Below are 72,089 nucleotides of genomic sequence, written 5' to 3'. Positions count from 1 at the left end.
AGATGCTTTGGGAAATGGTCACAAGGTGGGACCAGCGTGTGTGTGTTTCAGGGGATATGGGTGTATCTGATCTCACCTAGGATTTGACAATGGTTAATCAAATCTCCCCATTTTGCATGCCTTCTCAAACAGCTGCAACTGTACAGTATATGCGTTTGTAAATCAAGTCCTTTCTTGAGTTGGCCTCAGGGACAAAACAACTGTTGAGCATCTGAGCTTATGGTTGTTTGTGGGGCAAAGGGGTTGTGTGTGTGTGTGTGTGTGTGTGTGTGTGTGTGTGTGTGTGTGTGTGTGTGTGTGTGTGTGTGTGTGTGTGTGTGTGTGTGTCCATCCCACATCTGTTGCTAGGGGGCAATGGTTGATAGGGACATTTTTTTGTCCCTATCCCCATTTGGGACAAATGTATTTTGTCCCCCTACATCAAACGCGATCACGACACGCAGGTTAAAATATCAAAACATACTCTGAACCAATGACATTAATTTGGGGACAGGTTGAAAAGCATTAAACATGTATGGCAATTTAGCTAGTTAGCTTGCACTTGCTAGCTCATTTGTCCCACTTAGCTAGCTTGCTGTTGCTAGCTAATTTGTCCTGGGATATAAACATTGAGTTGTTATTTTACCTGAAATGCACAAGATCCTCTACTCCGATAATTTATCCACACATAAAACGGCCAACCGAACCGTTTCTAGTCATCTCTCCTCCTTCCAGGCTTTTTCATCTTTGAACGTATATGTTGATTGGCATCTACACTTTCATAGTATTACCACGACAACCGGCAAAACATTTAATCTTTCACTCACCCACGTGGGTGTAACCAATGAGGAGATGGCACGTGGGTACCTGCTTCTCTAAAGCTACTTCTATAAAATGGGGAGATGGGAGAGGCAGGACTTGCAGCGCGATCTGCGCCAGAAATAGGAATGACTTCTATTTTAGCCCTTGGCAACGCAGACGCTCGTTAGCACGTGCGAGCAGTGTGGGTGCAATAATTGAATAACATGGATCTCTAAATTTATTTTGCGATGCTCGCACACACGACGTGTCCGGTCTGATCAGCATGTTTGGTCCATGTCTGCGCCCCCGCATACATCAAATTAGCATAATACAAAAATCCCCATTAAAATCTGACGGTTTAAGCTAGATATACAGTGCATTCGGACCTGTTGACTTTTTCCCCATTTTGTTATTTGAAAAAGAAATCCTTATCAATCTACACACAACAACAATTGGTTTGTGTTTTTCTGTGGATTCATGTTTTGTATTGTTATTGAACTTTGAACATTGAAATCTGAGAGACCCTCAGATTAAGATAAAGTTGGGTGCACCCTAGTAAACTATAGGCAGGATATATGGCCGATATCTAAGTCTATTGTACTATTGATGTATTTCATTCATATTGAGCTCATTGTACACATTTCACATATCAATATTTACTCAAGGTGATACATTTTTTGTACGTTTTTTTATTTACAAAATACAAGCCGGCGTTCTTTTCCTAAATTATTCAGTTGTGTGGTTTTCATTTCTCCCGACTGCTCCAGTAGCAAACCTAACTGGTTCATAGAGTTTAAACTTAAACATACAGTAGCCCATAGTGTTAAGCAATTGTTACATAAATTGACATAAATTGAACAATTCTGGCCTCTGTAAAGATATCTTAATAGTTTTTGAACACCTATACATCAATTTCCATGATTCAGAGGAGTAGGAATTATGTCCCAGCTAATCTAATTATGGATTGTATAGAGAAAACATGAAGGATGCAACAATGTTTAAATGACAATGAAGTCAGTTCTGACTTTTTCCATATACATGTACATTTTTACAATTGAAATATCCATTGCAACAAAGCACAACAGTGGTAATGAACGATAAAGTGCATTATATAATATGTAGGTAAATTAGGGTGCACAATACTGACCATGCAGGCTACATTATGATACACTGACACCCGGTTCTGTCTCCCAGTAGGGGTTACAGTACACTGGCTTGGCTCTCTCAACCGTTCCACTGGATCATTCACTCTGTATCACTGCCTCTACAAGTAGGCTGGTAAATTAAATATCAGTCACAGCTACACACCCACTATATATTTATGTTTTATCCAGAGCGACTTGCAGGAGCAATTAGGGTTAAGTGCCTTGCTCAAGGGCATATCAACAGATCTTTCACCTAGTCAGCTCAGGGTTTTGAACCAGCGACCTTTTGGTTACTGGCACAATGCTCTTAACTGCTAGTCTACCTTCCTTTCACATACACTTTTGTTTCACCACTTAATTGCCTTACTTAGCCTTGCTGCTCTTGCAGTGGATAATTGGTTGTCATGACAAACACTAGACCTACACTGAGCCGATACATGTACAGAGTGCTGCAAAACCACCATTGCCAAAAAGGAGCCAAAATACCACTGGAGTGACAGGGCCGATTTCTGATGGAAACATGCCACATCCCCAGAGCTAAATGGATGGAAATGATGAACTATTTCTTTCTGCTCTCCTGTCTCCCCGGTAATCTGTAAATCGATTTGAAGAGGAGCTATGGCAAGGATAAAGGGTAAAACCGAAGCACTACCATAGCCTTCCCCGCTCCACTTGCAATGAGACAGTCATGTCTAACAGCCCTATCTCTTGACATACAGACTCATGTCACGTATGAGGGGACGGTTTAGATTCAGCGGGATGGGAGAGTCCACACGCTAGGGAATCTGCCAACTAATGATTGGGGAAAGTGTCAATGCTATCATGCATATTCATGGGTAATTATCACTCTTTAGAAAAAAGTAAGTGAGATGTCACTGTATTGGTGCTTCATGTGAGAAGGACTGCCTGGTGGAGTCTTTGAAATATTCTGATCGTTTAGCTTCTCAGTGCACTGCATCTTGACTTGAACAGCATCTCGAACCTGAAGAAAAACCTGGTGATGAGCATCCCATTTCAACTCTATTTATCTCTCTCACTCACTCTCTCTCTCTCTTTCTCTCTCTCACACATACACAGCTGTGTTTTCGTGAAATGTCAGGACATTTTGGAGAGTATTTTTCTTCCCCCATTACAAATCCTATATTCCCTAACCCCTAACCCTACACCTAACCCTAACTCTAACCCTAACCGTTAACCTATCCCTAACCCCAAAAACCCTAAACATAACCCTAAACCTAACCCTAATCCCAAAACCCTAAACCTTAAGCTTAAAATTGCATTTGAACAAATTCAGGACCTGACTTTTCAAGAAAGTTATTGTTTTCTTACCTTTCCTGGACATTAAGGGGAAATGTTAGGACATTGGGGTCCTGATAATGTAGGAAAACATGTGCACATACACACACAAATCCACACACAAACAAACACACACACAACACACTCTAAAGCCTATTCCCCCTCAGGAGACTGAAAGATTTGGCATGGGTCCTCAGATCCTCAAAAAGTTATACAGCTGCACCACCAAGAGCACCATCCCCGCCTGGTATGGCAACTGCTCAGCCTACACAGGGTAGTGCATACGGCCCAGTACTTCACTGGGGCCAAGCTTCCTGCCATCCAGGACTTCTATAACAGGCGGTGTTAGAGGAAGGCCCTACAAATTGCCAAAGACTCCAGCCACCCTAATCATAGACTGTTCTCTCTAATACTGCACAGCAAGCGATACCGGAGCGCCAAGTCTAGGTCCAAAAGGCTTCTTAACATTTTTTACCCTCAAGCCAAAAGACTCCAGAACAGCTAATCAAATGGCTAACCGGACTATTTGTATTGTTGTCCCCTCCACATTTTTACGCTGCTGCTACTCTCTGTTTATTATCTATGCATAGTCACTTTAACTCTTGACTAACCTCTGCCCCTGCACATTTACTCTGTACCGGTCCCCCCTGTATATAGGTTTGATACTGTTATTTTATTGATGCTCTTCTATTGTCTTCTCTTTTTATGGATTGTTGGTTAAGGGTTTGTAAGTAAGCATATTATTGTTGTATTCGGCGCAAGTGACAAATGCAATTTGATTTGAGTTGATTTTGAATAGCCCAGAGAAAACTGCACTCTGACATTGCTCAGCATGTCTCTGTCAGCTCTTTGCCTGTTCTCTCAGCTCTGCAGTAGGTACCTCATGTCTAGCTTCCTGTCATGACGTGTGTGCAGGTGGCAGGGAAGTCAGGAGCAGGAGATTTGGTATAATGGAGTAGTTTAATAACGTAAAACAAAACTCCAAAACCAAAGTACATAATAAAATAAACATGGGTACAAGAACCCGTCGCGCACCAATCCATAAAACACGAGCATAACAATAAACAATCTCTGACAAGGACATGAGGGGAAACAGAGGGTTAAATGCACAACAATAAATGAATGGGATTGGAACCAGGTGTGTAGGAAGACGAGACAAAACCAATGGAAAATGAAACATGGATCAATGATGGCTAGAAGACCGGTGACGTTGACCGCCGAGCACCGCCCGAACAAGGAGAGGCATTGACTTCGGCAGAAGTCGTGACACTACCTCTGTTCTGATTGCTGAAGCACTGGTTAACATTAGAGGAGAGACTAGTCTGACTCCAAAGAAACCCACACTCCATAGGTCTGATTGGGAAGAGATTACAGCTGAGATTGCATTGCCCAAGGTGAAATGCTAGTTAGGTCTGATTCCTACTCAAGTTAACCTTGCTTAAAACTGTATTATTGTGTGGTTTTGTCTTTAATAACCAAACAATCAGTGGTCTTGTTTATTAATTTGGAAAATACATTCCCTGAGGATTCCCTGACCACACAGCCATGGCTATTTATTTGAGTAGCTCAGACCATATTAACTTGGGGTCATGGCAGGTCCATTGTGACACGAAATGGGATTGTGGGGGTGTGAAACGTCAGGCTCGGGTGATCACTGTAGTACAAATCTAGACTGAAGTGTCACGCGGAAATTGTACCAAGAGCCGGAGGTCAATTCACATTTAACCTGCCTGGCTAACCAGCTGCCAATGATATCTAAATAATACCATTGTTACTGTAACATATGAGTGCAGAAATATTAGTTGTCAATGTAAATATACTATCGGATATTGCCAAACACATTAATTTATACACAATCCTTACACAAAGGTTTCAACATATTTTGGTGTTGTCCTGAAAATATGATTTCAGTTGCTGACATACTATCTTTCATGTAGGCAATAGTTTTCTCAGGGTACGTAACCATGGTGATAGTGGTACTGTATAGTAAAGGTCAACTACTGGGATGAGCAGTTCTTCAGACTGCCAGGAATGTATTATATGATGTCTGTTTCCTTTATGTGAATAGACTGTGAACTGTAGATACAATAGGTATTTTCATGGCAATCTTCCTCCTGCTTTCTTTACCTTCTCAGGGTCACAGACACCTGGCCTCGCTGAGGCGAGAACTCTGTGAGGCTCAGATACACACACATCATATTTTAACACACTGCATTTATGACAGAGTGCAGAGACAGACAGTTTATTGGTGTTTCTCTTATTGTTGTATTCAGGTGGCTTTATCTATGGCTCTGAATATATTCTGTTGCAGTTTTTGTCAGAGATAATTGCGGTATCTACAGTATATAATCACAATATGTATGTTTCACGACAACAGCATTACATGAATTTTTGTATCAAATCTCTGAAAGTGAAAAACGTCAGATGTTTTTCTATCTACCAGTTCAACTATTTTTTTCCTAAAGCCCGTCCAACTGATGCTTGTTACACAACCTCCTTCAGACGGAGGTCAAAGACTCTGGAAACGCAAGATCTATCTGGAGCCTGTCACGATTATATTGTGGCTTTTACGCAATACCAACCTTTCCACTACTGAACATGGGCTGTAGACATCCCCAAACTAAGAGGATCAGAAAAAAACGTATGAAGCCATATACATAAAAAACGTGTGTTCAGAATCAGTGAGTGTCTATGGTTAGAGAAAGGTCTCTGCAAGTCTTATATTTTCTTTTGTATGGATGCCATAATGACATAGGCTCTTTGCACGCACTTGTGATGGTGTTAAGTAGAGGGAACTGCGCTGCAAATGACCAGAAGCTACCAGAATAACAACATGGCTGACGTGGGTGTGAGAAATTGACCTCACAAAGTTCCATCCTTTTTGCCCTTTCACACGCTTCACTACAGAGCAAACGAATGGGCTTTGGGGGAGGAAGGAGTCCGACAAACAACAACCAAGTGATCCATATTCTGAACGGACTGTGTGTGATGTGTGTATTACCTTGAAAGGACACCGCCGCTCCTGAACCACACTCCTTATTGACAGACAGGTGCGGTCATTTCTCCTCACCTGTCACACACACTGCTCATCAGGAGAGGGAGAGGACAGATTACAACAGAGCATGATTACCTCAAACAGCCAAAGCACTAAGACCGAGTCCAGTTTGAAATACCCCTTCATAGCTTTTCTGATCGATGTACTGTTAATACGGCTGAAATGTACATAATGATTTTATGAAATGCCTATCTTATCACTATAATATTGATTTATTCTCTATTGTTTCCCATTGAATGCACTGTTCCATTGCTCCAGGCAAATGGAGAGCCTATATGGCCTATATTGTCATTCAATTGTTCTTATTGTCTTATATTTTCAGCACATTACTTTTGACCTTTGACCCTTTGTTGACCTCATTACTGCTATCCAGGCGGATTGTTGCTGTGTCCCAGAGTTAATGGCTGAATAGCCAACATCTTTAATGGCTGTGAATGGAATGCAGGAGAGCCTTCCATTATTGGTCTCTGACTGAACCTGACCCATTTCCTTTTCACGAAGCACTCACCTTTAAACCACACCCCCTGCCAATTCCCTGAATCATTATGGTAACCATAGGGATGATTCATAACAGAAAGGCATGGTTGGGAGCAAGGGCTCTTGTCTGAATGCAGTTTATTCAGGTGTGACATAGTGCACTGTTCATCATGGAAACCAATTTGATGGACTAGTATGAGAAAAGGCCACGACACAATTGAAACCCTTAAACTCTTAAACACACACACACACACAACACACACACACACACACACACACACACACACACACACACACACACACACACACACACACACACACACACACACACACACACACTCACATCATAGATGCACTCTAGGTGATAAATCATTGCTGTCATGGTGACAGCTATGACGTTTCCGAACTCAGGAAAAGGAAAGAAATGTTAGGTGTTGATGTCACAGGAGATGTGATTTTACATCGAGAAGGGAAACACTTTAAAGGTCTTCACACCCGACAGCAAATGGTGCGTAGAATTGCAAAGAAAAGTATGCACAATACAATAATAAACTATAACGTCCATTTGTACAGTCAAGTTATCTAATGTTTTGCACAGTCGATTTCATCTTATTCCAAGCAAGAGTAGCCACATAAAAACTGCAGTTGAAGTTGAAACCATGGTAATAACATGACAGCATCAACAATGCCATCTGTGTGTCTCCAAAATGAGTGTGAAAAGGCCAAAGAAACATTAGCCAACACAGTTTAACAGGCACACACACGCACGCACACACAAGTTTTACATTTTGGGGAAGCTCTTTTTTTCACCATAAAAATGCACTTTTAAAATAAAGCATTGAATGCATCGATCATGGCATTTACAGACTAATGTAAGCCTACCATACCTAATGTGATTAGTAGAATGGATAATCATAATTTAGGCTATTAATATAGCTCAATATAATCACTGTGCATGGCTGAGCGTGTAGTGGCATAGGCCTATAGGCCACATCAGAGATGTTCCTTCTCTTTCCTTTGCACGGGAGAAAATGTGGCTTTTGATAAACACGTCATGCAATTCTACTACACTTTATATGACTGGAGACAATACCAGAATATTTTTTTTATGCAACAAATCACAGGGTAGCCTAGGCCTACTCTGTTGTCACTGACAAACAGTTCAATAAAAACGACCTCATCTTGAATCCAACCATCTACTTTAGGTCCACGAAAGGGGAGACACAAATTGTACAATATGACCTCCATCTAGCTTGGTGGAGGACATTATTGTCCAAAAAAACTCTCCAGTGGCCTGACCCAATGATAATTTGTTGAGAACTTTATTCATAAAAGGGGGGAACATTTATGGACATTACAGCATAGGACAAAGGCCTCAATGGGATAGAACACCAGCAGTGTTGACTATTGGTTGTTCCAGCCCAACAATAGATATAGTCTTTATATGACACTAAAACACCTGAATGAATCAAACACAACCAAACATTCAAGAGCCCTGATGGTATAGGTGTCCTGAAGGAGTGATATTTTAACATTAGGTGTGATTTTCACTTGTTTATGTACTGTATGTTCGTTCACCAGCTGACCTCTATCAAGACACCCATGTTGACTGGATTCCCACTGTGAAGATGAACAATGCTGCTGCAGCATCAGTTTCTACTTCTACTACTTTGTCCAAGTTTCAACACTTCACTTCGAAGAATCAACACTTTATTTCATATAATTTCAAAGTGTATGGTAACTCATATGTACATTTTTGACATTTTAGTAACAAGTGGCTAGGCTATTATTACTAAAGCATTATTATAGGTGAACAAAAAAAAGGCAATACCAGAGGTGGCCAACCTCACTCCACTGATCACTGATTTAGTTGGAGTGACCCGGCCTATAGAGTGCCTGTCCAGCGCTCTAACATCCATGGGAATGGGGAGGGATTGAGTGGGGATGCCCAGCTCGGATACCAGGGTAACGTCCATAAGACTCACATCAGCCCGCAAGTCGATGAGTACCTGGAGAGACTTGGACTGGTCGCCCCACAACAGGATAGCATGGAGAGGGGGGCGAGTAAGGGGAGAAGAACAATTATTTAAGAACCACCAGAGTACTCACTCCAACGAATGAGCTAGGTCTCTTGAAGGGACAGGTAGACACAAAATGACCGGCAGTACCGCAATACAGACAATTCTGGGTGTCAAGTCTGCGTACACATTCGGCTGGAAACAGCCTAGCCCTGCCAAGCTGCATCGGCTCGGGAAGAGGTGAATCGGCAATCTTCGGAGGCTCTTGGAGGAACTTGGGTAAGCTCGAATCCTCTCAGGGACGTAGACGCCGGGGACTTCTGGAGTTCATCAGATGCAAGGTGGGATCCTTGAGTGAGCGATTGGGACCGCAATCAGACCTCTTCTCCCTCTTACGTTCCCATAGCTGACCATTGATCTGGATGGTTAAAGAGATGAGTGAGTCGAAATCCGTCGGTAGTTCCCGGGCTGCAAGCTCGTCCTTTACGTCCTCCAATAATCCGTGCAGGAACGAGTCAAACAGAACTTCTGGGTTCCAGGCAACATCCACTGCTAGCGTGCAGAAATCCACCGCATAGTCCACTACACTGAGGGAGTCCTGGCAAAGCTGGAGTAACTTCTGGGTTCATAGTCCGCTACACTGAGGGAGTCCTGCCGAAGCTGGAGTAACTTCTGGGCAGCCTCTCTCCCGGACACCGGAGCCTCAAAAACTTTTGTCACCTCCGCCACGAATCCCTCCAGACTGAAGCATACGGCCGACTGTTGTTTCCAAACAGCCGTAGCCCAGGCGAGGGCCCTCCCGGACATCAGTGTGATGAGGTATGCTATCTTAGAGCGGTCCGAGGGAAAGGTGGAAGGCCGCAGCTCCATGAAGAGGGAACACTGAGCGAGAAACCCCTGACATGTGCCCGACTCTCCATCGAAGCTCTCCGGGGGAGGTAAGCGGGGTTCCCGGGAAACCGATGTGACGGGGCTGCTACCAGCCGGGTTACTAAGGGGCTGGGAGGTTACCATCATGGTAGGCTGCCTAGAAGACAACCCACGGAATTGCTCCCGCAAAGTGTCCAATGCTTGGTCGTGACGTTCAGGGGTCAATAATCCAAAGTAGTCTGGCAAAGGTACAGGACAGCAGGCACGCTTAAGGTCAGGCAGAGGTCAGTAATCCAGAGTAGTGGGGCAAAGGTAGAGGACAGCACGCAGGGTCAGGACGGGCAGACAGGTCAAAACCGGGAAAACAGGAACAATCGAGAGGACAGAAGCAGAGGGAAAAACCGCTGGTAGGCTTGACAAAACAAGATGAACTGGCAACAGACAAACAGAGAACACAGGTATAAATACACATGGGATAATGGGGAAGATCGGCGACACCTGGAGGGGGTGGATATATTTATTTACTTGAAAATGTTCTCCCACTGCTTCCATTTTCTTGGTCCTTCGAAAAATGAAATATTGCACAATTTTCCCTATGCTTCAGGGGGTAGCAAAATGCAGTGATCCATGTGGGTGATTGGAGGATACAAGGCAACAAAGTTCCACCAGACTGACGCTGGTCTTCCAACATGGTGCCGGGTGTGGTTGCTAGTCTATTTGTGATGCAACTGCGACCCCTCTATAACTATGCTATACACTCAGATGTGTGAGATTATGGGCATTTTGCCTTAGTCTTTTTGCTGTCTAAGGAAATGTATTGGTTTTCAAATAAATGATTTCTTTCAACTATTTTTCTTCACTTTTTTTCATTATTTTGTAAATAATATCTGGATTCAATGTGCTCATGACTAGCACTGTAAAATTAATGGCACCTATTTTTGCACCTGATCCTCCGACTCTATCTGAACTGTTACTGCGCCACACCAAGTAAAAAGGCTGCCGGGTCCTCTATCTTAACAACTTCTTCATCTAATCACCTGAATGTTCACAGAGCACTTGGCTGATGTTATACTAGCCACGCTGTATTCTGTGTTGTTGCTCCCATATTGATGCAGTAAGCTATTTGAGGAGCAGGTGTTAGGAGGAAGACATATTTGAAGGAGATTTGTGCTGACATACCTGGCCATCCATGCAAGGGAGAGCTGACTAGGACTGGCAATATACACACATGCACGCACACACGCACACAGGAAAAGCAAGAGAGGGAAACAAACAGAGAGAGAGAGGGGGGGTGGGGGGAGTGGAAAGAGAGGGGGGTGGAGAGAGAGAGAGAGATGAGATGAGAAACAAAGCACACACACACTTACTTAGAAACAGTTTATCAGCCGTGTACCCAATGGGAACCTACAAATGGAGTCCTCTCCTTGCCATTGTCCTGAGTAAATATCTACTCTCCTGGGACAAAGAATGGGATGTTTGCCTGTCCAGAAAAATGAGCAGTTTCAACAACAATAACACCCCCCGGTCATATTAGGGCCCAGGAAGCAAAGTGTTTGCACTTCAAATGTTCTGCCCTACTGCTTTAATCTGTTTCTCATTTCGACTTCAATTCTATCCAATCTGCAGCAAGTTAGGCTTTCATCAGTGGAAGACGTGACTCCCCACTGGGCGAAAACTGGTTGAATCAACATTGTTATACGTCATTTCAAACCCCAGAAAATCAATGTAATGACGTTGCATCAATGTGGAAAACTGATTGAATTTGCAAAAAGTCATCAACATTAGGGAATTTCATCTTTTAACCAAAATGACATGGTGACAATTTTTTGTTGATTTCACGTTGAATTTATGTTAGTTGTCAACTCAACCAAATGTAAAAACTGATGTCTGTGCCCAGTGGGTCAGTTCTGCTCCCCTCTCTTTACTGTACTGAGAGACTCTCTGTAGTAGTCTTAGGTGAGTCCTCCTTTTGAGACTTATCCCTTCAAAGTGTTATCTAGCTCAGAGTTTTGGTCCTACATGAGTTTACATACAAAGATGGTCTATAATTTATTTTACACGCATAACATAATACCATAGTGCTTGTTTCATATAACATCTGTCTAACAATATTTGCTCAAATTGAATTATTGCTAGTACAATCTAGAACAGTTATAATATCCAGATGTTGACACTTTATTACCCTGCATTTTTGATGTGATATTTTTGTGATATTATTTTATCTCTACTGCACATGGCAGGATCAATCATTTTCCCTGACTGCAGTTATCATAATGTGGGGATGAAAAAGCCACAGTTATGTTTCATTTCCCTCCTGTCACACAGTGAGTGACTCAGATGCTATACAGAGTAGAGGCCATCCATTGATTTATCTGGAAAACTCTGCAGTCATTGGGTGGCAGTGGTGTGGGTATGGGAGTGTGTGTGTTTCAGGTGGGAGCAGGGTTGCTGCCCGCACACACATAGAAACACACACACTCAATCAGTGAGGTTCTCCCATGACTTTCTGTCACAGCAGCCCTGCCTGTCACCATGGCAACCCCCAAAGCTAATGTCGTCTGACTGGAGAATAGACATAGGGCCCGAGGAGACATTTGCTTTGACATACACGGATGCATGCACACACATACACGCACACACGCAAGCACACACACATGCAAAGACACACACACGCAAAGACACATGCGCACACACGCACACCCGCACACACGCACACACACGTGCAAACCAAGAGAGACGCACACAGAAACACACTAACGTTCACATATTCCTAAAGGAGCACACTGTTTCTGAATAAAAACAGCCACTACTTGCACTTGTAACAGTGCTGGCTTTAATCCAGACAAAGTCTATTAAAATGTTCTGTGAAATTGTGCTCTGGGCTCCAAAAACTCCAAAAACAAAAAACTCCAAAAAGTATATTGTAGCGACCCTAACCCAACACCTAGTGACCTCACAAAGATCTCTTGGTGTAATTTCTAAGGTGTTGGATTAACAGTCACTGGACCTGGGTTTGAGTCCCGGCAGGGGCTATACCCCAAATTTGTTACACTACTAAAACATGTCGCTAGAATAACACACTTCATTCAAATTCACCGCCAAAATATGGAACCTGGTTTCTAAAAACAAAAAAACGACGTAATAGGACCCTGGCCATTTCTGAGGACATAGCTGGAGATTTCCAGTCCTGTCTATTGTCAATCATAGCTTCGGCATACAGAGACAGTATGGAAGAAAAGAGACATAGCCAGATGCTACACCACATCACTGGTACTACATGTACACTGAGTGTAGAAAACATTAAGAACACTTTCCTAATATTGAGTTGCGCCCTACCCTTTTGCCGTCAGAACAGCCTCAATTCGTCGGGGCATGGACTCTACAAGGTGTTGAAAGTGTTCCACAGGGATGCTGTCCCGTGTTGACTCCAATGCTTCCCACAGTTGCGTCAAGTTGGCTGGATGTCCTTTGGGTGGTGGACTGTTTAGCATGAAAAACAGAGCAGCATTGCAGTTATTGACACAAACCTGGCACCTACTACCATACCCCATTCAAAGGCACTTAAATATTTTGTCTTGCCCATTCACCCTCTGAATGGCATACATACACAATCCATGTCTCAACTGTTTCAAAGCTTCCTCTTTTTTAAACCTATCTCCTCCCCTTCATCTACCCTGATTGAAGTGGATTTAACAGGCTACATCAATAAGGGACCATAGCTTTCAGTTGGATTCACCTGGTCAGTCTATGTCATGGAAAGAGCATGTTTTGTACACTCAGTGTATATCCCCAGAACACCATGTACTTCACTCGCCCCCCTACTCTGCTGAAGTGGTTGTTTGAGGTTTCAGAATGAAAGCAACCTATTTCAGTAAGAGATTTTTATTTTAGAATGAATGTTTAGCAAGAAAAACAAAGGATATGGGAGAGTGCTGTTTCATCTTCCAATGTCTAATGCTGTTGGGCAAATACTGCAGTTTTGAGAGCCATGGGCTATAGCTATGCAGCTATAAATATTTTCCCTTGGTGACATTTTGCAGTTGAAGGGAACATAAACAGGTTTGTATTGATCTGGACAGATAGAGAGAGGGAGAGACTATTGATTTTTGCTTGGGACAACGCTCTCTTCTTCACTGGTTAGCCGTCAGTATCCAATGTGCTTCTGGTCAAATTAATAAATAGAGTTAAAAAAAGAGGAAATTAATACATCTAAAAGGATAAGAAATAAACAGATCTTGGAATTATCAGGAATAAACATCCTTGGACAGCATAAAACACATTTGGTTGTTTAAGTGTTTAAGTGAAACTGAAGAAAATGGACACGTTGATGAATTGAATTCCTTCCCAGCTGTAACAGGGCGGTGGAAATGATGCAGTGCGGGACATGGAGGTTTCAGAGCCAATCAAATGGAGAGGAGAGATAAATAATGTCCACACATCCTGAGGAGGGAGTCTTAACTGAGAAAGGAAATATCAATATCAATATCATGTTAAATCATGAAGGCCATTGTATGCAAAAGCATGTATTCTCTGAAAAACCTCTGTGTGTTTGTTTGTTTGTTTGTGTGTGTGTGCGCGTGCATGCGTGTGTGTGCGTGAGTGATGTAAGCGTGCATGTTTCAAAAGTGAGTCACGCTGAGCTATCACTATAAAATGAGCTCATAAAGGAGACATTTCGATCTCTGATCACGTTACTTTCACATCATGTAAATGATTCCCCACTGGGTGAAGATGTGTTCCTTAATAAACAGAATTATTGTCTAAACTACTACGAGCATCACAATTGTCTTGTTTTTGAACATTAAAGTTAACTGCATGATTGATTAATTTCTAATCTAATTTTTGATTGGAGTCGTCCTTGATGTCTCCGGTGTGGGAGTTTATCCTTTGAAATGTAATGAGGCCCCTGGACGAAAAAGAAAAAGTGTATTTTGTTTCTTAATGATGAAATAACCGCACAAATCCCTCCTGTTGGCCTGGCTCCAAACTGAATCATCAGATTTCCTGAGGCATAGGGTTGAATTTATGGGGCAATCTGTGATTTCACCATTTTTAAAAAACTTTTAAATGAATGATGTATACTGTACATTGATTCTTGAAGAATATAACTTATAAATGCCTCATGAACAACTCCCTCATGAACCCAAATATAAGTTTGTATAACTCCGTTGTTTGTAAACAATGTAACTGTAAACAACCACAGTATAGCTTCAACGAAATAGTTAAAACTATCAGGCCAATTGCAACCATTATGGGCCTAACGTATTACAGCAAGTTCATCTCTTGTTAAACTGTCAATACGGGCTATAACCAGCCACACAGCTGATGTCAGTTGCAACCATTAGGCCTATTGGCCACCATATTACCATTCCCACCAAAGCCTAGAAAGTGTTCATTTAAAACCTGCTAATTGAGCAGACTAAGAACAGATGTACAGTATCTATTTGATAGTCATTCTGTAAAACTAAAATAAAGTATTTACTCGTTTACCACTAAAATCTACTGTGGCAATTTACCCTACACATTGTATTAATTGAAAACTCATGTTGTTTAGCCTATAAATACTGTAGGTCTAATACATTTAATTCAAATTGCACAAAAATTGTATTCTATGTTGACATCAAACATTTTATGATGTATACTCCATTATTACAAGCATACAAGTATTTTACATTAATTTATTACAGGCCTTTGATGATTTTCGATGTTCCTAACGTTCGTTATTTAATTGGTAGCGGAAATAGAGAACCTAGATGCAGAACCTAGAATCAGTTGTCTGGTACCAGAGGCCATAACAATGAGAGATCAGTTCATCTACTCGTAAATTGTTATGTGTTTTTCATTGGAATCAAGACTATTTTAGCAAGCAGGTGCATGTCATTTCCCATTACTATTGTTTTATGAAAACCAGCGCTAATACACTGCAGTTCAAGTTGTTTGTTGCAATTTGCCAATCATTTTGATGCTGATCAAATGGTTAATGGATACATGTACAGTATGTATATGCAACATAGATTAAATACTCAAATATTAGATTCAAGTTTTGCAAAATCACACCATTTCTCCAGTTAGTATTAATTGGGACAATCAGTATTCAAAAGAGTATTTGGGCACCCACTCTTGCTCTGATGCAAATTATTCATTAATAGTCACCAAAGTTTCGGAAGCTGCCTTCCTCGGGGTGTCATTACCAACCCATAAGAAATGCATTAACATTTGGAAATTAAAAACATGACATTTCAAATTCATATGTTTAGAATTCCAAAGCTGATTTGCATTCTCTCTCAAGGTGAGCATGTAGGCCTGAGTACCATTGCCATGGCAGTAGATGGGTCATTACCATACCTCAGTAGCTCACCTTCACCACACATCCCTGATGACCTTACACTGCCTTTAACACCTTTACATACCTTTCACACTCATACACACAGTGAGTGTTTACTCACACCGAATAACACAATCAGTGTGTCGATGCGTTTATGAGTGTAAGTGTGTCTCTATCTGTGTGTGTGCACGTGTGTGTGTGTATGTGGTGTGCGGGAGGTTTTCAGACCCCTTGACTTTTTCCACATTTTGTTATGTTTCAGCCTTATTCTAAAATGGATTCAATTGTTTTTCCCCCTCATCAATCTACACACAATACCCAATAATGACAAAGCAAAAACAGGTTTTTAGAAAGTGTTGCTAATTTATTATAATAAAAACGGAAATATTACATGTATGTAAGTATTCAGACCCTTTACTCAGTACTTTGTTGAAGCACCTTTGGCAGCAATTACAGCCTCGAGTCTTCTTGGGTATAACTCTACAAGCTTCGGGTTCCAATTATTCATTTATTTTGTATTTTTTTGAATAAGGCTGTAAAGTAACAAAATGTGAAAAAGTCCAAGTGTCTTAATACTTTCTGAATGCACTGTTGGTGCATGCATGTGTGGGTGCATGCTTGCATGTGACAGAGAGCGAGAGACAAGACTATGCAACCACATTTCGAATTAGCCTCATTGTAAGGGTATACTGGGAAAATTGGTTTTCGTGTTTACCTTTCTCACGGTGTTAATGAAATATATGCAAATATGCAAATGTTTCTGAAAGAGGCAAGGAAGAGGAAACAAATAATATTTACTATATTTTAAAGTGACCTAGTGACCTATATTTTAAAGTGATCATTTTCCCACTGTGACACTTAAATATTTTGTGTAAAACACAGTTTGCTTACTTTTTTCTGGATTATAACGACCTTTGCTTGATTATGTAAATGCAGGTTTGACACTGCTACAAAGAGCTTCATTCAGGATAACAAATTAAATGAGGTAATATCATTAATACCACTACAGCAGGAGGAAGAGAATGTGCTCTTAAACATAATTAACTTCAATTTTCAGCCATTCAACATCCACAGACCAGGATGCATCCCCAGAGAAATTCCTTCACCACAGAAAAATACACAACTTGTCTGGTGTTCACGCTCCACACGGCCCCCCCAAAAAAACAAATCTTTCTATTTCCGCTGTAAAATATCTTCTTGACAAATCTTCACATAATATTTCTTCTAGAGGTATTTACTACTCTATAATCTAATATCAAGTCGTTAGGTTGTTTCTAATACATTTGTCATACCCAGCCAGATGATGAGGTTTTGCCTCATCAACTGCAAAATCAATGACACGCTTTCTCCTTCCTCTATCTGTTTCCAAGCATATCAAATTGATATTATCTTCCACCAACATTTTATCAGAATGTTTTCAGTGGTGCTTTTCATAACACCTAATCATATGAAATAAGGTAACTCCCATAACCCTGGCAGGCTTACTCCGCGGTCCTGTTTACTAAGGATCTAAACACATCCAAAATATACAGGAGTCTTTCCAACACACAGCAGCAGTATCCTAGCCTCACTGTGATATTGTTGTATGTTTGGGTACTTGGAAACATAGAATTTCCACTCAGCCAAACTACAACAAGTTTAATATAACCTACAGTAAGCTTAGTACATTTGTTTTAGTCATATTAGTGATAATTTGATCACTGATTTGAGAAGATTCAACAAGTACAGTACAAACATTGGGATGAAAGGGATTTATTGACACATTTTCTGTATCAAAATACAAGAAAAGTCTTTGAAATAATAAAAACTTTGCTCCGCAGATCATAAGGATCTCTACTTCCACATATTTCCTTTGTAATTCTCAGAAAAAAAGCAAAACAGTTGATCAATAAAGAGGCATGCATCATCCAGAGATTCAGAAACAGTAGAAGTCAACGTCCTGCAAGAGAGAACAAATGTAACAATGATCAAAACTACAACAATAAGTAGTACTTCAGGATCTGTTGATTACCTGTGAGAATGTAGCTACTGAGCGAGAATGAATGGAGACAAACAACATGTTGTCGTAGCTATAGTGTTGAATGCGTGGAAGTTGAGGTAATACTCACGGCCGTAGGGATCGCCACAGTATCAGTATCCTTCTTAAACTTGGTAGTCTCCTTCACCAGGTTGCTGGGGAAGTAGCCAAGGATGCCCATCTGGTCCACATAACGCTCACTGTAAACCTGCCAGAGAGAGGAACATGGTGCTAGATAGATGTGCTCAAGTGTTTCACCATGACAGAAACATTCATATCTAGGGGGCAGGTTTAGGAAGAGCAGAATAGATGCATTTGTGCGATCGAGTCATATATCTGTGAGTTTCTGCCCAAATCTCACACATTCCACAACTCGAAATGATTGAACAATGTGACAGGCACAGCAAAATGCACCTCAAAAGTTATGAACCTCACGACCAACAAGATGGAGCATAGAATCACCTGATTTGATTGGTACATTGATCACATGGAATAATTTCCCCATGGTCTTTACATTTCAACATGAATTGACAAAAACGGTTTGGATGAACAATTTTCTAAATACATATTGTGAACAGTGATGAAAATGTTTCTGTAACTCTGGAAACAAACCCGTCATCACAGAACATACACTTCCAGACCAGAAGACTCCAGTGCCCTCCTCTGGTGTGAGTTTGGAGTACACATAGATCATCTGGTCCTTCCTGATGTTGATGAATCTGCAGTCAGGAGCGGTGAAGTCATCCAGAGCCACGGCCATAGAGAGAGCATCTGAGAGGGAACAACAACACAATCAACATGAAAGCAAATTACCGACAGTATATAAAATAAGAAAAAACATTGACTGTGCACTCTTTTTGTCAAATCACATATAAAGCCAGTATTGACTGGATTGATTGATGGGTGCATGGTATTGTCACACCCCTCAAAAAATGCAGAATGTCTGAATAGAGAACCCAAATCCATACTTTCCAAAAATGGTCTTCAGATCGGTAAGGTGCATAAAATCTACTGTACTCACATGAGCATTCCTCATCTGCACAGATTTTGCTGTATGCCAGTTTGTCCATAAGAACAGCATTGGTGGTGGTCTGGCACAGAAATCCCAAAGAGAGGAGCAGGAGAGCGAAATGCAGTGGATGGTTCATCCTGAAGACGGTGAGAAAGTGAATGTACTGTATGTGTGTGAGTGAGTGAGTGCGAAATAACTCACTACTGTAAACTTCCACACACTTCTTCTCCTATGTCTGGATGGGCAGAACCCTTTCATCACAGGAATTCTGACCAATCAGAGTTGACCGGCTCCACATTCCACATTCCTAAAAGAAAAAGAAAAAAGTGGCTGCAAGTTTTATGGGAAAAACAAAAGCCCTGCAGTGAGCTCTTATCAAAAACAGACATGGATATTTGTATGTTTTCTTGTTTTTTCTTTTGTGTTTGGCAACATGCAGCTGCCATAAACAGGTATATCCTTAGTGCTTTATAGAACATTTGAGATTTGAGTATGATTCAACCACATCCACTTGATTTCTCCAGAGTTCCATAAGAAACAGATAATATCTGTGACTTCTCCTTCTCCGCATTCTGTTCCTCCTCTAAATCCGGGGGTGTTAAATAACACCTAATCTGAGATGCACCTAATCTGAGATGCAGTGCTTTAGACCGCTGCGCCACTAGGGAGCCCCCTAGTGGCGCAGCGGTCTAAGGCACTGCATCTCAGTGCTAGAGGCATCACTACAGACCCTGGTTTGATTCCAGGCTGGGAGTCCCATAGGGTGGTGCACAATGGGCCCAGCATTGTTAGGGTTTGGCCGGTGTAGGCTGTCATTGTAAATAAGACTTTGTTCTTAACTTACTTGCCTGGTTAAATCAAAAATGTAATTCAGGACATTACTGCGTTTAGGGAATATATTCTTTCTGCCCTTCATTTCCACTAGTTCCATTTAGGCTAACAGGTTTGTTGTTTTGCAGACTACACCTTGGTGATATCCTAGCAGGAGCCTACAAAAGATGGGCCCTGTCTTCAGGTTTTACCTACATGGCAGCTGGAAAATGGTGTCAGTAAAACTGGATTGATCATGCGTTCTAAAAACTGGTAAATTCTTAAATACCAGTATACAACTGGGGAAAATGAACTTGAACGCACCTTTAACTAGTAATTACTAGTGGGAAACTTGTCCATCATCTCTGAACTCTGACGTCACATACTAAGGAAATTACCTTGATTACCAGTTAAATGTAACAACAAAACATTATTTATAAAGACAATATATTCATGTGGATTATTACCTCTTAATTTGTTAATGAGCATAATATCTGCACTTTTAGTTTATGGTTGACGCAGCTTGTTTGCCGTTAGCCAATCATAGATCTCTATGAGTATAAAGCACGTGAATGCACACAACTTGTTAACAATATTGTTTTCAGAGCCTCTCACTTGTTTTGAGCAAAAGCACTAGGTTCAATCTATATAGTCGAAGATCTGCGTTATAGTGCGATTGAAATGTAAAGGTTATTTCCATTAGAGCCAACATATGCAGCGTTTACCGTGAATGCAGTCTCTGCGAATGCAGGAACATCGCCTTTAAAATTCAATCACGCTATTGCGTGGATCTTCCACGATACGGATTGAATCTAGGCCTAAATTTTATCTGCAGTTATGTCACAGATGTGACTTATTGTCACAACTTCCGCCGAAGTTGGTGCCTCTCCTTGTTCGGGCGGCGTTCGGCGGTCGTCGTCACCGGCTTTCTAGCTGCCACCGATCTACGTTTCTCTTCCATTTGTTTTGTCTTGATTGTACTGTCATGACGTTGGCCTGGGGGGTAGGTTTATGACAGTCATAAATATCCCCCCCCTTTTTTTCCTCTCTCTACCCTACTGAGGTTACATTTGCAAAACCCTTGGCTAACATAGAGATTCTGGGAACATCAGAAGGTGGGGGGAAATTAACTAAATTCTGGTAATCCGAACAATTGAACATATGCGGTGGTACTTAATGAATATGATGTCAGTTTAGTTGTCATCTGAGACATTCTCATCAATGATAAGATGACATAAACTCTACAGTGGAAAGTCTACACATCAGAGTTATCGGATTCACATAGAATTGTTGTTCAATTGAAATGTCTGAATATGAAATTATTTGTGATGGGATGAAATGTGATTGTAGCTTCTAAAATGTGAGATTTGGGTTTTCATAAGATAGGGCTCTGCTCACAATCAGTGGCCCGCCCCTGTGAAGGGACATGGGCTATAAAACTTTTATAGGACGACGGTCCTATGTCAGAATGGTTCAGATAATAACTACAGAACGAAGCCAACATCAGCGTGAGCTTTGGTTGCGAATGGTATGAACTTTGAACTCTTATTCACTACAGAAGTGATACCTCCTATCCGTTGAGTTAGCAACAGCAGATGCAAACGAGGGTTAGGAAGGAACAGACATAGTATTCTGTCTATCACACAATGACGTTACTACAACGTATCCAATTGACCACCAGAGACATTCTTCAAAGGACTCGGTTGGGCAACACGGCCTTCCATCTACCACCAACCTACCGAAGCGCAGCTCAGAGTAAATATTTATTAGAGGTCTGCGTGAGGAGGTGCAGATGGAACTGGCCTGTCGTGACAATAACCTCACCCTGGACTCACTCATTGAGATGGCCATCCATCTGGATAACCTTCATCCAGGAGCATCGGCATTCTCATCGCTTCTCTCCTTCCGGCGAGCACTCGGGATCAGGGCCTCTTCTCCTCTTCTTTTCCGGTTCAAAGTCTCGACTGTCAGCAATTAGGATCTGGAACCATCATACACATCACTCAACCACTCAACCTCACGATGGAGTCCAACCACCAGGAGAACATCCCCTTCATCACCAGTGCACCAGTTCACAAAATCATCCTCGGCCTCACTTGTCTCCAACGCCATGGCCCTACCATCTCATGGTCGAGGATGAGAATCAGACTGGTCACCTGAATGCCAGAGGACCTGCTTCCCTGTCCCCTGTGGTTCCACGTCAGTTGAGAGTTCTGTGGTTGCCCTTCAGCCCAACATCCCACAGGAATACCAGGACCTAAGGGAGGTATTCTCCAAGACCCGCGTTACCTGTCTCCCTTCTCATCGCCCCTGGGGCTGTGTCTTCGACCTGTTTTCCGGTGCTACACCTTATCGCAGATGCATCTACCCTCTGTCTGTGGCTGAGACCCAGGCCATGGAGGATTATATTCAAGAGGCCCTCCAATAGGGTTTCATCCGCACATCCACGTCCCTGCGCCGGCTGGTTTCTTCTTCATGGCCAAGAAGGAGGGAGGATTATGCCCTTATATCAATTATTGAGGACTCAATGACATCACCACAAAGTATCAGTACCCTCTTGTGCCACCGAGCAGCACAAGTTCTTCACCAAACTAGACCTGCGGAGTGCCTACAATCTCATCCGCATCCGGGAGGGGAATGAGTGGAAGACGGCGTTCAGCCAAAGGTTATGTCCTTTGGCTTAGCCAATGCTCCGTCAGTTTTTCAGGAATTAATCAACAAGGTGTTCAGGGACATGCACGGACATCAGGTGATTGTATACATCGATTACATCCTGATCTTCTCGACCTACCTGGAAGATCACATCACCCCCGTTCGAGCAGTCCTGGAATGCCTCTTGGCCAATCACCTGTTTGTCAAGGCGGAGAAGTGCCAATTCCATCAGAGGGCTGTATGCTTCTTGGGTTACCAAATCAGCCCACAGGGAATGAAGATACAGGACAAGAAGGTAGATGTGATGAGGTCATGGCCAGTCCCAACCACCATCAAGGGGTTACAAGGGTTTTTGGGGTTTGACTACTTCAACCGCCTCTTCATCGGGAACTTCAGTGCCGTCGCCGCCCCACTCACCTCCCTCCTCAAGGGTGGGCCTCGTAGGTTGGTGTGGTCTCCAGCAGCCGACGAGGCCTTTTGTATCCTCCCACCTCCGCAGAGAGGAATTACGACATGTGCGATTGGGAGCTCCTGGTGGTGAAGTTGGCATTGGAGGAGTGGAGACACTGGCTGGAGGGTGCTAAGGAACCATTTGTCAGCCTCACTGACCATCGGAACCTAGAGTACATACGGACAGCAAGGAGACTGAATCCGTGCCAAGCCAGGTGGGCACTTCTCTTCACCAAATTCGACTTCATGCTGACCTATCGCCCAGGTTCTAAGAACATCAAGGCCATTGCCCTGCCCCGTATCTATGATTCAGGAGAGGTTCATGTCCATAGGGAACCCATAATCCCATCCTCCCGAGTCATAGGTCCAGTGGTTTGGGACGTAGATGTGGACATCCGCCAGGCTCTAGAGAGGGAGCTCACACCCTGGAATTGTCCTCACGAGCGCATCTACGTTCCGACAGGGATAAGGGATCGGCTGCTGACCTGGGCACACACATCTACGTTCCGACAGGGATAAGGGATTGGCTGCTGACCTGGGCACACACATCTACGTTCCGACAGGGATAAGGGATTGGCTGCTGACCTGGGAACACACATCTACGTTCCGACAGGGATAAGGGATTGGCTGCTGACCTGGGAACACACATCTCCGTTCCGACAGGGATAAGGGATTGGCTACTGACCTGGGCACACACAGCTGTCGTAAATGGACATCCAGGTATTTCTCGCACCATCCACTCCATCGCTGAGAAGTACAGGTGGCCCACCTTGGTGCAGGATGTCACTCGGTATGTCAACTCCTTTTCCATATGTGCTCAAACCAAGTCCCCCGGAATGCTCCAGCAGGGAAGCTCCTGCCGCTTCCCGTGCCTCAGCAACCTTGGTCACATCTATTCATTGACTTTGTAACCGATCTTCCTCCCTTCTGATGGTTTCACCACCATTCTGGTGGTAGTGGATAGATTTTCCAAGTCATGTCGCTTAATCCCTCTTCCTGGTCTCCTCATTTGCTCAGGTCGCTGAGGCACTCTTCCAGCAGGTCATCCGGCATTATGGCTTTCCGGATGACATTATTTCTGACCGAAGCCCCCAATTCACATTACGAGTATGGAGGGCCTTCATGGAGAAGCTCGGGGTCACGGTCAGCCTCACTTCCGGATATCAGCCTCAGTCCATCGGGCAGGTGGAGAGGATGAACCAGGAGCTGGGGAGGTTCCTGAGAAGTCATTGTCAGGACCGGCAGGGTGAGTGGGCACGATTCCTTCCCTGGGCAGAGTATGCCCAGAACTCCCTACGTCACTCCTCCACTGGGTTGACCCCCTTCGAATGTGTTTTAGGTTTCCAGCCGGCCCTGGCCCCATGGACCAGGGCAGTCTGCCACCACAGGCAGACTGCCACCTGTGTTCCATCCTGGGGACCACATTTGGCTCTCTACCAGGAACCTCCCACTCTGTCTGCCCTGCATGAATCTGAGCCCCCGGTTTGTGGGGCCGTTCAAGGTTCTCCGGAGGGTCAATGAGGAGACATACAGGTTACAAATACCCAGTCACTATTGTATCTTACCCTCTTTTCATGTGTCCCTTTTCGGGCCGGTGGTCCCTCGTCCCCTAGCTGATAGTGTCCCCTTCAACACACCTCCACCCCCCCAGACGTACGCTGTCAGATCCCTGCTGGACTCCCGATGTCATGGGGTTGAGCTCCAGTATCTTGTGGATTGGGAGGGGTATGGCCCAGAGGAGTGATGTTGGGATCCGGTGGAGGACATTCTGGACCCCAACATCATCCGTGATTTCCACTTTCACCGCCCCTGACCGACCAGCTCCTCGAGGTCGTCCCTCTGGTCGGCGTCATCCTGTGGCTGGAGCTGCGCGTCAGCGGGTGGGTACTGTCACATCTTCTGCTGCTCCTCCCATCCGGCTTACGATGTCGCCGGAATACGAACCACCAGTCCTGGGATTCATCATTACACGCACCTGTTAATCATTATGATTCACACCTGGACTTACCCTCCTAATTTCCTACCCTTTATATGTCACTCTCTTATGTTCACTCACCAGTTGGTATTATTCTTGTGTAGCCACATGGAATTGTCTAATTCCAGGTTTTGGTTTACTAAACGTTTCACCTGCTTCCAAACTCACAGCTCCATTATTACAATGCTACAACTTAAACAAGTTGTAAATGCAACAAGTACTGATATTGTATCATATAATAGCACTAAAAGCTTTGCAAGAAAATAGAATCTGAGACATTATTGGTGCAATAAATGTTGAATAATTATTTATGGAAATAAATGACCTAAAAATAGGGTTTTGTAAAACATGGTGGATTGTACTATGACATTGAAATATCTGAAAACAAATGTAGTCAGTCATAATAGAACTTCCAAAACAGCATTCAGTGAAACAGAATAAAATATGCAGCACAATAAACACTGCAATTAGCTAACACAGAAAAGATGACAATTAAAAGCACACACAGCAAGCTACCAGTTATCATTAATTTAAAAAACATTTAATTGTACTGCAGTTTAATGGCAGTACATTTTTGTAATGGTATTATTGTACATGTTTCTTTAATGCTGGCAGCCTAGAACAAATGTTATGGAAGTGATTGTGCACTTTTCAATTGGGTGGACTGCAACTACAAAAGACACTGCCATACCCGTAGTAAAAGCAAAAACATTTATAGTATCGGAGATTCTCTAAATTAGGGACCATCTCTGATAGCTATAGGACCACAAAGACTGACAAATGTAATCTTTTAATGATAGAGCAAATACCCATGACTTGGGGGTGAAATATATCACATTTATTAGTAAAAAAAATTGTATTTCAACACCTGCTGAAAAACCTAAAAACCTCAAATGGCCCTACTCCTAAAAAGGTTCATCGGGACGGATAAGCTGAAGTGGACTCAGCCCGGGTACCATTAGCCGGAGCTCAGAGTAATATGATTCTGGCGGACTCGGGAAGTCCGAATCCATGCAGAATCTTATGTGCAATGGGTGCATGGCCCACAAACACTCTACCCATGTTTTGATAGATGTCTATTAATTGAGTAGCATTTAGATAACTGGTCAGTAGTTAAATCAGATTTCAACCAAAAACCAGATATCAACCAAAAAAAGGCATATTTTCATGAAGTATTTTCGATATCATGAAAAACACCTCTTAAAGCCTCTTATTAAAGATCTCTACAGATCGGTGTCCCGCTCTCAGTTGATGGTTGAGCTAATGTGCACTAATGCGATTAGCATGACGTAAGTAACAAGAGCATTTCCCAGGACATAGACTTATCTGATATTGGCAGGAAGCTTACATTTTGTTAATCTAACTGCACTGTCCAATTTACAGTAGCTATTACAGTGAAATAATACCATGCTATTGTTTGAGGAGAGGGCACAGTTATTAATAAACATTTTTGACACATTTGGGCAGTCTTGATACTAAATGTTGAACATAAATGCAATGGTTCATTTGATCAGTCTAAAGCTTTGCTCATACACTGCTGCCATTTACTGGCCAAAATCTAAATTGCGCCTGGGCTGGAATAATACATTATGGCCTTTCACTTGCATTTCAAAGATGGTACAAAAATAAATTACAAAAAAGGCATGTTTTTTCATTTTATTATCTTTTACAAGATCCTACATTCATTTCACATTTCCACAAACTTCAAAGTGTTTCTTTTCAAATGGTAGCAAGAATATGTATATACTTGCTTCAGGTCCTGAACTACAGGCAGTTAGATTTGGGTATGTCATTTTAGGAGAAAATTTAAAAAAGGGTAGGATCCTTCTGCCTTTGATCTGGTTATAAGACGTTCTGACCAGATTTCAACCAGTAAATTACATCTTTATCACATCCTATACCCACTGGATTGTGATCAAAACCATTTTTCTTTGGGTGATGGGGGAGTGGGGGTCTAAAACTCAGTCATATCATGCAATTTTAGCATTTATAAAATGTGTTTCTTTATATACAGACTATTGGAAAAATAAGTGAAACTTCACAAATGATCCAATGGATTATGATAACTTGCTGGTAAAAATGTATAGGTGCAAAAACATAATTTGTTCCATGCTCAGGCAGCCAAGTTTAGCGAGAGACGGAAGAGGAAGCGAGACACCCCACTCATGTTTTTTTCTGGTTCAATGAAAGTCAATGAACTAAGTAGACCAGACCAAGCTGCTATTGCATCGGTGTCTATGGGAGACCCACCCCGTTAAGTAGACCGGAACTGACCCAAAAAACAATACCGATAACAGCTATAAAACATTTTTTAAAAGCATTTTTAAGAATTCTAGTACAGTTAAATAGTTAACACACACACATGGACGCAGCGGTCTAAGGCAGCGGTGCATGGACACTGCATCTCAGTGCAAGAGGAGTCATTACAGTCCCTGGTTCGAATCCAGGCTTTATCACATCCAGCCGTGATTGGGAGTCCCATAGGACGGCGCACAATTGGCCCAGAGTCGTCCAGGGTGTGGCCGGGGTAGGCCGTCATTGTAAATAAGAATTTGTTCTTATCTGACTTGCCTAGTTAAATAAAGGTTACACACACACACTGACCAAAAGTAATTTTGTTGGATTTACATGTGTCCCCATTACCTGTAAAACATCATCAAAACCTATTTATTTCACTTTCTTGCTGTGCTGTTTCGTTGTTCATTTGTTCAGTCGTTTCATTCTCAACAAGGATTTCTATGGAACGCAATTTGGGTCTCTGCATGTATAAAAAAGCATGTGTCAAATAACACTATTTCACGTGTCAAATAAGCTTTTTGACCAATCAGGACCTGAATATGACTGCATGTTACATAATAATTTTATGCGATCATTCGTTTTTTAAGTAGTTATTATACATTGATTACGCTATCACTCGTATTTCATATGTCACAATGATTCATTGATACGTATGCTATGATGCTGTTAAAGTTGTCTCGCGCACCTACAGTGCTGGTCATAAAGAAAAGCTAGCTAGGATTTTTTAAAATCTAATTTAACCTTTATTTACATAGGAAAGTCAGTTAAGAACAAATTCTTATTTACAATGACGTCCTACCCCGGCCAAACGCGGACGACGCTGGGCCAATTGTGCACCGCCCTATGGGACTCACAATCACGGCCGGATGTGATGCAGCCTAGCTCATGGATGCAAACAATGTTCTTCCCCAAAATAGAAAAATTACATAATCTGTTTCAGTATCTATAGTTAGCTAGCTAACTAAATAGCTAGGTGTGATCATCTAAAATAACCCTAATTTATAAGACACTTCTAATTTGATTAATGGTGGTCAGGCCCCATCTATGTGAAGCTAGCCACAATAAGGAACAGCCACATAGTGGACTTCGTGGTTAGCCTTCAAAATAAAATGATGTCGTTGACAGTGATGCAAACGTATGCAAATAGTAGAATTATGCCACAATTAAAAATATCATGCTAAACGAGGTTGGAATGTTGTTATATATAATCATTTGTTAATTTTGCAAAAATCTGCTGAAATCACACTGGATCTATTGTAGCGACCCGCACAGACAGCTGTGTGTTATGTGTTAGGCTATTCGTGGGTTGTGTTGTACTTACCAGTGTTTGCGGGATCCGACATGCCAATCAACCTGCTATCTGCCAATCACGGGAATGCCTGGAATGTTCTGATGCCGGGCTTCCTGGTGGTTGGTGGAGTTAGGTTGGGCAGGGGGATGGAGCATTGGAAGGTTTAGCCTTTGTTCTCTCTCTTATGGCTGGCCTTCACAAGAGAAGGTCACAGTTGGCCTGTGAGTTATCTTTCATTTATTTGGCGTGGGCTACAGCCAAACAGTAGCCTGTGTAAAGTTGGGTTAATAAAGCGTCAATTCGTAAACTCAATCCTCTGTCTGGACAATTGTTCCTTTATGATCTAGTCAGGTCATTACAGTATTATACTTTAGAATAGCATTGGTGGCATACTTATTTCACTGTACAGCCTTACCTATGTTTGTGGATCATTGACATGGGGTATCAGTCTACTCAGTGACACCCAGAGAACATTAGCATCGTAGCTCTTATTGTGGGACTCTGAAACAACTGTGAGTTGAGACACATTTATTGTCAACCTATGTGTATTGAACATTCCTGAGGAAAAACAATACTGAGTGGATGTTTTGGAGTCTGATAACTCTGAGGAGGGCATTGGGAAAAAATATCTTGGGTATTGAGTAGACTGTTACCCCATTTAATTGATCCCCAATCCTTAGGTAAATCTGTACAGTGCAATATGAATGTCAATACACACAATAGGCTGACTGGGGAGGTGATTTCACACAGTCACAGTCCCGCAATAAGGGCTAAAACAAATATTTGCGTAAACTCTTCACAGTTGTGTTCTGTGGGTGTCACCGAGTAGACTGATACCCCATTTCCTTTGTTCACATCCCAACCTTGTTAACATTATCTAGTCTAAATATGGCATGATTCCACGAACTGTAACCTTTTGCATCACTTTCAAAGAGGTACTTTTATTTTGAAGGCAAACCGCAAATTCCACTATTGTGCCCAATCCTTATTGTGGCTAGCTTCACAATACTGTCAGGTCGAGCCTCACTAGCCAGATGAAGCAAACTGGCTGCTTATAACGTCAGCTTTGGGCAACAGGGTTAAGTAGCTGGCTAGCTATTTATTTTCATGAACTGAAGTTCAATTTCAATGGGCGAACAACAAGTGGCTACCTAGCTAATATTTACTCACAAGGATTCCTAAATCATTGCTAAGAATAGTGAAAATGACTGAAGTTTCTTCTGGTCATTGTTTTCAGGCTGGTTGTATTGGTGCTAGCTAGGTACCAAGCAAAAGCTAGCTAGATACCCAAGAAGTTGCGTTTGAACAAATCATGCTTTATTACCAACGCGGTATTATAAACACATCGTTCGTGGCCGGTGTTTGCAGACTTTTTTTGTACAGCTTTGACAGTGCTACTGATAGTAGTGGTGGCGCTTGGCTTGCACGTGCAAATTCAGAACACACAACCTTCTAGAATGGAACTGTGTTATTTGACATGCCAAATTAAAAGCTTATTTAATGTGTAAAATAGTGTTATTGTCAAATAGTGTTATTTGACGTCTACCTTTTTTGACACGCAAAGACCCACATGACATTCCATAGTACTGTAACGACCCTGGGTTTTCTGCTGCTCGAGCATGCTTTTGCGGCACAGTCGATAGCCCTCTGGATTTTACGTGGAGTCATTATGTCATGTACCTACATTATATAGGTGTGCACGTCAGCTTTGACATTGTTTTCTCACATCGGCGTTAAATTTAGACAATGGCCAATACAGATGTTGGACTTTTTAGCTAATATTGGCCGATTCCGTTATGTTCACGGATATATCCTGCATCCCTAGGAAACAGCCTGAGTCAACTTATCTTAATATATTCACCATATTTGTTGTAGTCAAAGATGATCTATTATATTGCTCAGCTCAGTCATGACTAACAAACTTTGCAGGTGTTTATCATTAATAAACAACGCCGTGCTAGTGGGTGGTACAATTAAAATAAAACCCAACCCTGAAATGAAACGTAGCCTAAAAATAATGTACACATAATTTCATACGAAAAGACACGTCATTGGCACGAATTTGTCACTTCAAGCCCAAATATATCAGTACAATAGCGGCGTGCAACACGGCATCTCGGAATACAGAAATTGTCGGTCCTTGTCACTGATGGGCTATTGCAGTAGACAAACACCCCAGGTTCCACTTCTATCAGCTAAAAACAAGAAGAAGCGGCTCCGATGGGCATGCGATCACCAACACAGGACAATTGCGGAGTGGAAAAACATTGCCTGGTGCTACGAATCCTGGTTCCTGTTGCATCATGCTGATGTACTTCTGCTGCTCTTTGTTGATTATTTATGCACTGTCACTTTACCCCTACCTGCATGTACATATTGTCTCAATTACCTCAACAAATCCGTACCCCGGTACATTGACTCGGTGCCACTTGTATATAGCCTTGTTGTTGTTTATTGTGCCAATATTTTTCCTTTAGTTGAGTTAGCAAAGATTTCTTACCATCGTTTAAGAACAAATTCTTATTTACAATGACAGCCTACCCCAGATGACACTGGGCCAATTGTGCACCACCCTATGGGACTCACAATCACAGCCAGATGAGATACAGCCTGGATTTGAAACAGGGACACCTCTGGCACGGAGATGCAGTGCCTTAGATCGCTGCGCCACTTTTGAGCCCTTAAGTTGGTTATGGGCTCAAAAATCATTAATAAACAACGCCATTCACGGTAAGGTCTATGTGACAAATATTTGTATTTTATTTTAGATGGGTGTACCTTGTAAACTGGACACTGAGTGCATATTTACCGTTTGTGTGCGATATGGGGGTTGGATACAAGGCTTATTTCAAAATTACAAAGGAAAACTTAGAAACAATGGCAACACTGCCATGTTGCACTGAACCTTGCTGTTGGAAAACCAAATCGTGTGCAACTTTTGGCTGTCACAGATGCACCTCCCCAAAAGCCAATATAATTGTTTGTGTATGACCACATGGTGGTACTATTGAACAGTATACATGTTCATACAAGTTGATCCCAGTAGTAACAATGTAACCTCATAAAGTTTAGGCCTATTGGTTAGGTTAAAATACATATCTTAACTTGTATTAACTCAACATTTCTAACAAATGGTATTGCTACACAATCAGTTGGAAAGTTATTTAAAAGTTTACTTAATCTTCAAATATAGGTCATATGAATACACCTCTAAGTAGCTAATTTTGGCCGTGTCAAAACCGTGATGTAGCCTACCATGGGTAAATTGTGATTGACTGAATGATCTAAAAATAATATTGAGTCATTATTTGTGATGCAAGTTGATTTGTAGATCAATCGTTCGGAAGTCACTTGCACTGTGGGCTGCAATGTCGAACAAGCCCAAATATTTTGTATTGATGAAATGTACTGACGTAGCAAGCTACTTTAAATATGAATAATATAGGTCTGACGTAGATCCGCTGTCAACTCAAAACGAGTCAATGACGCGGAGTTGTTATTGTCCACTTTGTAGTGGGGGCAGGAACCCTAACAGGCTGGCAGTTGAGTTGTTCTTGCTTTTTTTAAAACATTTTTTGAAACTCTCCCCATTAAAAATACGCTTGAATGTCTCGGTTTTAGGACGTTTTCTATTTAAAATCGTACATAGCTAGCGTACACACGGTTCCGAAGTAATGGATTCGCGGGTATCAGAGCTTTTTGGTTCAGGTTCCGGGCAGAAGTCTGGTTGCCAAGGAGTTGGATCTAACGTTAGTTTGGGGAATGGCTTCGGAATTAGTTCTAAAAAGTGTTTGAAGAATGCCAAAAAAGCTAAGAGTCGGTCATCCCGAAACTCCAAACCAAGCAATAACCCCCCATATCTTCCCCCGGCTAATCTACCCCCAGAGGTAAGCAGATATGCTTCCGTAGCCTGCAATTGGGTGATACAGTAGCTAGCTAACGTTAGCTAGCTGACTAACGAGAAATGGCTTGCAAGATTATTACCCGCCAATTATTTTCTAAAAACTCTTACAATTTGTTTGTGCATACCATACTTGTATGCATGCATCTTGTCCAAAAACATGTTTGTAACCATCTTCTGTTGGAAGTTCTTGTGAACTGACTGCCCGTTTGAAGCAAGTGTCTGCAAGCAGAAAGTAATTTTTACACTATTTGCTGGCTTCAGATGCAGTGACACGTAGCAGGTAGCTATATCTAGCTAGTTATGTTAGCTGGCTGTACAAAATACATTGTAGCAGCGTTGGTTGTTTATTGAACTGAATACTTGCAGTAAAACTACTATAGCCAAGTTAGCCAGATCGTTCCGTTTTAATAATTTGTATAATTGTGTCCAATGGTTTGTTGACTAACGTTACTAGCTAGCTAGCCAAAAAAATCTGGAACAGCTGTGTTTGTAAATAGCAAAGGGACGGCGTGCCTCGCCTGCTGAGTGTAGAGGACTGAAGCAAAGGCAGACGCCACTGAAATCCTCTGCCAGAGCTGATTAATTGCTTTCTCCCCCAGAGAGATTTCGATAGAATAGAGCCTCCTCACATAATAATTAGCTATAGTTTATTACTTAGTCTTTTAGCTTTCTTTCCCATGGACTTGAACTTGGGCTGCTGTGTGTGTGTGTGTATATATGCATCTCCTCTCTCTCTACTCACTCACTGAGAGCAAAAAAATAAACTTCCCTTTTCAGGACCCTGTCTTTCAAATACAATTCGTCAAAGTCCATAACTTAACAGATATTCATTGTAAAGGGTTTAAACACTTGTTTCCCATGCATGTTCAATGAACCATAAACAATTAATGAACATACACCTGTGGAACAGTCTTTAAGACACTAACAGCTTACAGACGGTAGGCAATTGAGGTCACAGTTATGAAAACTTAGGATGCTGAAGAGGCCTTTCTACTGCCTCTGAAAAACACCAAAAGAAAAATGCCCAGGGTCCCTGCTCATCTGCGTGAATGTGCCTTAGGCATGCTGCAAGGAGGCATGAGGACTGCAGATGTGGCCAGGGCAATAAATTGCAATGTAATGTGAGAAGCCTAAAACAGCGCTACAGGGAGATGGGAAGGACAGCTGATCGTCCTCGCAATGGCAGACGACGTGTAACAACACCTGCACACGATCGGTACATCCGAACATCACACCTGCGGGACAGGTACATGATGGCAACAACTGCCCGAGTTGCACCAGGAATGCACAATCCCTCCATCAGTGCTCAGACTGTCCGTAATAGGCCGAGAGAGGCTGGACTGAGAGCTTGTAGGCCTATTGTAAGGCAGGTCCTCACCAGACATCACCGGCAACAACGTCGCCTATGGGCACGAACCCACCGTCGCTGGACCAGACAGGACTGGCAAAAAGTGCTCTTCACTGACGGGTCGCGTTTTTGTCTCTACGGGGGTGATGTTCGGATTCGCTTTTATCGTCAAAGGAATGAGCGTTACACTGAGGCCTGTACTCTGGAGCGGGATCGATTTGGAGGTGGGCGGTCACAGCATCATCGGACTGAGCTTTGCAGGCAATCTCAACGCTGTGCGTTACAGGGAAGACATCCTCCTCCCTCATGTGGTACCCTTCCTGCAGGCTCATCCTGACATGACCCTCCAGCATGACAATGCCACCAGCCATATTGCTCATTATGTGTGTAATTTCCTGCAAGACAGGAATGTCAGTGGTCTGTCATGGCCATTTAGAATCCCCATTATGTAGGGCAGTGGTCACCAACCTTTTCTGAGTCAAGATCACTTTCTGAGTAAAAATGCAAGCTGAGATCTACCACTCAGATTTTTTCTTTATTTATTAACATGACTTAAATGTAAGCCTATGCAACATTACCCTATTAAAACATTACTGTAACAATGAGGCTTGTGCAGTAGGCTATCGACCCAATACATTGTCACTGCATACTGGCTTTGCTTGACTTGTCCTGCCAATGCATTGTTCAAACCATTTTTTTTAAATATATATATTTAAAGATTTGAGGTAGGCTATATGATCGCACCAGTAATCGAACAGTTGTTGTATTACTTGTGAGGTACAGCTGAGTGAGCATACATTTCAATATTTTTATTTTACTGGACTGATGGTCAGTCTCAGTGGAGGGAGAGAGTAGCAGACTGAGGGTTCACCTCCCTTTCCTCTGCTGACACTGACCAAAAAGCGACAGCCTTCCAGTTGATTGAAACTCGAGATGCACCTGATTATTTCTACCTCGTGCACAAATTCATGTTACTCTTATGGGCAGAGAAAGTGAAATATTCCTTGATATTAAGACACAAACTGCTAATAATAACGCAAACCCATCAATACACTTTCCTACTCATTCAGTACAGCTGCAGTGCTGGTTATAGCTCAAGTGGATGTAGGAAGAACACACATTTTATGGTTGAATAAAAAGTGACCGTGCTGATTAAGAACAAACATGAACTCGCTCATACATTATTTTTTTTAAAGCAGCTCTTTGCTGTATTCTTTGAGTCTCTCACTATTCATGGTAAAACACTTTTTTTTTTCACCGTATCAACTTTCGTATAGCTTTCTTTTACGCCTACTCCGTTACTGCCGACACTAATCTGAGCCAGCCAGCGGTAGGCCTATAGTGCACTTGATTTGTACCTTCAGACACATGAGATGGTACAAAATGGGAACACTTCGCTTACCCAGCCTCAGGGCAGCTGAATCGGGTTTCCTTACTGCCAACAGCGCGAGTAGCAATTTATTGTTGTTTTTTTTTACAAGAAATATTTTGACGATTGACTAGGAATGCCTTGGAGATGACCAGCCGATCGTGATCGACCGTTTGGTGACCAATGATGTTGGGCTTATTGTTTTTCCATTGACTATGCTATTGGCTGCCTGTATGTGGTCTTTAGTTCACAGAATAATCAGGAAATCTCTACTCAAAGAGCAATTTAAGCCAACATTGCATCACTTTACAGTTCTATTTGCATGTAGACTCTTTTATGGCTAGTTGAAACAATGTAGCAGCTTTAAAGTTCTTCCAACTACCCACTCCATTCATTTACTGTTGGATACTGCTCTTTCAGTCAGATTGGGGTTCTTTGTGCCTTTTTAGAGAACAGTAGGCACCATTTGTCTCAGTTCTCTTCTGTCCAACATAACAATGCTGTCCTCTCCTCTCTTTCAGGCTGAAGAGGGGAATATAGAGTACAAGGTAAGCTGAAATACAATGTTATACATGTCATGACACACACCTTTGTTCACTCATTACTGGAGAATAGCAGTTGTCAGCTGATGGAAGGCCTTCCAGTTTCCAATAATCTTACCTCCATCATTGGTTGTCTATAGTTCAGCTTTACTTTACAAGTGAATAGCCTAGCCCTAGTTTATCACTACATGTGAAGAAGCCGGATGTGGAGGTCCTGGTCTGTGGTTGAGGCTGGTTGGACATACTACCAAATTCTCTAAAATGACGTTGGAGGTGGCTTATGGTAGAGAAATGAACATGAAACAGCTCTGGTGGACATTCCTGCAGTCAGCGTACCAATTGGACGCTCCCTTAACTTGAGACATCTGTTGCATTTTGTTTTGTGACAAAATTGCACACTTTAGAGTGGTGTTTTATTGTCCCCAGCACAAGGTGCACCTGTGTAATGATCATGCTGTTTAATCTGCTTCTCTATCTCACACCTGTCAGGTGGATCGATTATCTTGGCAAAGGAGAAATGCTCACTAACAGGGGTGGAAACAAATTTGTGCACAATATTTGAGAGAAATACATTTTTTGTGTGTATGGAAAAATACTGGGATGTTTTTATCTCAGCTCATGAAACGAGGGACCAACACTTTTTACATGCTATTTTTTTTCCCTGACTGTCTAGTTTTAATTTAGGTGAATTGTTAATTCTATGTACTTTATATCTGAATACTTTACACAAATGTTACACTGAAAATGTTTTACCATCCCGAAAATATAGGGCAAACACTGCAAATGAATAAATGTTTTTGGGTGTTTTCCATGCTCAATAAAGTACAATGTGCCCTCAAATATTTGAGTCACTTTGGTGTGAAAAAATATTTAGCTGACACTTTTTAAGGGCTGGCCTTTTACCGTGGTAACGGTGTGATTTGTCTGTCTGAGGTGAGATTCTCTGACATCCCTTTGCTAGTAGCAGTTGATCAAGATCAAACATACGTTGGATAACAATCTAGTGTGTGTGTGAACAAAATTATGTAAAAAGCCAAGAAACTAAGGACAAAGTCAAACTTCAGTAGACTTCCGGCTAAATTCGACCAGCTTCTATGCTGGTGCGGTTCTAAAAATGAATCTTTCAGCACTTCACTCAGTGCACGCAATGCCCCATGCACTGTTACGGGATGTGAGGTGGGTTATATGGGACTCTACATAGTTGTTTGCATAGAAATAAGAAATCATTCTGATTTATATGGTTCTTTGTGATTAGCTACCCACTATGAAACAAAACGCAGAAATACAGTTGAAGTCGGAAGTTTACATACACCTTAGCCAAATACATTTCAACTCAGTGTTTCACAATTCCTGACATTTAATCAGAGTAAAAATGTCCTGTCTTAGGTCAGTTAGGATCACCACTTTGTTTTAAGAATGTGAAATGTCAGAATAATACTGATTATCTTATTTTTATTTCAGCTTTTATTTCTTTTATCACATTCCCAGTGGGTCAGAAGTTTATATACACTCAATTAGTATTTGGTAGCATTGCCTTTAAATTGTTTAACTTGGGTCAAACATTCTGAGTAGCCTTCCACAAGCTTCCCACAATAAGTTGGGTGAATTTTGGCCCATTCCTCCTCAAAGCTGGTGTAACCGAGTCCGGTTTGTAGGCCTCCTTGCTCGCACACAATTTTTCAGTTCTGCCCACACATTTTCTATATGATTAAGGTTCGGGCTTTGTGATGGCCACTCCAATACCTCGACTTTGTTATCCTTAAGCCATTTTGCCACAACTTTGTAAGTATGCTTTGGGTCCATTTGGAAGACCCATTTGTGACCAAGCTTTAACTTCCTGACTGATGTCTTGAGATGTTGCTTCAATATCCGCATAATTTCCTTCCTCATGATGCCATCTATTTTGTGAAGTGCACCAGTCCCTCCTGCAGCAAAGCACCCCCACAACATGATGCTGCACCCCCCTCCCCCCGTGCTTCACGGTTGGGATGGTGTTCTTTGCCTTGCAATCCTCCCCCTTTTTCCTCCAAAAATAACGATGGTCATTATGACCAAACAGTTATATTTTTGTTTCATCAGACCAGAGGACATTTCTCCAAAAAGTATGATCTTTGTCCCCATGTGCAGTTGCAAACCGTGGTCTGACTTTTTATGGCATTTTTGGAGCAGTGTCTTCTTCCTTGCTGAGTAGCCTGTCATGTTATGTCGATATAGGACTTGTTTTACTGTGGATATAGATACTTTTGTACCTGTTTCCTCCAGCATCTTCACACGGTCCTTTGCTGTTGTTCTGGGATTGATTTGCACTTTTCGTGCCAAAGTACGTTTATCTCTAGGAGACAGAACGCGTCTCCTTCCTGAGCGGTATGACGGCTGCATGGTCCCATGGTGTTTATACTTGCGTACTATTGTTTGTACAGATGAACGTGGTACCTTCAGGCGTTTGGAAATTGATCCCAAGGATGAACCACACTTGTGGTCTAGAATTTGTGGTCTTTTTTTGTGGTCTACAATTTATTTCTGAGGTCCAGGCTGATTTTCTTTTGATTTTCCCATGATGTCAAGCAAAGAGGCACTGAGTTTGAAGGTAGGCCTTGAAATACATCCACAGTTACACCTATAATGGACTCAAATCAGGTCAATTAGCCTATCAGAAGCTTCTAAAGCCATGACATTTTCTGGAATTTTCCAACTTAGTGTATGTAAACTTCTGACCCACTGGAATTGTGATAGTGAAATCTGTCTGTTACCAATTGTTGGAAAAATGACTTGTCATGCACAAAGTAGATGTCCTAACAGACTTGCCAAAACTATAGTTTGTTAACAATTTTGTGGAGTGGTTGAAAAACGAGTTTTAATGATTCCAACCTAAGTGTATGTAAACTTCTGACTTCAACTGTACTTTTCGCTATGGCAGCAATTTCTTTGGTATAAACCACAACTTGCTCATACTTTACACCTTGTGAACTGAAAAGGTATAGGTGTATATGCAAGTAAAAGGAAATTCACTCACAGAAGATGAAGAAGAATTATGCTCTCCCCCTGCATGTAAAGAAATTTGACTTCAACCAACCACAACGCAGACAAATCACACTACACACAGGTATCGGAAGGCGAGACAAAGCAGTTTTTCTCGGTCATCGCTCGCTTTGTGAGTGACAAGCGCCTATTTAAAAAAAAATATATATATATATATATATAATTTTGTTTTATTTCACCGTTATTTAACCAGTTAAGCTAGTTGAGAACACATTCTCATTTACAACTGCGACCTGGCCAAGATAAAGCAAAGCAGTGTGACAGAAACAACACAGAGTTGCACATGGAATGAACAACAATAACACAATAGAAAAAAAGTATATATACAGTGTGTGCAAATGGCATGAGGTAAGGCAATAAATAGGCCATAGTAGCAAAGTAATTACAATTTAGCATATTTTCACTGGAGTGATAGATGAGTAGATGATGATGGTGAGTAAGTAGTGATACTGGTGTGCAAAAGAGCAGCAAAGTAAATAAAAACAATATGGGGATGAGGTAGGTAGATTGGGTGGGCTATTTACAGATGGACTATGTACAGCTGCGGCGATCGGTTAACTGCTCAGATAGCTGATGTTTAAAGTCAATAGATTGCTGGAAGATGTATATTGTTTCTTCTAGCGGGAGAGGGATCGGTAGACTTTTTTTGAAAAGTAGCTTAGTTAATTTAAGTGGAAAAAGTAGCTGGCTGAAAATGAGCCTGTCATTGGCTGTTTAGCCGACAGCCGGCGCTCGTGGAAAAGACTGGATGTAGCTTTGTTTCACTCTTCTGTTCTGTATGTAAAGGTGTATTATGACCAAAGAGCAGTGAATAGTCTGGCTGCAACCCGAACATGTTCATGTCCTACCACAGTGGATTTGCACTGTCATTTTTAGGGCCTGGGGCAGCTGCTGCCTCCAAACAAATGTACAAAGACATCCTACTTACAGTATTAGTTATTTTCACCACCTGCAAACTAGAAACATTAATTGGCCTGAACAGAGGTGTTCAGCCATACCATTCCTTCAGCTCTTTAGTCTCAGCTTCCTCTCCCCCCCCTACAGCTGAAGCTGATCGACCCCACGCAATACCGCTTTGAACACCTGGCCACACAGATGAAATGGCGACTACAGGAGGGGCGGGGTGAGGCTGTCTATCAGATTGGTGTCGATGACAACGGCATGCTGGTGGGCCTATCAGAGGAAGACCTGAGGTCATCGCTAAAGACCCTAGGCAGGATGGCAGAGAAGTACGATCCACACACCAACTGTTTAGATTTTTAGATTTTTAAATTTATTTTAAATTGATTTAACTAGGCAAGTCCGTTAAGAACAAATTATAATTTACAATAACTGCCTACACTGGCCAAACCCGGATGACGCTGGGCCAATTGTGCGCCTCCCTATGGGACTCCCAATCACGGCCATTTGTGATAGTAGGGATTCGAACCTGGTTGTCTGTAGTGACGCCTCAAGCACTGAGATGCAGTGTAGACCGTATACTCTTCTCGTATACTCCATTTTTTTTAAAGATGTCATGAAATTGCTTGTGCAATTCTTGTACCAGAAGTATTTCTGGGCCGATGTTGTACGTGTAATTTACTCTTTTCATATACTTTTGACTTGAAGGGTTGGGGCTGACATCACCATTCTCAGAGAGAGAGAGGTGGACCATGATGCTGATATCCCTCGTAAGATAGCTGAGGTTCTCATAAGGAAGGTGCCAGACGACCAGCAGGTTAGTGACCTCAAGCCGTTAAGTGTGTTTACATTGGCTGTAGACAGCGAGAGTCACTACTTGTCGTACTACTACTACAACATTTGCTGATAAGTTTGCTATGTGTGACTAGGTCAACATTCATACTATGTTATATGTGTGTTTTTGTATTTAGTTCCTGGACCTACGGGTGGCTGTGCTGGGTAACGTGGACTCAGGAAAGTCCACCCTGCTAGGTGTGCTGACACAGGGTGAGCTGGATAACGGGCGAGGCCGGGCCAGACTCAACCTCTTCAGACACCTCCACGAGATCCAGACAGGACGCACCTCCAGCATCAGCTTTGAGATTCTCGGCTTCAACAGCAAAGGAGAGGTGAGGGAAAGGACTGGCCACGACTCAAACTCTCAAAAGGCTTTTTCATGACCACTAATAGATGAAAGGACTAGATAGGTTGGCTTGTAATTTTTTTTATTTTTACCTTTGACCTCTTGTGTCCCTTAGGTGGTGAACTACAGTGAGTCGCGGACAGCAGAGGAGATATGTGAGAGTGCCTCTAAGATGATCACGTTCATTGACTTGGCCGGCCACCACAAGTACCTGAAGACAACCATTTTTGGCCTGACCAGCTACTGCCCAGACTTTGCCATGCTGGTGGTCAGTGCAAACACGGGCATCGGTGAGTCTGACTGCTACACTTGACCCAGACTCTGTGGTTGTTTGTTAAAATCGCTTTTTGTTGGTTTTACGTCAGGGGTCGGCAACAGGCTGCCCGCAGGCCAAGACCAGCCACCTGTGATTGTAATGTTTTATTCCCCCAAAGTTTTTAGCAAAAAATTGTCAACCCACGGCTAATTCTAGTTGCCTACCCCTGGTTTACATGAATGCTGTGCCTCTGTGCTTGTCCAAGGCAGGCGATGCCTCCTACAGGTCAGTTATTCGCGTTTATTGTTGAAGGAATGAGCGTTACACTGAGGCCTGTACTCTGAAGCGGGATCGATTTTGGAGGTGGGCGGTCACAGCATCATCGGACTGAGCTTTGCAGGCAATCTCAACGCTGTGCGTTACAGGGAAGACATCCTCCTCCCTCATGTGGTACCCTTCCTGCAGGTTCATTCTGACATCACCCTCCAGCATGACATTGCCACGAGCCATACTGCTCATTCTGTGTGTGATTTCCTGCAAGACAGGAATGTCAGTGTTCTGCCATGGCCATTGAGCACGTCTGGGACCTGTTGGATCGGAGGGTGAGGGCTAAGGCCACCCCCCCCCCCATAAATGTCAGATGTTAAATAAATGCAGTTGACAGTGCGAGGACATTTCTTTTTTTGTTGAGTTTATTTAGGTGCAGGAGCTCCACAATACTTTTGAGCTCATATTCTATAAGAGGAACAGGAACTCAAGCAGTATAACATTTGAGGTGCCGGTACCAAGCTCCGACGAGCTCCTGCCCAAGTCAAGCACTGCTTCTTATCCCTTGCGCAAATATCCTACAGCTGTGTCTGTCCTGTGCTCACTGGCTCAGGAAACTGAGGTCCCAGAATATTTACACAATGTTGCAAGTTTGCTAGTGCAAGCTTTGGGCTGGCCCAAGTTAATAGTTGATACAATGTTTCAAGTTTGGTGACACATGGCCTGTCTGAAACAAGGTGATTCATAGGAAATGTATTTTTAATCAGGATATTTTCTAACTACAGGCTAGAATGTTTTTATTTGTTCGCTTTGTCGGCTATTTTTTACATATTGGCAACGGCAATCAGTTACTTTTTAGGTTTGTACCATTTTCATTTAGATTTGGATAGAATTTTGATTAACCACATATGAATGATTTTGAGAGATTAAGATTTTATTATAAATTAAACAAAACTGTTTAACAAAAATGTGCATTTTTGAAAACAACTGTCATACATCTCAGTAGAAATTGTCAAATAAATTGGCATTCAACATGAAAGGTTGCAGACTCCTCGTGTAGCCTATTACCGGCAACTTCAGGAGAGTAATGGCAGAAAATAGTTCAGTCTGGTTGTTGTTTTTTTTCTGGTTATCTAGATCTCTGGCGCCCTCTTGATGCTTCAAACCATTTAAAGCATCAGACGAGTTCAGTACACATAGTTGATTTTATTAAAGCGCATACTGTGTGTTTTATATATGAAAAAATACACGTTTAAAAATGTTGAGCCATCGATTGTTCGGGAAGAACAGACTTTCGGTCGACCAAGATTTGCTTTAGTAGGGGACAGCCCTAAGCAGGAGTATTGCACAATCTGACTCCAATCTACTCCAGTCCAACCTTCTCTCTCTCCTGTAGCTGGCAGGCTAGCTAAGTTCCAAGCTGGGCAGTACGGCTGTACAAACACACTGCAAAAAAACAAAAACGCACTGCTATCTGGGCTTATGTAACAGACTACCCCTGCCGCCCCTCCCCCAGTCAAAATCAAATCAAGTCCCAGACTAACCGGCGTTCCTCTGAGCCCCCTAACAGATGCTGGTCTGTAGATCACCAAAGGACAGACACCTGTTGAGTTAGTAAGCAGACACTTGGGATGTCAGTGCTGACGCTACAGGAGAGGTTCCGATTCTTGAAGTTCACCACTGTCCCAAGGCTTTCAAAGGCATTCTGCTCTTGTTTCCTTTCCATTCCTTTGTACTAATACTTGGAGGGGCTGGATGGGTGTCCTTAATATCGCTTTCACCTTTCAAGTCCTCCCAGATCAGTGGTCATGACTGAGGAAGAGGAGACGGTCTAAAATAGTTTTATCGGGACATAGCTGAAATGTGAGCGAAGGAAAGGAAACGGACACACAGGCGGCACCCTTGCTTAGCCTTTTTTTTTTTTTTTTTGATTATCTTTCAGTGGTTTACTGAATAGTTCATTACCTTTTCCTTTAACTTTATCCATTTTTTTTCTGTCATTTGTCAGGATTAGTTAAAAAATTGTTGTCAGAAGTGGGATTCGAACCCACGCATCCAGGGGAGACTGCGACCTGAACGCAGTGACTTAGACCGCTTGGCCATCCTGATATGTTTAGCTAAATGTGCAACTGTCATATCTAACAGTCACGTCCTACCAAGACTCCCTCTCTCTGGGTTTCTAACTCTATAGATAAACAGTGGTTTCTGCCTGTCTGCCAACACCATACTTTACTGCCTGGATATCAGAGTGAGCTTGAGTGCCTCAAGGGAAATGTAGGCAGCCTGCCAAGTTAAAGCCTCTAGCCCTGTTTCAGCTTTTGGCTGTTACTCCTACATTTACAATAGGTATTTAGTATGACACTATTGATTTGCACTCTTAGTTTCCAGGAACAACCAAAATGTTGTCAGAAGTGGGATTTGAATCCAAGCCTCCAGGGGAGACTGCATCCTGAACACAGCGCCTTAGACCGCTCAGCCAACCTGACATGTTTATCTTTCCTCCTAACTCACCTACATGTCTAACAGTCAGGTGCCATTGACTGCTTCTGGGATCTAAAATGATTTGAATACCTTAGGGCAAAGATCTATTATATTGACAAAATAAACAGAGTGACCGCTCTAACAATAGAAATACATGTCCTCAGTGATTTGAAGGCAGGCAAGATCAGGTGAGACCATGCTAGCCAATGAGAGGCCAGATACGCTTGTGAACAACCAGCACAACTTAGTGGTTTTTCTCAAAGTTGCCAGAATGCCAGGTGCATCCACTTATGTCATTACTTTTGTAATAGCCTAAACATTATGAAACGTCTATTAGATTAAATAAGCCTCACGTAACTTGACCCTCTCTCATAGACCAATAAAGGGCTTATATCATGCAGACAGATTTTTGGGCAAGAGTAAATCCTCTCTCATCGCCTCTTCCTCTACTTAAAGCTACAATAGGCAGAAATCGCTCTGCCATTTCCTGGTTGCTAAAATTCGACTGGTTCGCCTAATTTCAGTTTATTTGACAGAGAATCATAGTACTGTCTAAAATGCTGTGAAATCTATTCAATAAACAAACATATTGTATTTTCTTCTGTTTGAAGCTGGGGTAAAAAGAGCAAAAATAAAACTTACCCCCTTGCTTTCAATGAGTGACAGATCTTAGAACTCATTTCTACGTGAATTAGTTCAGGTCACCCATAAAGCTACCTACTGCTCCTTTAAGTGTTCTTTTGACAACAGTATTCATTTGCTCACTGTACTTGCAGACGTGTTCATAACTTTCCAGACATCATGGCTGCTTCTGGGTTCCAGGATTATTGAATACCTTTAGGCTGTGTTGTTGTAACAACATTATTCATTTGTTCACCTATTAGTTGTTAGGGTTAACCAAAATGTTAATGTCAGAAGTGGGATTTGATTTGCGACCTGAACGCAGTGACTTACTCGGCCATGCTGACATGCGTCACCCTGCCTCTATTTCTCCCAGAACTTTTCAGCTGCAGCTGGTGAATACGGGCTCTCTTCCGTTACGGAGTTCAAATGCATGAGATTTGCTTTTGTTGCAGACAGTTTGTATGATTTCTTCTGAATTACTTAATTGGGAAATTATTCAGACCACTTTACTTTTTCCACATTTTGTTAGGTTACAGATTATTCTACACACAATACTCCATAATCACAAAGCATAAATACAGGTCTTTAGACATTTTTCCCAAATTTTTTTTTTTTTTTAAATGGATATCAAATGAATAAGTATTCAGACCCTTTATTCAGTACTTTGTTGAGGTACCTTTGGCAGTGATTACAGCCATGGAGTCTTCTTGGGTATGACGCTATAAGCTTGGCACACCTGTATTTGGGGAGTTTCTCCCATTTTCTTCTCTGCTTATCATCTCAAGCTCTGTCAGGTTGGATGGGGAGCGTCGCTGCACAGCTATTTTCAAGTCCAGGCTCTGGCTGGGCCACTCAAGGACATTCAAAGACTTGTCCCGGAAGCCACTCCTGCGTTGTCGTGGATGTGTGCTTAGGGTCGTTATCCTGTTGAAGGTGAACCTTCGCCCAAGTTTGAGGTCCTGAGCGATCTGGAGCAGGTTTTCATCAAGGATCTCTCTGTACTTTGCTCTGTTCAGCCTCGATCTTGACTCTCCCAGTCCCTGAAAAACATTCCCACAGCATGATGCTGCCACCACCATGCTGCTGCCACTATGCTTCACCGTAGGGATGGTGCCAGGTTTCCTCCAGACTTGATGCTTGGCATTCAGGCCAAAGAGTTCAATCTTGGTTTCATCAGATGAGAGAATCTTGTTTCTCATGGTCTGAGAGTTATTGGGTGCCTTTTGGCAAACTCCAAGCAGGCTGTCATGTGCCTTTTACTGATGAGTGGCTTCTGTCTGGCCACTCTACCATAAAGGCCTGATTGGTGGATTGTTGCAGAGATGGTTGTCCTTCTGGAAGGTTCTCCCATCTCTGCAGATGAATTCTGGAGCTCTGTCAGAGTGACCATCGGGTTCTTGGTCACCTCCCTGACCAAGACCCTTCTACCCCGATTGCTCAGTTTGGCCGGGCGGCCAGCTCTTGGAAGAGTCTTGGTGGTTCCAAAGTTCTTCCATTTTAAGAATGGAGGCCACTGTGTTCTTGGGGACCTTCAATGCTGCAGACATTTTTTGGTACTGTTCCCCAGATCCTCGACACAATCCTGTCTCGGTGCTCTATGGACAATTCCTTCAACGTCATGGCTTGGTTTTTGCTCTGACATGCACTGTTGGACATTTATATAGACAGGTGTGTGCCTTCCCAAATCATGTCCAATCAATTGAATTGACCCCAGTTTTAGAAACATGTCAAGGATGATCAATGGAAACAGGATGCACCTGAGCTCAATTTCGAGTCTCATAGCAAAGAGTTTGAATAGTTATGTAAATAAGGTATTTTTTAATTTTATCAGACATTTTGAAAAACTTGTTTTTGCTTTGTCATTATGGGGAATTGTGTGTCTGTGTGTGGATTGATGAGAGAAAATGGTATCCAGTTTAGAATAAGGCTGTAACGTAACAAAATGTGGAAAACGTCAAGGGTGCCGATTACTTTTCGAAGGTGCTGTATGTTGGTTGGTCAAAATAGTCCACCAAACACATCAAAACATTGATCGATTTATTCATGGAAATATTGTAAGTCTAATGTACCAAATTCCTGAGCTGTCTTTGTACTCTAATTTGACATTTGCATAACTAGTAACCAGACACAGGCATGTTTGTTTGGAAAGTGACCTTCAGCAATGTGTTTACTTGTCTGTTATGGTATGTGCACAGGTTACACAACCTGCCATACCACCTCCCTCTCTGTTTCACTGGCCCAGCCAGGTAGTGATTCTGAAGTCAGACTAATGTCATGGGGAATATGGGTCAGGTATGAGGACCATCCATGGGACACACAGACACACGCCTTGCAACGTCAGAGCACAGACTTTAATTATAAAACAGAGAAATGGATCTGTGTAAGGAATAGGCCTTGTCTGGTGCATTCTCTGTGACCCGCCAAAAGACCATGGAGAAGCTGGCCCATATTGGCTATGGGCCCAGATATAGAAATCTATCAATAGTCAAGCATTAATGTTGGATAAGAAGGGGACCGGCCTGCTAAGTCGGGGACAAAAAGGCTCCTGAGCAGCTTCTACCCCTTAAGCCATAAATATACTGAACAAAAATATAATGCAACATGCAATAATTTCAAACGTTTTACTAAGTTACAGTTCATATAAGGAAATCAGTCAATTTAAATTAGGGCCTAATCTATGGATTTCACATGACTGGAAATATATATATATGTATCTGTTGGTCACAGGTACCTTTTTAGTGTGACCACCATTTGCCTCATGTCGTGTCCTTTCGCATAGAGTTTATCAGGCTGTTGATTGTGGCCCGTGGAATGTTGTCCCACTCATCTTAACTCCGTTAACAATGTTGGCATCAGCAAACCACTTGCCCACACAACGCCATACATGAGGTCTGCGGTTGTGAGGCCAGTTGGACATACTGCCAAATTCCCTAAAACGATGTTGGAGACAGCTTAAGGTAGAGAAGTGAACATTAAATTCTCGGTGTGACACAACTGCACATTTTAGTGTCCTTTTATTGTCCTCAGCACAAGGTGCACCTATGTAATGATGATCATACTGTTTAGTCAGCTTCTTGATATGCCACACCTGTCTGGTGGATGATTATATTGGCAAAGGAGAAATGCTCACTAACAGGGATTTTTAACAAATTTGTGCATAAAATTTAAGATAAGCTTTTTTGCGAATGGAACATTTCTGGGATAAGTTTTTTTCAGCTCATGAAACTTGGGACCAACACTTTGCATGTTTCATTTGTTGTTTTTTCAGTGTAGTCCGAGTAGCTATTTGGTTAACTATCTACATTGACCTTTTTTTTAAATGTATTTTTGAACACACTTTTTGTCTACCCACACACTCACAAATCAAATTTTGTTGGTACACATAGTTAACAGAAGTTAATACCAGTCAAAAGTTTGGACACATCTCCTCATACAAGGGTTTTCTTTATTTTTACTATTTTCTACATAATAGTGAAGACATCAAAACTACGAAATTACACACATGGAATCATGTAGTAACCAGAAAAGTGTTGAACTAATCTAAATATATTTGAGATTCTTCAAAATATCCACCCCTTGCCTTGATGACAGCTTTGCACACGCTTGGCATTCTCCCAACCAGCTTCACCTCTCCCTTAAGTAAGCATTTTACTGTTAGTCTACACCTGTTGTTTATGACGCATGTGACACTTAAAGTTTGATTTGACAGTGACACACATACTTTGACATGGATCAGCTGATCGGCGAAGCTGCAGGCTTTTCAAGGCATGCCTCTCTTGCTAGTACATGCACACACAGATAATTTCCACTCAGTGAGGGGGGTTGTTTACAGAGCTCTGTTGAGGCATCATGTTGAGCCAAGACATGCCTCTTGATGGGGCCCATAAAAGCAGAGGAATAAGTTGGCTCATTATGACACCATGTAGCCTTGCCCCCTAACACACACGTACAGTGTAAGTTATGTTTGCCAGCATGCAAATACAATCTGTCTCAGCTGAGAGGGTAGGTTTATTTCGGTCCCGCCAGACTGTTGTGGGTCAGTGCCCTTGACCTTTCTGTGGCCTATATCCAGACCCAGCCATACATCTCTCACATTTCACCCACCGGGGGTTGCTACTAGTGTCAGCGCATTGACATGCTAGCTGTTCCCATAGACTTCCAGTCATTGAGCTAATGACTATCCATTTAAAAGCTTGTCACTGTAGAAATATATAAATATTGACTTTTTTTGTAGTGGTGGCAAGAATTTAGCAGTGGTTGGCCACTGTTGCTAAATGAATATAAGGGAGACACTGGCTAAAGATACAGACATTGTTGATATACAGATTTTTTATTTATTTTTATGAGCATAAGCATAGTTGTTTTGTTTACTTGTCAGCAGCAGTGTTTTTCTACACACACACTACAGGAAGCTTGAGGTGATGTTTTAGTGTCACACAGTAGGCTACACCCACTCTGAAGTTTTCACTTTCTCTCTCCCTCACCCACGCTCTGTAGCTTCTCTCTCTCTCTCTTGTACATGCTCGATCTTGCTTTCCTCTTCTTCCTCTTTTTTTTGTGTCCTTATGCTTTCTCTGCAAATAGGGCCTACAATCTGTTTCTCCCTCAACTGTAGTCTCTCCTTATCTTGTTTTGTAGTTCTTATTTAAACTATACTGAACAAAAATAAAATGCAACATGTGAAGTTTTGGTCCCATGTTTTAAGAACTGAAATAAAAGATCCCCTATGCACAAACATTTCTCACAAATTTTGTTTACATCCCTGTTAATGAGCATAGATTTTTTTTGCCAAGATAATCTATCCACCTGACAGGTGTGGCATATCAAGAAGCTGATTAAACAGCATGATCATTACACAGGGGCACCTTGTGCTGGGGACAAAGGGCCACTCTAAAATGTGCAATTTTTTCACAACACAATGCTACAGATGTCTCAAGTTTTGAGGGAGCATGCAATTGGCATGCTGACTGCAGGAATGTCTACCAGAGCTGTTGCCAGAATTTAATGTTCATTTGTCAATCGTAAGCCACCTCCAACGTCGTTTAAGAGAATTTGACAGTACAGCCAATCGGCCTTACAATCGCTAACCACGTGTATGGGTTCGTTTGAGCAAGTGGTTTGCTAAAATCAATGTTGTGAATGGTGGGGTTATGGTATGGGCAGGCATAAGCTACGAACAACGAACACAATTGCATTTTATTAATGTCAATTTGAATGCACAGAGAACGAAATTAGATCCTGAGGCCCATTTTCATGCCATTTATCCGCCACCATCACTTCATGTTTTAGCATGATAATGCATGGCCCCATGTCGCAAGGATCTGTACACTATTCCTGGAAGCTAAAATGTTCAAGTTATTTCATGGCCTGCATACTCACCAGACATCATTGAACCCATTGAACTTGTTTGGGATGCTCTGGATCGACGTGTATGATAGCTTGTTCTAATATCCATCAACTTCGCACAGACATTGAAGAGGAGTGGGAACAACATTCCACAGGCCACAATCAGCAGCCTGATCAACTCAAAGGAGATGTGTCGCGCTGCACACTACAAACTGACAGGTTTTCTGATCCACGGTCCTACTTTTTTTTTTTTTTTTTTTTCATTTTGTAAGTATTTGTGACCATCTGTATTTACAGTCAAGTCATATCCATAGATTAGGAACTAATCAATCTACTTAACTTGACTGATTTCTTTATATCAACTAACTCAGTAAAATCTTTTGAAATGGTTACGTTTTATATTTTTGTTCAGTGTATAGTGACAAACAGTCTGGCTCCAGCCAGCTAATTACATTTGCAGTGTGTGTTTGTTTTTAAATGGGTTCCTATGTGATTATGTGATGGAATCAGACTGTGATGATTTGAGTCCACGTGTAGTAGCATGTGACGGAATTCTCCAGTCTCTCAACTCTCTCAAGTTCCTTCTCAAAGTCCCACCCAGCAGAAAAACATGCACAGTGACCTCATCAACTTTGAGGTAGCCAACATATGGCTAGGGTCAAAGCTATTGTGAAATATGGATACAACTTTAGGCTATATCCCAATCAGATGGCTGGGGATCTCAAATTGTTGAGTGTCAAAGTGTGATTATGTCACGGGGCTCTCGGTTTTCTTGTATTATCTGCTCTCACCTTTGCATACTTCTTTCCATGACATAACAGTCATAACCTATGTCATGGCTTGTTTACCTGTTGTTATTAACCTGGCCTCATGTCCCAGTCTCTTTCTATGGGGTTTAAACTCTAGATAAGCAGTCTCATCTGCTGGCACCCCAACACTGTACTTAACTACATGGATATCAATAAGCTTCGGAATGCATGCTTTTTGAATCCGTGAGTGAAGCCAAAAGCTGCACCATACATAACACTTGATAACACTCTTTAATCATAAGAGATCTGTGTTGGCACATCAATGACATGTATGGACATGACTCGTATTAACCTGCGCCCTCCCTCTCTGTGCCCCATCCAGCCGGTACAACACGGGAGCACCTGGGTCTGGCCATGGCTCTGAAGGTGCCCATCTTCATTGTGGTCAGTAAGGTGGACCTGTGTAAGCGCGAAACGGTGGAGCGCACGGTCCGGCAGCTAGAGCGCATCCTCAAACAGCCCGGCTGCAACAAGGTGCCTCTGGTGGTGTCCACTGCTGACGATGCCGTCACGGCCGCACAGCAGTTCGCTCAGTCACCCAGGTACACACTAGGAGCTCGGATGCAATAATTTAATAACCAATGTTTCGACAGACAAGCTGTCTTCATCAGGGTATAATGACACACACTGCGGGTCACTAGCTTATATACTTTGAAAGGACACACAGGTGTCTGTAATCATGGCTGGGTGTGGCTTGATTATAGATATAAATATTACAGATATAAATTACAGATATACAGATATAAATTATACAGATACACAGATATACATATTACAGATATAAATATTAGATATACAGATATACATATTACAGATATACATATTACAGATATACAGTTATAAATATTACAGATATACATATTAGATATACAGATGTAAATATTACAGATGTAAATAGGACATATAAAAAACATGGATGGAAAACATTCGATCATAGATACAATTTGGCTACATAGGCCAACAAACATTTACAATGGATAGCAACATCACAATCACAAGAATGGCTTCAGATCAAGTCTACATTGAGACCGAAGTTAGCAAGCATCTTTAAATGAAAGATCCAGGCGGCCTCTCATTTTAACAATAAATTGTCACGGTCAATCCTACACACACACACACACACACACTTGCAGTGTCATGATCAATGTACATGATGTGTACTTAATGTACTGTACCTACACATTGTATTGGTCATTTCATGTTGGTCAGGGTGTGCGTTGTCATAGCCCTGGTCATGTGACTGACTGGTGGTGCTGTTTCCTGTGCAGCATCACTCCCATCTTCACTGTGTCCAGTGTGTCTGGGGAAAGTCTGAATCTGCTCAAGGTCTTCTTCAACATCATCCCCCCACTCAGCAACAGCAAGGAGCAGGAGGAGCTCATGCAACAGCTCACTGAGTTCCAGGTAACACGCACATACAGACACACACACACAGTAAATTAATAGCATACATGTAAATGTGTGTTTTGACAGTGTGCTTTCCCTGTAGGTGGATGAGATCTACACAGTGCCTGATGTGGGGACAGTGGTGGGAGGAACTCTATACAGGTCAGTGCACTGATATAGGAGCCTCAGTGTCTTGTCCTCTCCTCTCTGCCATGTTCCTTTTTCTTATCTCGTTCTCCTTGTAGAGTAGCATCTGTCTGACCTTCCCTCTTTGTCTTATTACATTTCTCTGTGTCTCTCTCATGTTGTAGTGGTGGTATGTCTAACTGTCCATCCATTGGTATCTGTCAAACTCTCCTCCCCCTCTCTCTCTCTCTCCAGTGGTATCTGTCAAACTCTCTTCACCCTCTCTCTCTCCCTCTCTGGTGGTATCTGTCAAACTCTTCTCTCTCGCTCTCTCTCTCCACCCCCCACCCCATTGGTATCTGTCAAACTCTCATCCATCTCTTTCCATCCATCCAGTGGTATCTGTCGTGAGGGGGAGCAGCTGGTTGTGGGTCCTACAGACTCCGGTCAGTTCCTCAAGTTGACAGTGTGCAGCATCCAGAGGAACCGCTCAGCATGCAGGGTACTGAGGGCCGGCCAGGCCGCCACGCTCGCACTGGACACTTTCGACCGCTCGCTGTTACGCAAGGTGAGACGCTCAAACTGTGTGTACTTGCATGTCACCCAAGCTTCTGAAACTGAGTTGTACGTCTCTGTCCATCGGGGTTTATGCAGTATTGTTTGCCTTCAATTTCTAATATCAACATATTTTCCATTGTTCCGTTTCATTGTGTTTAATGACTGTGTGTTCCCTCCCAGGGTATGGTGATGGTGAGTCCAGAGATGAACCCCACTATCTGTTGGCTGTTTGAGGCGGAGATCGTGCTGCTATTCCACGCCAAGACCTTTCACAAGGGCTTCCAGGTCACTGTGCACGTGGGCAACATCAGACAGACTGCTACTGTGAAGGCTGTGCACGGCAAGGTCAGTCCTCCACCATACCACAATCCTCTCTGTCTGGGTAAACCCTGCAGTCAGACAGAACATTTTATGAAGTAGTGTTGCACGGTAGACCAAAACTTCTGTACTTTTTCGATACTAGAACATGAAAAAATGTTTGGTACTATATTTGTTTATACTTTAGGTACTTCACGGATGTCTATCCCTTATTATAGCGTGAATCTTGCCTGCTCCCCCTTACTCATTGCTAGCCTGCTATTCTATACAAGTCTTCTTCTATGAAACCAATACAAGTCTTCCATGAAACTACTAATCCATCTCTCTGTGTACCACAGGAGGAGCTGAGGACAGGTGAGAAGGCAGTGGTGTGTTTTAAGTTCATTAAGCACCCAGAGTACCTGAAGGTGGGGGCCAAGCTGCTGTTCAGAGAGGGAGCCACCAAAGGCATCGGCCAGGTCACCAAGCTGCAGCCTGTCTCCCAGTCACAGCCCTCACAGAGTGAGGAGGAGGACGAGGCCTAGAATGCAGAACCGCCCAGTGGAACAGGAGAACTACAGCCGTCCCAGCTAGATCCCAGGATCTAGAACATCGGAGGAGAGGGTTCCGTCTCTTTCTCCTGTCGTCTTCAGCCTACCTGCTTCTTCCAAAGCCCCTCCTGTCATCTCAGCAAAGAACTGACTTTTCCCTCAACTTCTGTCTTTTACTTTGTTTTTCCAAAGCCTTGTTGTCACCAAACCTTTTCTCAAGCCTTTTCAAGAACTGCTATTTCGATTGTTTCCTTGTGCTTTTCTAGATAATAATGAGGGAAGTATATTTTTTCTCCTGTGTCACCTGTTCACCTAGCAACAGTCACCACGGTGAGGTTGAGGTGTAAGGAAGACCTGGTTACAAAAGGCACAGAGATCTATCCAATAGTAACTATGGAAATGAGTGTAAAGCAGCAGTCATCTTCAACACAGTTGATTCACACCTCTGGGTGAAGTGCTTACACACACTCGCCTCTCACTCTAACATACATTCGTGTACTGAAACACAAGTACACAGGTGCGTCCACACACACTGACGCCAGTATTTATCACCTGAAAAGGCACTGAGTTCTGTTACCAGATGTCTGGCATGTTTACAAACTAAGAATACAGACAGAGGAGTGATGGCAAATCGATGTGAGTTTTCTTCTATTGCAGCTACAGAACTAGGATGTTAGAATTATTATGCCTCCTCTGTCAACTTCATAATCCCACATCATCTGGTTTGTATGACCTGCACCGTGCCTGGCTGAAAGTGACAAGTCCTCTTATACCATGTTTGAATATGTTGTTCACATTGGCACTTTATGATGAGGCATTTCCTATTAGCGTGTGATGTATGGGTGAAACTTGACCTTGTGATAAACTGGCCAAGATGGCCAATGATCTCACTGACATTCATCCCCAGTAAAGTTCTCCTTCCTCTGGCACAGTTTGAGAATTATGTTTGTAACTCGCAGCAATGCCTCTCGATAGCCCGACTAACCAATGAATGGTGTTGCTACCTACTTTTCAAGTGCTTTAGTCACTCAGGTCAGTATAGTTCATACAGTATAGACACCATTCCACTCTCTCACAGAACTACTCCAATGATTGAGATTTTATTGCTCATTTCGAGTGTCTTTGAGGAATAGTCAGCCATTTCTCCCAAAGAGTGACTACTTTGTGTGTTTTGATTTTGCTTATTGTTTAAAAAGCGGCCACTTTGTGCTGCTACGTTTAAACTGCCCTGTTCGGCAATCGTGTCCGAGGTTGTCTTTTTCTGTCTTCTCCCTTACGTTACTGTTGTCTCTGACTATGAAGGGGTAAAACACAGTGCCTAGTGGAACTACTTTTGGAGTACCCTTCCATGACACCCCCCCAGGGTTTTACAACTTTTTAGGTCAATCAACTTGATTTGGTGCTACTCCTTGAAACAACTTTTGATATCTAGATGATGAATTAGGGAAAGGTGTTCATTGCTGAATTTGTTTGTTCAAGTCTGCTGTTGACCATATAAAGTGTCAAGTTATTGCTAGTTAGAAAGAATGACGCAGAGAAATCACTCGCTCATTTATGCCTCGTTCACGTGCTTCAGAACTCTGGAATGTCCAACTTGTTTGCAAGTTGGACATTTCTGAATTTCCTATTTCCAACCCGCAAGTGAACGTGGCATTAAAACTATTTAAGAGGGGCAACTAAATGTGCTCTTTTTGTTGCACATATGGTATTATGTGTGCACTCATAGAGGGGAAAATGACTATTTGAACCAAAATATGAAAAGAGCTGATCAGATGTCAATTAATTTTTGCATCTAAGTAATGTTTCTGTTTTTTTATAGATTTGTAGTGGTTTCTAAATTCACTCAATTTTAATTCACCTGTTGTTCAGACTGTTTTAGTCCAGCACCAACAAGTGTCACGTGTTCTCTACCACAGATGCAAGGATTGTTTTCCTTTTTTAAAAAAAAAAATATTTTGGAGGGTGAAGTACCACATATTTATGTACAGATCCAGTTTGTATATTATGGTACCCATAAATAAAAAGTTGTTACATTTATTTTTGTGTCTTTTATTTTTGTCTGTGTTTTTTAAAATAGATTCTACACCTCAATGGTGTAGTTGGGCTGTTAACCTGAAGGGTGCCCTGGTGAAAAGATGTAATAAATGGGTCCATGAAGTTCTCTCTCCTCCCCTTTGTTAGCCTCCTCCCTTTCTATTACTCAGCTGATGCAAGACACAAGAAACTGAGAGACAGACTGAAACACCACTGTGTTATGAAAGGGATGATCACCTGATTACTCACAACTGGTGCAATGCCACTCATCATAGAGGCAACCAGGACTGAACTGAGGTCAAAGACCTGTTGTGACCTGTCTGATGTCAACAGTTAAAACAATACATTAAGATTACACCTCAGTATTAAGACCCCATTGAAATTGTCATTCTAGTGTATGGGAATAGTTCAACTGAAAGAAAGTTGTTCTATTCGGACACTTCCTATTGTATCATATCCCGCTGTTTAACATCTTGTTCTGCCCGTTGCAAGGTGGTTGTTGTATGAGGCTAAGGGTATGGGCTGCTGGTTTCTCTCGAGTCTTCCTGAAAGATGGAGAAGATGCCAGTATGGTGGCTGGCTGATAAGCTTTCTACAGAAGAAGAGTGACAAGATGTACTAGATACAGTTGAGGTTGGGGTTTCATTCTCAGACACACACCTCTCTACTACAGAGAAATACACAGGAAAAGAGGAAGGCGGGAGAAAGGTTCCACAGTCCCTATCATTTTCTTCATCTCCCTCCTCTTCCTCCCTTTCTCTGTAGCTCTTCAGAAGAAGGACTGGATGGCGCCGGATCCCTTGGAGGTGGAGTCCTTCTTTGAACCAGAGCGTGACTTAAGTGGGGGCCTGGTTGGAATTGACATCACTGGACAGGAAGCCGGCGATTCCCCCGGCCCCGGCAGAGGGTGCGTCATTCAATTTACTGGCTGAAATGTGGAGCAGGGTGAGGGGAGGAGTCCTGGATAGAAAGATAAGGAAAGAGAGTGACACATATACAAATGACAGTGGTGGAAAAAGTACCCAATTGTCATGCTTGAGTAAAAGTATAGATACCTAATAGAAGGTTAATCAAGTAAAAGTGAAAGTCAGCCAGTAAAATACTACTTGAGTAAAAGTCTAAAAGTATTTGGTTTTAAATATACTTAAGTATCAAAATAAATGTAATTGCTAAAATACACTTAAGTATCAAAAGTTAAAGTATAAATCATTGTGTGGCCAAGCACGCCTCCAACTCAAACATAAAGTTTGCAGACGACACAACAGTATTCGGCTTGATTACCAACAATGATGAGACAGCCTACAGGAAACAGCAGAGGGAGCACCCCCTTATCCACATCGACGGGACAGCAGTGGAGAAGGTGGAAAGTTTTAAGGTCCTCTGCATACACATCACGGACACACTGAAATTGTCCACTCACGAGACAGTGTGGTGAAGAAGGCGCAACAGCGCCCCTTCAACCCCAGGAGGCTGAAGAAATTTGGCTTGTCACCTTAAACCCTCACAAACTTTTACAGATGCACCATTAAAACCTCTTTGGGCTAGGGGGCAGTATTTTCACGTCCAGATGAAAAGCGTGCCCAAAGTAAACTGCCTGCAACTCAGGCCCAGAAGCTAGGATATGCATATTATTAGTAGATTTGGATAGAAAACACTCGGAAGTTTCTAAAACTGTTTAAATAATGTCTGTGACTATAATTCATCCAGGGAAACATGTTTTTGAGCTCAATGTGTTTTCCATTAGTTTTCTATGGTAATCCCTTTTTAATAGAAATATGCTTGCAGTTCCTATGGCTTCCACTAGATGTCAATAGTCTTTAGAAATTGGTTTATGTTTTCCCTTTGAGAAATGAAGAAGTATTTCTTTCCTTTCCATGCGTCACACAAAGAGACTCAAGTCTTTTGGAGCGCATGACCTGGAATGCGCTTCACTTTGTTTTCATCCGGTATTGAACACAGTTTATCCCGTCTTAAATTGTATCAATTATTTACGTTTTAGGATACATAAGTTTGGATTAGGAACGTTATTTGAAATGTTTGCACCAAGTTTACAGGTAACTTATAAGATACTTTGTAGGAATGTTGGGCGAGTTGGAACCGGTGTATTTCTGAATCAAACGCACCAAATAAATGGACATTTTGGGGATATAGTGAAGGAATTTATTGAACAAAAGGACCATTTGTGATGTTTATGGGACATTTTGGAGTGCCAACAGAAGAAGATCTTCAAACGTAAGGCATGAATTATATCGTTATTTCTGATTTTTGTGTAGCACCTGCCTGGTTGAAATCTGATTTTCATGTGTTTGTATGCGTGGTGCTGTCCTCAGATTATCGCATGGTCTGCTTTCGCCGTAAAGCCTTTTTGAAATCTGACACTCTGGCTGGATTAACAAGAAGATAAGATGTATTTTGATGGATAACACTTGTATGTTTAATGAATTCTTATTATGAGTATGTCTGTTTTTGAATTTGGCGTGCTGCAATTTCACTGGATGTTGTCAAATCAATCCCGTTAACGGGATCCGAGCGGGAATAGGGGTGAAGGGATCCCTAAGATGTTTTAAGAGCATCCTGTTGGGCTGTATCACTGCCTGTTAAGGAAACTGGACCGCCCTCAACCGCAAGGCTCTTTAGAGAGTGGTGCAGTCTGCATAACGCATCACTGGGGGCAAACTACTTGCCCTCCAGGACACCTACAGCACCCAATGTCACAGGAAGGCCAAAAATATCACCAAGGACAACAACCACCCGAACCACTGCTGTTCACCCCGCTAATATCCAGAAGGCGAAGTCAGTACAGGTGCATCAAAGCTGGGACCAAGAGACTGAAAAACAGCTTCTATCTCAAGGCCATCATACTGTTAAACAGCCATCACTAACACAGAGAGGCTGCTGCCTACATTCATTGGCTAATTTAATAAATGGATCACTAGTCACTTTAAACAATGTCACTTTAAATAATGCCACTTTAATATTTTTTACACATCTTACACTACTCATCTCATATGTACAGTATGTACTGTATTTTATATAATCTAATGCATCTTGCCTATGCCTCTCGGTCATCGCTCATCCATATATTTATATGTACATATTCTTATTCCATCTGTTTAGATTTGTGTGTATAAGGTAGTTGTTGTGGAATTGTTAGATAACTTGTTAGATATTACTGCACTGTCGGAACTGGAAGCACAAGCATTTCACTACACTCACATTAACATCTGCTAATCATGTGTATGTCACCAATCAAATTTGATTTGATTTGTGAAGGCTGTGCATGGCAAGGTCAGTCCTCCACCGTACCACAATCCTCTCTGTCTGGGTAAACCCTGCAGTCACAGACAGACATTTTTATGAAGTAGTGTTGCACGGTATACCGAAACTTCGGTACTTTTTCGATACTAGAACATGAAAAAACGTTTGGTACTATATTTGTTTATACTTTAGGTACTTCACGGATCAAGCATGTCTATCAACATCCCCTACCCCTTATTATAGCGTGAACCTTGCCTGCTCCCCCTTACTCATTGCTAGCCTGCACTGGGAGTCTGGGATGTATTATGTTAGCTCCCCTCTCACGCTGCACAAAAGTTAACACACTTAAATATTTCTGGTATCGTGTCAACACTAGTTTGAAGGATGTGTAGAATGAATAGTTGTGAAGTGTTAACATACAGTGGTAGTATTCTATACAAGTCTTCTTCTATGAAACGAATACAAGTCTTCCATGAAACTACTAATCCATCTATCTGTGTACCACAGGAGGAGCTGAGGACAGGTGAGAAGGCAGTGGTGTGTTTTTAAGTTCATTAAGCACCCAGAGTACCTGAAGGTGGGGGCCAAGCTGCTGTTCAGAGAGGGAGCCACCAAAGGCATCGGCCAGGTCACCAAGCTGCAGCCTGTCTCCCAGTCACAGCCCTCACAGAGTGAGGAGGAGGACGAGGCCTAGAATGCAGAACCGCCCAGTGGAACAGGAGAACTACAGCCGTCCCAGCTAGATCCCAGGATCTAGAACATCGGAGGAGAGGGTTCCGTCTCTTTCTCCTGTCGTCTTCAGCCTACCTGCTTCTTCCAAAGCCCCTCCTGTCATCTCAGCAAAGAACTGACTTTTCCCTCAACTTCTGTCTTTTACTTTGTTTTTCCAAAGCCTTGTTGTCACCAAACCTTTTCTCAAGCCTTTTCAAGAACTGCTATTTCGATTGTTTCCTTGTGCTTTTCTAGATAATAATGAGGGAAGTATATTTTGTCTCCTGTGTCACCTGTTCACCTAGCAACAGTCACCACGGTGAGGTTGAGGTGTAAGGAAGACCTGGTTACAAAAGGCACAGAGATCTATCCAATAGTGACTATGGAAATGAGTGTAAAGCAGCAGTCACCTTAAACACAGTTGATTCACACCTCTGAGTGAAGTGCTTACACACACTCGCCTCTCACTCAGACATACACTACCCTTCAAAAGTTTGGGGTCACTTAGAAATGTCCTTGTTTTTGAAAGAAAAACACATTTTTTGTCCATTAAAATAACAGAAAACTTATCAGAAATAAAGTGTAGATATTGTTAATGTTGTAAATGACTATTGTAGCTGGAAATTGCTGATTTTTTAATGGAATATCTGCATAGCCATACAGAGGCCCATTATCAGCAACCATCACTCCTGTTTTCCAATGGCACGTTGTGTTAGCTAATCCAAGTTCATAATTTTAAAAGGCTAATTGATCATTACAAAAACGTTTTGCAATTATGTTAGCACAGATGAAAACTGTTGTCCTGATTAAAGAAGCAATAAAACGGTCCTCCTTTAGACTAGTTGAGTATCTGGTGCATCAGCATTTGTGGGTTTGATTACAGGCTCAAAATGGCCAGAAACAAATAACTTTCTTCTGAAACTTATTAGTCTACTCTTGCTCTGAGAAATGGAATACCATGGGAGAAATTGCCAAGAAACTGAATATCTCGTACACTGTGTACTACTCCCTTCACAGAACAGAGCGAACTGGCTTTAACCAGAATAAAAAGGAGTGAGAGGCCCCGGTGCACAACTGAGCAAGAGGACAGGTACATTAGTGTCTAGTTTGAACAACAGACGCCTCACAAGTCCTCAACTGGCAGCTTCATTAAATAGTACCAGCAAAACACCAGTCTCAACATTAACAGTGAAGAGGCGACTCCGGGATGTTGGCCTTCTAGACAGAGTTGCAAAGAAAAAGCCATATCTTAGACTGGCCAATGAAAATAAAAGATTAAGATGGGCAAAAGAACACAGCCACTGCACAGAGTAACTCGGCCTAGAAGGCCAGCATCCCGGAGTCGCCTCTTCACATTTGACGTTGAGACTGGTATTTTGCTGGTACTATTTAATGAAGCTGCCAGTTGAGGACTTGTGAGGCATGTTTCCAGTTTGCGCTGTTCTGTGTGGGGTGGAGTACCACATATTTATGTATAGATCCAGTTTGTATATTATGGTACACATAAATAAAAAGTTGTTACATTAACTTTTGTCTGTGTTTTCTATAGATTCTACACCTCAATGGTATAGTTAGGCTGTTAACCTGAAGGGTGTTCTGGTGAAAAGCTATAATAAATGGGTCCATGAAGTTCACTCCTCCCCTTTGTTAGCCTCCTCCCTTTCTATTATTCAGCTGATGCAAGACACTGGAAACTGTGAGTCAGACTGAAACACCACTTTTATGAAAGGGAGATCACTTGATTCCTCATGTAGAGAATGTACACAAAAGCATGTAACACCCAGAAATGGTGCAATGCAACTCATCATAGAGGCAACCACAACTGGACTGAGGTCAAAGATAACAAAACAGACATTAAGATTGAACCTCAGTATTAAGATCTTATTGAAATTGTCATTCCAGTGTTACATTGTTAAATGATATTGTTAAATCCACATAATTATATTGTTAAATCCACAAAATGAAAGTAGTTATATTCTGTTAGTTCCCAGATCATTGTCATACGTTTAGGGCCTCTTTGTAGCTCTCACACCAGCCTAACTCTGCCATGACCTGGAAGTAAACCCAACATGAGGTTTCCACTTATCTTCTCTTTTGTTTGAAACTATTAGGAAAATAATCTGATATGGAATAGTTTAAAAAAAATACCACTTCAGTACGAGCATGTGTTCAACCGCTGTGGAGATAGTCACACTACAGCCCAGTTTCTGCAAAATAGGCCTGTTTCTACTGATTACACTGACTCATTAGTTTATTCACAAGGTGGGCCAAATGTCTGTTGGCTGACCTTTAATGTTATCACAGCAAAAGCCCAATAGCACATGGGGGCATTTTGCATGTTGGCCTTCTCTTAGATTTGCATTGGTAAAACTAAGCAAACAATTTCCTTGAACACAAATACTGTATCTAAGCTGAATGCGCATTAAACTAAGTGCCTTAACTTTGCATGCGCTCGTCATGTGTGATGCTACCATCTAGTGGCAAAACCACATTTCACATGGTTGATAAAAAAGGCCCACAACACAAGCACTATTTTCAATGTTTAATGGAAACACGATCACAGAAATATACAAGCTTCTCCAGACAACATATGCCTTGAAAGAGGACCTCCAGGAAAGTATGGCTTTACCAATATCTGTAGAACTATCATACAATATGTTCATTTTCTATAGGTAAAAATATTTATTCTGTACAATTGCTATTACAATAAAACAGCATCTCACCATACAATCGCATAAATTGTTTTGGCAGTGAATATTGTTGGTCAGTTTAAATAGCATCAGCAAAAGTAACCAGTCCAGCACAGTGGATTCTCTACCTCCTTTCATGGTCCGTCTCTTCTTTTCCTCCACGTTGTCCTCAGCTCCTCTTGAAGAAGGAGTCCAGCGTACCAGTACTACCACCTTGGGAGCGGGGCCGTTTAGGCTGGGGTGTTGACTGGCCTCTGGCCCGCGTCTTCCCCCGGGACAACTGAAGGGCGCCTGCCCTGAGAGGGGGGCAGAAGGCAGTTGAAACAGAGGAAAAAGAGGAGGAATGAAGAGAGGTGTTGGTGGTTGTGCTTGTAGAGGAGAAAGAGTTCTGTAGGTCCAAGGCAAAGTGGTAGTCATTATGTTCAGGCATCTCCCAGGCCAGCACGTCCTGGCCACAGCACTCACAGGTCAGCAGGTCCTCTTTGGCCACACTGGCCAGGCACTGAGGCAGGTCAGAAGGGGGATAGTAGGGCAAGTCTGACCCCACAGACTGTTTTTCCTCTGATAGAGTACAAGTTCCCTCCCCAGACCCCAGAGATTGCTCCTTTGCTTGGTTTGAACTAGTGAGTTGAGTGTGTTTAGTGTGTTGTCCTTTTGCATTCGCAGTCTGCTCGTCACATATTTCAGCTCCCGGAGCTGTGTAACTTCCTGCTATTTCACACCCAACTGTGTCTGTTAAAAGTTGGACACTCCCTATTGTATCATATCCTACTGTGGAACATCTTGTTCTGCCTGTTGCGAGATTGTCGCTGTGTGAGGCTGCGGTTACGGGCTGCTGGTTTCTCCCAAGTGTCTTCCTCTGAAAGAAGGAAGTGATGCCAGTATAGGGGCTGGCTGATGAACTGACAACAAAAGAAGAGTGACAAGATGTACTAGAGACAGTTGAGGTTGTTGTTTTTTTCTCAGACACACTCCTCTCTACTACAGAGAAAGACACAGGAAAAGAGGAAGGCGGGACAAAGGTTCCATAGCCCCTATCATTCTCTTCTTCCTCTCCCTCCTTCCTCTGTTTCTCTGCAGATCTTTGGAAGAAGGACTGGATGGCGCCGGGTCTCTTGGGGGTGGAGTCCTTTGAGCAAGACTGAGTGGAGGCCTGGGTGGAAGTGACATCACTGGACAGGAAGCTGGAGATTCCTCCGGCCCCGGCAGAGGGTGAATCACTAAATTTACTAGCCGAAATGTGGAGCATGGTGAGGGGAGGAGTCCTGGACAGAAAGATACAGAAAGAAAGTGAGACGCATACATTCGAAAACAGCCAGCCATGGGAAATCAACGTCTCTGAAGATTAAGATTTCAGGGTGGCTATAGATGTAGTGTTCCAAACAATGGTGTTATATTTGCCATGCTGTCTAGAGTTGGTTGCATATATAGTTAATGTCACAGCAGACTTAATTTGTGCAACTTGCCATGCTGCCTGATGGTTCCCTGCTGTGTTGAGACTCTTGAGGATTGCGAAGCTGTCCGAGGAGATCTTGGTGGCGTCGTAGCGTGCCAATGAGCAGCACCGAGAGAAACTGCTGGGCCTTTTATCACCCAACTGCCTTACACCCACAGTCAACTGCTTAGCCACACGACCATTCTATACAGAGGGAGAGAGAATGAGTGACAGAAATGGAATGGAGAGGAGTGATAGGCATGCAGGTGGGGAGGTACAATTGAAGTCGGAAGTTTACATACACTTAGGTTGGAGTCATTAAAACTCGTTTTTCAACCACTCCACAATTGTATTGTTAACAAAAGTCAGTTAGGACATCTACTTTGTGCATGGCAAGTCATTTTTCCAACAATTGGTAACAGACTTTTTTCACTTATAATTCACCACAATTCCAGTGGGTCAGAAGTTTACATACACTAAGTTGACTGTGCCTTTAAACAGCTTGGAAAATTACAGAAAGTCATGTCATGGCTTTAGAAGCTTCTGATAGGCTAATTGACATCATTTGAGTCAATTGGAGGTGTACCTGTGGATGTATTACAAAGCCTACCTTCAAACTCACTGCCTCTTTGCTTGATGGGATTTTCATGGGAAAATCTAAAGAAATCAGCCAAGACCTCAGAAAAACAATTGTAGACCTCCACAAGTCTGGTTCATCATTGGGAGCAATTTCCAAACATCTGAAGGTACCATGTTCATCTGTACTAACAATAGTATGCAAGTATAAACACCATGGGACCACACAGCCATCATACCGCTCAGGAAGGAGACACGTTCTGTCCCCTAGAGATGAACGTACTTTGGGGTGAAAAGTGCAAATCAATCCCTGAACAACAGCAAAGGACCCTGTGAAGATGCTGGAGGAAACAGGTACAAAAGTATCTATATCCACAGTAAAACAAGTCCTATATCGACATAACCTGAAAGGCAGCTCAGCAAGGAAGAAGACACTGCTCCAAAACTACAACAAAAAAGCCAGACTACGGTTTGCAACTGCACATGTGGACAAAGGTCGTACTTTTTATAGATATGTCCTCTGGTCTGATGAGACAAAAATAGTACTGTTTGGCCATAATGACCATCATTATGTTTGGAGGAAAAAGGGGGAGGCTTGCAAGCCGAAAAACACCATCCCAAACGTGAAGCACAGGGGTGGAAGCAAACATCTTGTGGGGGTGCTTTGCTGCAGGAGGGACTGGTGCACTTCACAAAATAGATGGCTTTATGAGGTAGGAAAATTGTGTGGATATATTGAAGCGACATCTAAAGACATCAGTCAGAAAGTTAAAGCTTGCTCGCAAATGGTTCTTCCAAATGGACAATGACCCCAAGCATACTTCCAAAGTTGTGGCAAAATGGCTTAAGGACAACAAAGGCAAGGTATTGGAGTGGCCATCACAAAGCCCTGACCTCAATCCCATAGAAAATATGTGTGCAGAACTGAAAAGGCATGCATGAGCAAGGAGGCCTATAAACCTGACTCAGTTACACCAGCTCTGTCAGGAGGAATGGGCCAAAATTCACCCAACTTATTGTGGGAAGCTTGTGGAAGGCAACCCAAAACGTTTGACCCAAGTTAAACAATTTGAAGGCAATGATACCAAATACTAATTGAGTGCATGTAAACTTCTGACCCACTGGGAATGTGATGAAAGAAATAAAAGCTGAAATAAATACTATTATTCTGAAATTTCACATTCTTAAAATAAAAGTGGTGATCCTAACTGACCTAAGACAGGGAATTTTTACTAGGACTAAATGCCAGGAATTGTGAAAAACTGAGTTTAAATGTATTTGGCTAAGGTGTATGTAAACTTCCAACTTCAACTGTAGATTATCCTTCCGTCCCTCAGTCTCATGAGGGTGTGACCAGACAGGGAGGGATGAGACAAACAGAAGATGAAGTCCCTCACCAGCTCTCTGTCCTTGGTCAGTCTCTCCTCCAGCTCCAGAGCCAGCTGATAGAGCCAGTGCTGCACCTGCAGAGATAAGACAAGAGTATTTTATTCAGACATCAACAGACATAGAAGGAACAGAGCTCAACAGGAATCAACACGGGAGACTGGCCATAATCTACTGAGATGCACCAGAAGCAGACAGAAGAACAGATGGAGAGAGGGCGTGAATATAGCCAAGTACCTTCTCTCTGGTAGTGAGAGATGTCTTCCCAGGGAAGTTCTTGCTGCAGCCGATGGATTTAGGGAGTTGTCTGGGCTTCACTGCCTCAAAGTCAATCCCCCGACACATGTCATACAGCCACTGGCTGAAGAGAGCAATATTTCTTTATATCAATATGGGAACTACAGTGCCTTCGGAAAGTATTCAGACCCCTTGACTTTTTACACAGTGTTACATTACAGCCTTATTCTAAAATGGATTTAAAAAACCATCCTCAGCAATCTACACACAATACCCCATAATGACAAAGCGAAAACAGGTTTTTAGAATAAAAAGACATCTAATTTGTGTAAGTATTCAGACCCTTTGCTATGAAATTGGAACCCTTTGCTTAGGTGCATCCTGTTTCCAATGATCATCCTTGAGATGTTTCTACAACTTGATTGGAGTCCACCTGTGGTAAATTCAATTGATTGGACATGATTTGGAAAGGCACACACTTGTCTATATAAGGTCCCACAGTTGACAGTGCATGTTAGAGCAAAAACCAAGCCATGAGGCCAAAGGAATTGTCCGTAGAGCTCCGAGACAGGATTATGCCGAGGCAGAGATCTGGGGAATGGTACCAAAACATTTCTGCAGCATTGAAGGTCCCCAAGAACACAGTGGCCTCCATCATTCTTAAATGGAAGAAGTTTGGAACCACCAAGACTCTTCCTAAAGCTGGCCGCCCAGCCAAACTGAGCAATCGGAAAAGGGGCTTGGTCAGGGAGGTGATGGTGGTCACTGACAGAGCTCTAGAGTTATTCTGTGGAGATGGGAGAACCTTCCAGAAGGACAAACATCTCTGCAACACTCCATCAAATCAGGCCGTTATGGTAGAGTGGCCAGATGGAAGCCACTCCTCAGTAAAAGGCACATGACAGCCTGCTTGGAGCTGGCCAAAAGGCACCTAAAGACTCTCAGACCATGGAGAAACAAGATTCTCTGGTCTGATGAAACCAAGATTGAACTCTGGCCTGAATGCCAAGCATCACGTCTGGAGGAAACCTGCATAGCAAAGGGTCTGGATACATCCCTACAGTGAAGCATGGTAGTGGCAGCATCATGCGGTGGGGATGTTTTTCAGCGACAGGGACTGGGAGATGAGTCAGGATTGAGGCAAAGATGAACAGAGCAAAGTACAGAGATATCCTTGATGAAAACCTGCTCCAGAGCGCTCAGGTCCTCAGACTCGGGCGAAGGTTCACCTTCCAACAGGACAACAACCCTAAGCAACAACCCCAAGACAACGCAAGAGTGGCTTTGGGACAAGTCACTGAATGTCCTTGATTGGCCCAGCCAGAGCCCAGACTTGAACCTGATTGAACATCTCTGGAGAGACCTGAAAATAGCTGTGCGGCAACGGTCCCAATCCAACCTGACAGAACTTGAGAGAATCTGCAGAGAAGAATACAGAAACTCCCCAAATACAGGTGAGCCAAGCTTGTCGTGTCATACCCAATAATTGATGCTGTAATCACTGCCAAAGGCACTTCTGAAATGGTCCACCCACACAGACAGCGTGGTGAAGAAGGCACAACAGCGCCTCTTCAACCTCAGGAGTCTGAAGAAATTTGGCTTGTCACCGAAAACACTCAAACTTTTACAGATTCACAAACGAGAGTATCCTTTCGGGCTGTATCACAGCCTGGTACGGCAACTGCTCCACCCACAACCGCAAGGCTCTCCAGAGGGTAGTGAGGTCTGCACAACGCATCACCGGGGGCAAACTACCTGCCCTCCAGGACACCTACATCAGCCGATGTCACACTAAGGCCAAAAAGATCATCAAGGACAACAACCACCCGCGCCACTGCCTGTTCACCCCACTATCATCCAGAAGGCGAGTTCAGTACAGATGCATCAAACCTGGGACAGAGAGAGAGACTGAAAAACAGCTTCTATGTCAAGGCCATTAGACTGTTAAACAGCCATCACTAATATTGAGTGGCTGCTGCTGACAGACTCAAATCTCTAGCCACTTTAATAATTAATAATCTTGCCTATGCCGCACGGCCATTGCTCATCCATATATTTATATGTACATATTCTTATTCATCTCTTTACACTTGTGTGTATAAGGTAGTAGTTGTGAAATTGTTAGATTACTTGTTAGATATTACTGCACTGTCGGAACTAGAAGCACAAGCATTTCGCTACACTCACATTAACATCTGCTAACCATGTTCACGTGACCAATAAAATGTGATTTGATTCAACAAAGCACAGAGTAAAGGGTCAGAATACTTATGTAAATATAATATTAAAGTTTTTATTTTTTTTAAATGAGCAAAAATGTCTAACACTGTTTTTGCTTTGTCATTATGGGGTGTGTATTGTGTGTATATTGATGAAAAAAAATATTTAATACATTTTAGAATAAGGCTGTATCATAACAAAATGTGGAAAAAGTCAAGGGGTCTGAATACTTTCCGAAGGCACTGTACATTAGCCACCACTGGCACCAAATAGTATAACATCTTTAAGAGGATAGTTACTTTTACAACACCAGATTGCAATATTACAATTTTAGCTAATAACTTTAAATTATCCACAGTATTACATAAGTGTGGTTCATTGAGGAAGAGTGGTTTATATACTTCATGACATGAAGGAAGTGTGTGTTGTTTACCCAGTCTTGTCTCCAAAGTGCTGTCCCAGCTGGGCCTGAGAGAAGCGGGTTAGTTCCCCCATGTTCTCTACCTCCAGGGTCTCTGTGATGGACGCCCCCAGCTTACCCCCCAGGTTTCGGCTGGAGAGAGGAACAACAGGACCGGATCAGTCTATCTCTGAGTCTGTAAAGTTGATTCTGTATTCATCTGCATAGTCTGATGGTCCTGTAGTCCAGGAAAGATCGTATTGTATGTTGCATGTATATTGACGGATGTGTGTAATTGTGTCAATTCTCTTAATTTTCTCTCAGTTACAGCACACGGTTAGTTTTAACTAGCAGTACACTCACATTTTGCCAATGGGAAGTGAGTTGAAGAGCTCTGGAACAGAGCCTAATGGCAGGAGTGTCTGGCGGTTGGGTTTGTTCAGACCACAGGCTAGTTTAGCCAGCACCTGAGGAGACATGATAAATAAACAGACTGGCCTAGAACTGACAGCTGAAAGGACTGGCCAAGTTTCCACCATGTTGCTACGACCAGTTGTGTTCTGCCAGGATTCAGTGATCATGACAAAGGACACAAGTAAAGAAAGCTAGTAGAACTATTGACAGAAAGAGGTAGAACACACTGGTTGTGTTGAGAGGGGGAAGAGAGTACTGACCTTGTTGTGGGATATCCCTGCCGAGCAGCGGTAGCCTGTGTGCTGCTCCACTGCAGCCCTCATCTCCTCGACGATCACAGCCCCCAGAGCCAACTGCAGCTCTGCACAGCCAGAGCCGCCTGACACAGAGGACAGCCACTGCTGCAGGCCACTGGACCTTCGCTCTTCTGGGGAAAAACATGGAGAGGAGCACCATGTTAACATACCGTTTTACCCACTTCATATGTCTATACTTTATTCTAGTCAAGGCCTATCCTATATAACTACTGTTGTACACCCCTTTTCTATTCATATACTGCCCATAATGTCTATATACACCATCATATACACTGAGTGTACACAATATTAAGAACACCTTCCTAATATTGAGTGTCACTCCCTTTTGTCCTCAGAACATCCTCAATTCGTCAGGGCATGGACTCGACAAGGAGTCGAAAGCAGGAATGCTGGCCCATGTTGACTCCAAGGCTGGGTGTCCTTTGGGTGGAGGACCATTCTTGATATACACGGGAAACTGTTCAGCATGAAAAACCCAGCAGGGTTGCAGTTCTTGACACAAACCGGTGCGCCTGGCCTATACTGCCATACCCCGCTCAAAGGCACTTAACGATTCCGTGTTGCCAATTAATTCGCTGAAATGGCAAACATACACAATCAATGTCTCAAATGTCTCAAGGCTTAAAACTCCTTTATAAACTTGTCTCCTCCGCTTAACCTACACTGATTGAAGTGGATTTAACAGGTGACCTCGCCTGCACACACTCCGACTCCTTTTAGAAGTAAGAGTTATTTTGTACCTCCAGCCAACCGCAATCGCTCTATTGAGACATACTGCAGACTCGTTGAAAAAAAGATGTTGGGAATCTCTTTGAGAACAAGTACATATCTTTCCATAATTTACGTAAGGATGAAAAACAAGCGTTGCTTGACTTAGTCTGGTACGTCAGTCCTTACCCGCCCTGCTGATAAGGGTGGGTCAGTAGTAATCATGGATAGGACAGTTTATGTAAATGAGTGTCAGACAACTGCTTGACAACACCTTATCCAAGAAACTCAGAAGTGACCCCACTTCCCAATGTCAGAATACCATCTTTACTGTCCTAGATGGGTATTTAAGTTCTGGTCTAATCACCAAAAAATAACAACTTTTTGGCTATTCAACTCCCTAAAATTGCCACTTTCTATACTTTGACGAAATTACACAATAATGTTACAAAACCTGCTGGGTGCCCTATTGGAGCAGACATTGATCCAGTTTACGGCCCCTTTATCAACTTTTTTTAATCAGACCACTCACAGAACAGCTCCCCTCCTTTGTAAAGGACACCAGCAGTATGATCTCTATCATTGAATCTCTTGATCCTCTCCCTGAGAATACTTTGTAAATGACTTCTGATGTCGAGTCGTTATACAAGAATATTCCACACGAGGGCGGTATTGAAGCTATGGAACATTTTCTTCTGCAACGTGACCCTAATGAACAACCTTCCAGTGCATGCATTATAACATTGGGTGAAATAGTACACACACAACAACCATTTCATGTTTCTAAAGGATTTCTTTATCCAGATGAAGGATACTGCTATGGGATCCCCTATGGCTCCTAACTATGCTAATTTGTACATGGGTTACATGGAGAAACAGTCAATTCTCAATCCTCTCAAATGTTTCCTTGCCTAACATTATTATTTGGAAACGGTACATTGATGATATTTTTGTTCAATGGAGGGGTGATGCAAAACAGCTCCAGGCTTTTCTTAACTCTTGTTCTGAGCACCTGAGATTTACTATGCAATCTGAGACACGACAAATCAGTTTCCTTGATCTTTTGATTTTGTGTGAGGATAATGTAATATACACAGATTTTTACAGGTAACCTACTGATCGTAACAGTTTGTTGAGGGCTGATAGCTGTCACCCGCTTCCCTTGAAAAACAATTTGCCCTACAGCCAATTATTTCAAATCAAAATAATCATATGCCTGAGATCAAATTCAAGCAAAGGGGGTACAAAAATGGTCAGATTAATACTGCCATTGAGACAATCCAATCCAAAACAAATCAAGACATGATCTCTTTCAAGGACAGTCTCGCAAAAATAATCATTATTGCGTTCTTACTATGCACTATTCAAACTGCACATTAGAATTGGCACATTCTAAGATCTGATGACAGTATCGGTAATGTGTTTTCGGACCCTCCCTTGGTAGTATTCTCGCGGGGTAGAAATCTTAGAGATCAATGGGTAAACTCTGATTTACCACCCCAAAATTGCCCCGCACAACATCCATTTGCACCTCTACTGGATGGAAACTACAAGTGTAATGGCTGCGCTCAATGCAACAGCATGTACAAATGTAGATCCTTCAAACTGGGAAACAGATCCCAATTAAAAGGTGTTATTACGTGCTCCACTAAGGCAGTTATTTATCTTATAACTTGTCCTTATGGTAAACAAATTATGTGGGTAAAATGCAAATTAAAAGTATGAATCCCGGAGCATCGCAGAACCATTTGGTGCAAAAACTCGACGTACCCAGTTGCGGCCAACTTTTTGGAAGCGAACCACTATTTTGTCCCTTCATTATATCGGCATCGAAAACGGTCACCCTCCCTAGGAGAGGGGGTAACCTTGATAATTTATTGTTAAATGAGAGGCTGCCTGAATCTTTCATTTAAAGACCCTTGTATTTAGCCAAATTATATCTATGATCATATGTTTCCCATCTATGCTTTTTATATGTTGTATTTATATCTGCAAATTAACCAATGAAATCAAGCCACACCCAGCCATTATTACAGAGACCTGTGTGTCGTTTGAAACTATATTTAAGCAGTAAGGCCCGAGGGGGTGTAGTATATGGCCAATATAACAAGGCTAAGGGCTGTTCTAATGCACAACGCAATGTGGAATGCCTGAATACAGCCCTTAGTCGTGGTATATTGGCCATATAACACAAACCCCCGAGGTGCCTTATTGCTATTATAAACTGGTTACAAATGTAATTAGAA

General features: G+C 42.4%; 3 protein-coding genes across 5 annotated transcripts in view; 1 reads left to right on the top strand and 2 right to left on the bottom strand.

Annotated features, from left to right (window-relative positions):
- Nucleotides 1–17,702: 17,702 nt before the first annotated feature.
- Nucleotides 17,703–19,222, bottom strand: LOC112253427 (otoraplin). Its single transcript, XM_024425402.2, has 4 exons — nt 19,005–19,222; nt 18,615–18,754; nt 18,075–18,191; nt 17,703–17,905 (listed from the first exon to the last, which is right to left on the bottom strand). Exons 1-4 carry the CDS (start codon nt 19,129–19,131, stop codon nt 17,882–17,884), a joined length of 408 nt encoding a protein of 135 aa, XP_024281170.1. The 5' UTR covers nt 19,132–19,222; the 3' UTR covers nt 17,703–17,881.
- An 11,910-nt stretch (nt 19,223–31,132) lies between these two features.
- LOC112253022 (GTP-binding protein 2) lies at nt 31,133–55,494 on the top strand. 2 transcript variants are annotated; one of them, XM_024424877.2, is made up of 12 exons: nt 31,133–31,201; nt 35,614–35,640; nt 39,718–39,902; nt 40,282–40,390; nt 40,545–40,742; nt 40,872–41,046; nt 50,862–51,081; nt 51,808–51,943; nt 52,029–52,087; nt 52,448–52,619; nt 52,790–52,954; nt 53,266–55,494. In XM_024424877.2, exons 3-12 carry the CDS (start codon nt 39,769–39,771, stop codon nt 53,449–53,451), a joined length of 1,554 nt encoding a protein of 517 aa, XP_024280645.1. In that variant the 5' UTR covers nt 31,133–31,201; nt 35,614–35,640; nt 39,718–39,768; the 3' UTR covers nt 53,452–55,494. The 2 variants fall into 2 exon arrangements, with proteins under 2 accessions (XP_024280645.1, XP_024280644.1); XM_024424876.2 differs by lacking the exon at nt 31,133–31,201 and adding an exon at nt 31,955–32,358.
- Nucleotides 55,495–61,989: 6,495 nt separating this feature from the next.
- polh (polymerase (DNA directed), eta) overlaps nt 61,990–72,089 on the bottom strand; it is an 11,795-nt gene continuing 1,695 nt past the window's right edge. For both annotated transcript variants that reach the window (XM_024424874.2, XM_024424875.2), the window contains 7 exons: nt 69,079–69,245; nt 68,768–68,871; nt 68,438–68,557; nt 65,785–65,908; nt 65,559–65,624; nt 63,617–63,789; nt 61,990–63,415 (listed from right to left, as the gene is read on the bottom strand). In XM_024424874.2, coding sequence (XP_024280642.1) covers nt 62,320–63,415; nt 63,617–63,789; nt 65,559–65,624; nt 65,785–65,908; nt 68,438–68,557; nt 68,768–68,871; nt 69,079–69,245 — 1,850 coding nt within the window. In that variant the 3' untranslated portion in view covers nt 61,990–62,319. The remainder of the gene's footprint in view (nt 63,416–63,616; nt 63,790–65,558; nt 65,625–65,784; nt 65,909–68,437; nt 68,558–68,767; nt 68,872–69,078; nt 69,246–72,089) is intronic.

This window comes from Oncorhynchus tshawytscha, linkage group LG06 (genome assembly GCF_018296145.1).
Source record: "Oncorhynchus tshawytscha isolate Ot180627B linkage group LG06, Otsh_v2.0, whole genome shotgun sequence".
NCBI classification, from domain to species: domain Eukaryota; kingdom Metazoa; phylum Chordata; class Actinopteri; order Salmoniformes; family Salmonidae; genus Oncorhynchus; species Oncorhynchus tshawytscha.
The sequence above is the reverse complement of the archived record's forward strand: the minus strand, read 5'-3'. Positions and strand labels throughout refer to the sequence as shown.

Coding starts and splice junctions, on each gene's coding strand:
- LOC112253022 (XM_024424876.2), top strand. CDS start 32,146: ATGGATTCGCGGGTATCAGAGCTTTTTGGTTCAGGTTCCGGGCAGAAG. Junction 39,903..40,281: donor CTAGGCAGGATGGCAGAGAA/GTACGATCCACA, acceptor TTTGACTTGAAG/GGTTGGGGCTGACATCACCA. Junction 51,082..51,807: donor CAGTTCGCTCAGTCACCCAG/GTACACACTAGG, acceptor TTTCCTGTGCAG/CATCACTCCCATCTTCACTG.
- LOC112253427 (XM_024425402.2), bottom strand. CDS start 19,131: ATGAACCATCCACTGCATTTCGCTCTCCTGCTCCTCTCTTTGGGATTT. Junction 18,755..19,004: donor TGCAGATGAGGAATGCTCAT/GTGAGTACAGTA, acceptor GTTCCCTCTCAG/ATGCTCTCTCTATGGCCGTG. Junction 18,192..18,614: donor GAGTCTTCTGGTCTGGAAGT/GTATGTTCTGTG, acceptor TCTCTCTGGCAG/GTTTACAGTGAGCGTTATGT.